Here is a 72,089-nt window from a genome sequence, read left to right on the forward strand (position 1 = left end):
CATGAGCAGACACTTAAAAAAAAGGACATTAGTAATGCTTATTAATCAATGACACTCTGGTACAATGATATTCTTTCACATGAGGATAGCTAGAGCTAGCGGCAGCTAGCAAATTAGCCGATGCGCTGCTCTCTGACGTGTTGTACCTCACAAGTTTAACCAGATGCAACATTAAACATACCTGACATTTCTTTAATAACACCGGCTGTGTGTAGGTGAACTCACCGGTTATCTGCAGAGCCATGACTTACAACTTCCTTTAACCCACTTCGACAGCTAGCCAACGCTAACTTTCGTTAGCTAAAAATGTAAGTTATAGTTCAGTCGATAGTTTGTTTGTTTTTCTCGTCAGTTTTGGGTGAAATAGTTTTTCTCCAAACAAAAACCGAAACCAATGAAATTCAGTAACTGACGACCCGAAAAACGAGAATTACTTCAGAGGTTCCGTGCTGGACACACAGACACCGGAGGCAAAGGCAGGACCGAGACAATTTAGTTAACGGACCGACTTCCGGTAACAAACCGTGGACGGCTCTTAAAGGGGCCGCGACCTGAATTAGAGCCGGAAACACAAAGTGTGACTGAACTTATTCATGACAGCAGCTGACCGCTTCAGAGGAGCTGCACGTGGAGGGCGGTGGTGCTGTTTGAAGTAAATAAATAAATAAATAAATAAATAAATATTAAAAAGACAGCGCTGTTTCCTAAAAGGAGGTCAGTCAGAGGAGTGAACCAGAGCGGAAACATGTGACTTCTGTGTTGTAAAATCCCTGTTATGACTGTGACAAATGTCCATAGTAAATAAAATCTTACAAAGTGTCATTATACTTCTACTTCTATTGTACTTCTTGCACCTCAGCACCGCCAATATTAACTATATACTGTCCATGCTCCATCATCTGTCCATTGTACATCTCACACAACCATTATCACGGCTCACTGGTGTGCTGCAAAGTAACAAAATAAACCAGCGGACGGGCATTTACTGGAAACAAGTTAACTAATTTAATATGCAAAGAACTGTCAACTATAAATAAATTGTTTCTTACATAAAAAAATAATAAATGTTAAGCATGTAGAATGTAAGTAAAATGCAAATGTAAAAAAATAATATACAACAATATGAAATAAATATAAAGTTAATTAATGACATATCATGAACTCGGTGAAATGGAACTTGTGTGGAAATTATTAAACCAGTAGTCTGGACTTATGGAAAATATGTTGTTTTTCTTTTGTATGATTACCACTGACACAACATTGTAAAATGTGATTATTTGTTGTTGTTGTTTTGTTTTTATTCTGTATTGTCTGTGCTTTTGTAATTGGAATTGTAAACAATAAAGATGTTCAAGGTTTGACAAAAGGAATCACAATGTCACTGTATTTATTGAATTTGCCCACAACTGACCCAGAAAAGAGTGCATTTATTTTATACATTTTTTTAAACTTAGTACAGAATACAAATATGACGAGTACACGTTCCAAGAAAAATATAAATTAACTGAGCAAACAACAACAAAGACAAAGACAATAGTACAAATAAATAATGATACAAAAAGGAAAGAAAACATTTTAAAATCAAAAAGATTAACGACAAATCTGACAAGCGTTCGTAAATATATAATGCATTTTTAGATCAAATCAATTTTGAAGAATCTGAATGAAGAGACAACGCTCTCAGAAATGTTTTGAAACGTGGGGCAGCTCTTGGGGTTAGAGAGAGCCGGAGTCACGCAACTGTAGCAGTCCAGTTGTTTGAGACTTGCTATCTTTCTTTGTTTTGGGCTGATTTTCAAAAATCCCTCTGGACTAATTGCGGTGGATTCAGATCACCTGTGTGCAGGTGAGGAGACTGACTCCTGATTGAGGAGTGGAAGCAGCTTGGGCCATTTCCCTCTCAGCCAATCAGGGCGTGACGACGCCCTTTTGTGAAGGCTTAAGAGAGGTGGGGAATGACACCTGACACCCAGGTGGCTCTGACCCTCAGTCTGAATCTGTCCCTGACTCCCAGCTGGTTGCTTGTTTTCTCTCCCGTGATCTGGCAACACTGACTCTAGTCTGTTTAGGTCCTTTTGTGTTTTCTTTTCACCCCTATAGTCGCATGATAAGGATCTAAGAATCAGATTTTTGCTGTTGCCAACACATTTATTTTGGCTTGTAGTGAACACTGCAGGATAAATGAGTCTTTAAACTCTTTCTTCTTAAGTGTACAGCTGCTACCCACTCGTTAAATATTTACTAACATATAAACTGCCTGCTAGACTCCCAAAGGACACAGGGTCATATAGGAGACATTAACCTCCAGACACCACAGTACCGTCATGAGTATTAGTCTGATGAATGACCCGCTCAGATTGATTATAGGGAAAATTAGTTCCACTCTTTAAGGATTCTTGGAACTATATCATAAGCATCATGTACTTCCTGTACGTCATGTAGTGTAAAGCTGTGCATAAGATGCTGCCTGTAGTTCGTGATCACATGCTGGGTGACATCTTTGTTCGCGAGAGCCGAGGAGCACAATCAGAGCTCTGTCTCAAACTGTCCACACAGCATTCACATGAGCAGTCTGCTCCTTCAGTGACATAAGTCCTCCACTGGAAACATCTCAAGACTTGTGAGAGCCGTGCGCTTTCTTTAACTTATGCTCCATTATTGTGCAACATACTGAGACAGATGGGAGATAGAGAGGTGTGTCATGCAGATGAAGTTTACATTTAAATACTTTCCAATGTAAAAAATGTCCAGTGTTACTGACATGAAATCAAAATAACAGCTGTTGTTCTCCGTAAGGTGTACACCACAATGCAGCTCTGTACTCCCCCTCTGTCTGAAACGCTGTTTTAGTTCCTGTCTCTCTAAGCCCCGCCCTCAAAAATACCCAAGTCGCCTCTGATTGGTCAGCTCACACATGCCCGAGTCAGCATCGCTCACCGCGTCTCCTGTCGGCTTTGTGTTGTTTCCAGTTTCCAGTTAGCTTCACGTCTAGCGTGAAAATAGGCATAAATTATGCAAATGTGTGACATGGTGATGTGGTGTGATGTCACAAAGTCATGGACTTAAAGGTGGGGCTACTGACGAGGCGTTTCAGGAGCAGTGATTTCTGCGGGAGAGAGGAGCTCTGGCTGGCGCAGACTTGGCCTTTTAATCTTTGGAAAAGATAGAATTTGTCCAATAGTTGACCTGTTATCCCATCAGCCTCAGCTGTGTTTACTACTGACATCATGGAGCTAATAACAGATATATGGCCACAGCGATTGAGGCAGAGCCCTGTTAATTCCTATAAAAGCTGCTTTGTGGCACATGAAGTCAAACAGTTCTACTTCCTGGTGTGAAAAATTGTTTTAAATTGCAAAATATGGATCATAAATCTCATGTAACATCTTTCCTGCCAGATCTTTAAACCACTTTTCTCTGCTCGAGGAAAGTTTAACAAATAAATATCCTCCATGGATCAAAGGTTTATAATAGAAAGAGTCATAAATGATCTTGTTTGCAGTTCTTGGTGTCCTGTGAAAAGTTTTACAAATGCTTTTTGGGCTGCAGGGTACTTTTTAGCTGCAGTACCGCGTGTGGCCACTGGTTAAAATTGGGAGCAAGGCTGAGTGGTGGCGTACGCACAAAAGACTTCGGGTTTAGCGTCTAACCTGAAGGGAATAAAACAATTTAATGTTGCGTCTCTTCTAGACTTTCCAAATGTTATCGGACCAAATGGATCAAATTCTGATGAGTGAAACGTTTTGCCGGGGTTCTGACGCTAAAAAAAAGTGTATCCAGCGTTCTACAGCTGCTTCTCTCACAATTAAGCTTATTAAGTCTTTTCGGCACCGGTGCACAGCTAGCTAGACAGCTGTCACGCAAATCGCAGATGCCCGTAATCATGCATAACTTTAAGCCTGAATATAATTTAAACATGTCAAAATCTTTCAAATATTAACCAACAGGACAGTTGTCATGAACTGCTTCCATCCCAGGCTGCAAACATGTTTATTTCTGCTGTAAATTTAAGCATTTTAACGCAGGGTTTTGTGGGTTTTGACTCACTTTTGGACCCTCAAGTTTTTGGGACCTGGATCTTGCGTTGACTTACTTTTACAGCCCCTGGAGGCTGCTGCTCTGTGGAAAACTGATTTTCAGGCAGACTGCAAGAACACACTTGACCACAATTAAAGTGTGTCCACAGCACACGTGTCAGACATCACTGTGTTTTATTCCCCCTTAAAGTTCAGCCCTATAACTCCATCATAACTCAGTGCCGTTAACCAGAGAGACGAGAAAAAATGATTTCACAGATTTGTGTTTTATGTTTTGTTTGGGCACAGATGATGGATTTAAAGGCGCGATCAGAGCGGTAATTGGTCTGAAAATGTTATTAAATGCACAATGTGTGATTTAAAAAAAACACCATTCAAATTCAGACCGCATGTTTCACTCCTGAATGACTTAGTTGTCTTTCACTGACACAATCTCAGCATTAGATCAAACTCAATTAAGCATGCAGGAATTTATTTATTTTTTTCTTTTATATATTAATTCAGACATTTTCAAACCTGTCAAACAAATCTACATAGATCCAGTTTATATACTTTAACATTATTATGTTATTTTTTCAGACACTGACCGAGATTTACACAAACTCCAAACTGTTTACGTCCAACGTAAAAATTCTCGACATCAATCTGAAGATAATTTCTGTCCTGATCTGCAGCACTTTGCTCAAAGGTAAATAAAAAACATATGGTTCTATTACAGCATGAGCAGAAAAGTTAAAATACCAGCAGTCTATTTAAAAAAAAAAAAAATGTGACATTTACTGAAATTACTGCAATCCATGAACACACACAGACATAAATACACAGACATAAACTCAGATGCAGCATAGAGAGAGAGGGAGAAAGAGACGACATCACCTACCAGACAGGGAGGAGCGGAGGAGAGTGAGGGTAAGTGAGATTTGTGCTAATTTTAAAGCAGTTGACAGTTTCAAAGACGAGCACAGACCCACCCCTACAGAGAGAGAGAGAGGGGGGAGAGAGAGACATTGGGATATGACAGCATGCATACATCAGAGGGAATCATTGGAAATGTATTTGTTGAATGTTTCCTATATAATCACCGTTAAATCCTCTTAATTTTGTAGGTATTTTCAAAAAAGCTCACAATTTCTATCCGATTTAGATTTTTTGTTTCTGCCTAAACAAATTAAATAAACAAACTATTTTTGTTTTCATGATTGAATCAACTGAATAAACAAACTGATGTTTAAGAAACAACACAATTTCACACTGTTTTATTTTGTTTATATGTGGCGGACCCTGCCACCTTCCTAGCTTCGAACTGTGTTCTGGGACCTTATTTTCCTCTGAGAACAGCTTGTTTATTCAGTTATGGAAAAAACGTATTATTACCTCATTAATATTGTAAATATTAAAAATCTGAGAAAAACAAAACTACATAGTGCTTCTTTAACGATAGAGGAAGCAACTAATACAATCCAGTGTTGTAAAAATACCCCAAACTAAGTCATACTTGAGTTAAAGTAAAGGTATCGTGTTAAATATTCCATAAATAAAAGTGAATGTCAGCCATATGAATAGCATTAAGTAAAAGTGTAAAAGTATTTGATATTAAATGTACTTAAGTATCTAAAGTAAAATAATGAGCCTGCTTGAAAATGTGAGGAGGAGAAAGTTCAGATATTTGTGTTCAGATGTCGGGAGGGAAGTCAAGAGATGTCAGAAAAATAAATACTGAAGTAAAGTATAGATACCTGGAAAGTACACTAAGTATTTGTACTTTACTACTTCCCACCTCTAGGAGCTGAGGTGATCAATCAAGAAAATTAGCTGTCAACAATTTTAATAACTGATTAATAATTTAGAAATGTATTTTAATGAACAGAACTGATGATCTACAGCCATTTTGTGGCTCTGCGAGGGTGCTGTTGTATTTAAATAAGATTGATAAGATTTAAATATTGACATATTCTCACTTGATCATTTACCAGTTTTTCTCCTATTTCAGCCAAGTTTACCGCAGTGCCTCAGTATGACAACATTTGTTGATCAGCACTAAACACAGAACAGCTGAGGATGATGGGAATCCAAATGGTTTCCAGGAATTCTGAGAAACATGAGAGACTGACCGAATCAATAGATTAAGTTTTATAGGGTCATGGCTGAGAGATTCACAATTATACTATTAATGATTATATTCACTCTCTTACAAAGACTTATTGACATTATCATCATGTGACAGTGTTTATTCCCACCAGCACATGACAAATTTATCTGAATGTTTATCTGTTGATTACTAACCAGAATCTGTAACTCCACAGAAGCTTCCTCTGGAGCAGAAACAATCTCAGGGGCTGTATGAAATGTCAGCGGGCAAACCCAGAAAACCACCAATGTTCAAGGAGGCCTTCCAGAAACACCAGTTGCAAAGTCAGAGCTGTGATCATAGCTGAAATGTTTGATTATTGTAGACATATTGTTTACAAATGTGTGTGGAGGCTGAATCTCAATTAATTTGTGAATATGTAAAGGAATCTGCAAATGTGTATTTAGATTATCAAGGTGACAGCAGAGTGTTTTTCTGACTTTTTAGAGATGCATGGTTCTCACAGGAAAGCCACACTACAATGATCCTATAGAATATGATGCATTGCTGCAGATAAAACTATCAAACAGTATATAAAGTAGTCGAAATGAGCACAACCTTAAAAATCTACAGCAGTAAAATGACACATTAACATCCAGAAACATCAGATATACAAACACTGACATCAATACTTTTACTTTTTATACTTTAAGTGGCCAATTTAAGTAAAACCTGGACCATAGTTTTATTACAGCAGTTCTCAATCAGTTACGAAAATACGTGAAACTTCTGTTTATTAGTATGTGTGACTACGAGGAACTTTTAAGTGTTTATGAAACAGTGTTGTGATTCCTCTGATGATTATAAACGACCTGTAACAGCAAACAAGACCATCAGCGAACATACTGCTAATTTTAATAGTTATTATTAATTCTTGTGCTCAGGTCTGATCACATACATCACATATAAAATCACATATAGATACATTACCTCATCGCGATCCATCCCGTGGTTTCTCCGCCACTCACTTCCAAAACATTGAATATTTTAATGATATTTACACCTCCGAACTGGAAATGTCCCCAGATTTTATTTGAGAAATCTGGTCACCTGACTGTCGCTGCAAAGTTAAATGTAGTTATTTTGGTTCTCTTGACCTTCCGTAGCGTTCACATCTGTTATAGCCAAAATGGTGTCGGTTGGTTAGACAGTTAGCTAGATACAGGTGCATTTATAAAAAATATATATTGTTGTTTTTACCTCATATTGAAGGCATTTACTGGAAATCCCTACGAAGGAATATGTTTTGAACTAAGCTTTTTCAAGTAGCTGGGAACTTGTTTTAAAACAACAAAAAAACAACTGAAAATAAATAAATATACAACATATAATTGCTCCACACAGCTTGTCCGACGAAATCCACGTCTCCAGAAGCCAGCAGATCCCAAAATGATATATAAAAAGATGTATTTAACCCCTTTTAAAGATGAAACTTTGACTGCAGCTGCGAAGCGAACGTACTTATTTTGGTGCTCCTGACTTTCCGTAGTGTTTACATCCGTTACGGCCAAAATGGCGTCGGTCGGTTATGAAGTTAGGTAGAAACAGGCGCATTTTTAAACATTTTGGTCGTTTTCAGCTCATATTAAAGGCATTTACTGGCATCTCTCGAAATGGATACGTTTTGAAATAACGTCGACAAGTTTTAAAGTCAGTACACCGCATGTTTCGGTCGGTAGAATGAGATTTTCTCACCGAGACGTCAGACTGTCTCATTGCTAGCTAGCACGGTTAGCTGTTAGCTAGCCCGCTAGCAGGTGCGGTCAGCGGGAGTGTCTCTGAGCCATGACAGAGGTGGAGGAGCTGCGGCCCGTTCCCAGGGAGCGGGCCATCCTGGAGAGCTTCTTCACGCAGCTCGGCATGTTTTCCTTCGACCGGGCGAAGGACTACGTGGAGAAGGAGAAGGACAACAGCAAGAGCCACGGGGCCATCTGGGCCGCGCTGCTGGCCGCGCTGGCTCACCTGGCCGCCGCGGAGAAGGCGTACCACAACATGACATTCCTCGGACAGAAAATGGGTAAATTAGAGAAAGTCTGGAGGTGTGACTTTGTTTGCATCTTGGCGTTATGTCCCGTCATGACTAGGGAACATAATATGAATAAAAAGCAAAAGTAAAATCGTACCAAATCCCATTCTTTTAACACTAAAATTAAGCTTTGTACACGTTATGATAAGCCAGCCTTTGTGGAGGCTCTGTAAACTGTCACTAATAGCTTTATTAATGATTTGCTAATGCTTTAAATTGGTATCAAAAGAATAACATGTTATTGTCGTGATATTTACTTTCATTTCAGTGTGAAAACACAAATAGATGAGAGGTCAAACTCACTGTATTTTCGCCTGAAATGTGTCTGAAACATAATTTTATCATCTACCACTTAATGTGACAATACTTGTGTTATTGTGCAAATAATAAAAGTTAAACCCTGGTCAATGCTTTATATCATCAATGATAAAAACGTGAGATTAAGGCACGTTGACAGCAACATTTCCAACAGCAGATGGAGCTGTAGCTCATGAATGCCAAAAAGGAAAAAGTCAACCATTTTCATCTCATGGCGATACTGTAAGCATTGTATTTTCTTTCCCTCTCTCTGCAGGCGGTCAGTCCTTCTTCAGCCGCAAAGACTCCATCCGCACCATCTACACCTCCCTGTTCAACGAGCTCAGGAAGGTGGTGACGATGGGGCGTCACAGCCAGCCGGGCTCCGCTCCCTACCTGGAGGACCTGCTGTCGCACCTGTCGGAGCAGCTCTGCCACTTCACACAGGCCCGCATGGAGATGGCCGACCTGTACGAGAAGATGCACTCGCTGGGCAGCCAGAAGAGCATCAACTCAGAGGAGCTGGTGACCACGCTGGAGGCCGTCCTGCACAAATACAGCACCAAGTGTGTATAATAATGTCCTCAAAGTAAGCAAATGTAACTTACTGGAGATTGTTGAGTCTCATCCACAGGTTGTCAAGAAGTCAGTATTTGACACCTTGGGGATAAGGCTCAATGATCAACTATCGTTCTCCGGGAAGTTACATTTGTTTTCTTTAAAGTCATATTTTTAAGTTACAAAATCAAGTATATTGTCCCAGTTTTAAGTATTTTCAATGATTAAATTTTTACAAATTTTAGTGCAGAGACCTCCTCATTCTTGTCTCAAGCTACAGACACTCACCTCTTTACTGCAGTGACAGGTTTGAAAAAATCTTTAGGACTGGATACAACATCAAAGAAGACATGATTTAGCATAAAGAGTGTTTGATACATTTAAAGGATAATTTAAGTACTTTTGCTTAAAGGAAAAGGTCACTCAAAAGTGAAAATTCAGTCATTATCTACTCACCCCCATGCCAAAGGGTTTGGACTTAGATTTGTACATTTCTGGAGCTTCACAGCAAAACAGGATTGCAGCATTCTCCTGAACAACTGAAGTAGCTGGGGATTTATTTTAAAATGTAAAGAACAACCAAAAATAAAAACATACAATGGCTCTATACAGCTAGTCTGGTGTAATCCAAGTCTCTACAGCTATGGTGAAGATTTCAGCTCTTAAAAGTGTGTAAATAACATCCTTTCAAATCAATTTGGGATCTCTTGGCTTCTAGAGACTTAGATTACACCAGACTAGCTGTACGGAGCCATTTTATGTTTATTCTTTGATTGTCTTTTAAAACACTTGTTCCATCATTTACATCTGGTTCAGTCTTGGAAAAAAAACACAAAGAAATTAGTGAGATTAAAGATAGAAGCTTGTGAAGGAGAAAGTGACATATTGGGGTTGGAGGAAAAAACTTTCTGCAGACGCAGGATTCTGACTTTTCCCCGGAGACGTGTCAGCGGAAATGTGTCCTGCGACTGTAGCAGGAACACAAACTGCACGGCTGAGCTGTTGACTGAGCTGCAGCAGGTCGCAGTCTGACGCACCACACATCACTGATGTGACCGTGCACTGAAGGGTGAAGGTGATGCTCTCGTCTGCAGAAATATATGGACCCCAAATACAGAGTGTGTGTGTGTGTGTGTGTGTGTGAGTGTGTGAGAGAGAGAGAGATGCACACTTAATTGCAGATGTATTCTCATCACGGCAAATAGACAGCTGCTTTCAGGTCACTAGAAAATTAGGTCAGCTGCTGTCTTTGTATTCGTTTTTGCGTGTCTTCCTGCACTAACATGGTCTTCCTCACTCCCTCAGGTTCCACCACCCCATCCTGGGCCGTGTGGAGGAGGGCTTCCAGACGGAGGTGGACGTGGTGACCCAGTTACTACGCTGCCAGGCCCAGGTCTCAGAGTGGAGCTTTCTGCCTGCTCTGCTTAGCCTGCACGGCGCCAACTCCAAGCTCATCGCCTGGGGTCTGCTGTTCCAGCGGCAGAAAGAGACCCGCAAGCATCTGTTCGGAGGTCAATCCCAGAAGGCTGTGCAGCCTCCTCACCTGTACCTGTGGCTGCAGCGCTTCCAGGCGATGCTCCTCGCCAAGTTCAGCTTCTACTTCCACGAAGCTCTGAGCCGTCAGACGGCCCCGGCTGACATGAGAGCTCTCACTGCCCGCACCACGCCAGACTACCACGGCAAGATCAGCTCCTTCATCCGCAAACACGACGCCAGCAACGTGTCTCTGGTGTTCGACAACCGCGGCTCAGAAAGCTTCCAGGGCCACGGCTACCACCACCCACACTCCTACAGAGAGGCACCTAAAGGCGTGGAGCAGTTCCCCGCCGTGGTGTCCCTGCCATCAGGAGAGCGGCCGCTCACACACTGGCCGAATGTCATCATGATGATGGGAGACCGCGCCGCCGAGCTCAACACTCTGGACAAGGTGGTGCACTTCTACGACGATAAAGTCCAGAGCACCTACTACCTGACGCGGCCCGAGCCTCACTTCACCATGGTGGTGATCTTTGACGGCAGGAAGTCAGAGAAGGATCTGCACATCGCTGCCTTCCTGCAGGAGATCTCAGGATCACTGAGAAACTCCAAACCCTTCAGCACGCTCAAACCCGGATCCAAGGGCTGAGCTACAAACTAAACAGGCAAAGATGGAAATCATGATGAAACTTGAAGATGTTTAAATTCTGCATCTTATTTTGAAACTGTTTCCTGTGGTCCAATCAGCTGTTCGTCTTGTTGATTTGAATCTCATTTTGCTAAAAAACGTTCCAGACCAAAGAAACGCACGACTGTGAATTTATTTGACTTTCTGATTCCGAGGCAACAACAGGACGACAACAGTCTTTGTTTGTTTAAGATTTATCATGATTTTAATTATTTTGCATCATTTACTCTTTTAACATGCTTTCTTTTTACTTTTAATTAAGTTTATACTGACTGTGCTTGTTACAATTTAAATAAAGCCTTGAGATGATTACACATCCAGCCTCATGTTGTTACCAGTGAATGATTTGTTTATTAATTGATTGGTCAGTGGACATAACATATAACAGATAAGCTTATTTGTTGGCTGATAATAGTAATATGTGAAGAAACTAGAATTTGTTTGTTAAGGACACTCGGTCAACAATGTTTGTATTATTTTATAAAAATGTTTTGTATACATATATTTTTCAGATTTCTTAAACCTCAAATACTAATATAACTTCAATATCAACACCTAAAACCCAGAATTTGTTTTGCTGTAATTTTGTTTATCAATAAATCATTAAAATAACAAACCGACTGTTTGCTGCTTTTCTGTGTTTTAAAGTAGTAATGAATAGTGTCAGACTGTTTGTCAGACAAAACAAGAAAGGTGAAGATGTAAAATTTATCAGATGATTGAGGTTGTTTGATCTTTTGCAGCGTGTTGAAAAGATGGCAACATTTTTTCTTCACCAGCGTTATCGAGTGTTTCTCAAAATTTTGAGCGCTCCAGAAATTAGTCAAACAATTCTCTGATTCTTCTTCTTAAATGTGAATCTTTTCTGGTTTCTTTCCTCCTCTGTGACAGTAAACTGAGTATCTTTGGGTTGCGGACAAAACAAGACATTTGAGGATGTCATCTTGGGTTTTTGGGAAACATTGATCAACAACTAGCGTTAGTTTGGTGTGTGTGTCGGGGCGGCAGACATTTTAAAGCTACTACCGAGCGGCCTCTGTGGACGAAAGATGACTGTTTTAGAGTCGTACCACCGGACTACAGAGCAGCTTTCTGAAATTCATCCTCAGCACTCTAGTTTTCATTTTCTGGTTCATCCAACTGTTGACAGTCTTCTCACTGTTAGTCTTGTGTGTTTATGGCATCAGTATTAAACTGAGACTGTTTGATTACCAGTTAAAAACTCCTCGTAGTTAAAAAAACAGACAAAGTTAAAGAAAGCAGTGTTTTTTACAGAACACACCTGGAGGTTTATTGAGTGTTCAAACAAAAACATTTAGCGACATTTCATGTAAAGAAAGGTTCAATCAGTTAATGACTTGAATGCTAATTTATTCTCCGATTTATTTATAATATAAATACAACACATTGATACAATCCATTTGGCTATATGAGCTCATCTTTAGGAAGCTCAGTTTTTCAAATACAGCAACACTAACAGACGAAAACCATTTTCCTTTATTATGAAACACATTCAAAGAAACCTCCGGACCTTTTTGAGTTAAAATGCACCAACATGTTATGATGCTACATGCCAAGTACACGATCCTATACATCAAAGTGCAATGTCACAATGGGTTAACGCTAGAATTCATAATTCAGTAAATCTACTAAAACACTTTATGATTATTTCATTCAGAGTGCTGCTGCTCTTCGTTCAGGACATGCGTGAGTGGATTCACAACTCCCCAAAAAAGACAAGGATTAAAAAAAAGGCACTTTCACATACACACACACACACACACACACGCACACACACACCATATCAGCACGTCATGTCTCATGTTTATCACCACACACACATCAGTTACCAGCCCGGTTGGAGGCCACATTCAGTGTGCTGTTCAAGTGTTTGTTTTTTTTTGGGCGTTTACACACAAAGCCCCACCCTGTTAGCTTATTGTGAATTTAAGGTTAACTAGTGACTTCAGTGACTTCACAAGCAGGTAAACCATTTATCACACACACACGCACACACACACACACACACATAGAAAGTGGCATGCTTTTTTTTGCACTCCCCTCAACTTGCACTTGCGTGTTCTGGCACTCAAGGCAGGCATGAATTATCTATCATCTATCACTATTCTAGTGCTGCTGCACTTACAAGGGGAGCAGAACAAGGGCAGGCAAGCAGGACACACACACACACACACACACACACACACTCTTCTTACACACAAACAAGAACAAAATCATACACCCACCTCCACCCCCATCCCAGAAAAAGTTCTGTCCAAGCTCCCTCCACCGCTCAACCGTCGCACCCTGTTTGAATAACCCACCCCCACCCCCCCACCCTCCCACCACCTCCTCCGAGAACACAAGAAGGCTGTTAAAAAGTTTAGCGAGCGTCCGCAGCAGCTCACTGAACATTCAAGATGGCTGAACAGTCGTTAAATACTGGAAACATTCATTTAAATAGCTGGATTACACAATTTGAGTTTGGTGTCACCGACGACCTCAAGAGGCGTTTCGTGGTTTGAGGTGTAAGTGAGCTTAGCAGCTGAACCGAGTGGAAAAATAAAAAAATAAATTATAAGTCACACAGACGTCGTTGTTGAATAGTTTGTCTTCGTCCTCTGAACAGTCTCTCGTTACAGATACAGCAGCCGATCGATCGGATAGTCTTTAAGGAAACAGCAGCCTTGTTGGTGACGCAGGCCTGTCTTCATGACGGTACAGCCAACATTCACGTCACTGGAACTACATTTTTACTGGAGCTGAACTACACTCCCCACGTCTCATATACAGGACAGGATGCTCTGCCTACGCTCTGCCTATGTTCCTGTGTCTCTTTATCAGCAGTTCTTTTAGCTAACCTTTGATAAATGCTTCGATACATGGAGAAAGTAAACTCCTACACACCAAGAGAGTACACACCAACCTGACAACACATAAATATCATGGCATATCATATCATAGGTCATGTCATATATTAGAGTTTATTACTACATTAAAACCTTTTTCTCTTTCTACCGTTTCTACCCTCATGTTGATTATAAACATTAAGCAGTACCCTGATCTCCTCTTCTGGCCCATTTTTGGCCTGGGTCGGCCTGATTTGGCCTTCAATTGGCCTAGTTTGGCTCACATGGTGCAGGATTTGTCCAGCGGTGGGGGCAGAGGCGGAGTGCTGCTCTTAGGTGGGACCATCGGTTTGGGCCTCAGGGCGGGGGGCCGCAGCGGAGCCCCGATGCGGGCAGCTGCCACAGGCTTGAAGGAGCCCAGAGTGTCGGGGGAAGGGTTGGACGGTCTGGGAGGTCCAGGCGGAGGTCCGGGCAGCGGGCTGATGGGGCTCAGAGGACTGAGAGGGCTCGGGGTGCCAGGAGTGCCGGGAGTGCCGGGTGTACCGGGAGTACCGGGGGTGCCGGGGGTTCCAGGTGTCCCCGGGGTGCTGGGGGTGCTATGGGGGCTGGGAGACTCAGAGGAGCAGGTGGTGATGGGGCCGTTCTTCACCTGCTCCAGAGTGTCCAGCACCACGTCTGGAGCCGGCCGGCAGCCCTGACGCTCCAGCTGCCTCAACTCTCCCAGAGCCACCGTCACTGTCTCCTCGATGTCCTGCAGGTGGAGAGAAGGAGTCCATGAAGAGAGACAAGGAAAGAGGTTTTCATTGTCTTCATCTTCACTCCTGTTTATCAACCTGACTGCAGCAGTGATCCGCGGAGGTGACCTCCATTGTCTGGTTTGAACATTGTTGGAAACATTTGGGATAATGCACCTGTGTGTGTACCTGTGTGTGTACCTGTGTGTACCCGTGTGTGTACCTGTGCCAGTGTGTCGGGGTCCAGCCCTCTGGAGCGATGGGAGTCACTGAAGCCGTGCTGCCCGCTGCTCGAGCGCCGGATGGGCGTGTCCTCCGGCCTCCGCAGTGAATCATGCCGGCTCACCGTCATGGTCACCGCGGCGGCAGAGCGGCGGCGGCGCTCCGGGCTGTCAAGAGGCGGAGTCAAACCCTGACCCCGTCCCAGCAGCAGCTCCCTGGGGCTGAAGTGACCCGTCACCGGTGGGGAGCTTCGCTCCATCACCCCTCCGTTCCCGTGGCAGTGGCTGTCGTTAGAGCGGCCGAGGGGGCGGCGGAACAAACCGTCAGTTCGCTTCCTCCTGTGGCTGTCAACAGGAAGTACGAACACTTTTAGTGAACTCATTTATGATTCAGGAGTGACGGACGATTCTGGCTGCTAAAGAAGCAGCAAAAAGATGAAGTAGAGGAGGATTTAGAAGATGAACATTTGTACGTCTTTTCAGGAGCTTTAGACCGGGACGAGTGGAGGCTAGCTGGTTAGCATAACGTCAGAACGGTTGTCCCATGATCCCACGCTACTCACGTCTTTCTTTTTGTTTTGATTGAGTGACCTCTTGTGGCAGAAATTACACACTGTGCGTTTATTCTGAGAGAATTTCTCGGACAATACTTGATTTCTTTCTTGTAAATATGCAAGTTTTTCCTTCTACATTTACCACTTCAATCTCAGAGAGTAGCCTCATTTTTTTTCTTGTAAATTTACCTCTTAAATAACAAAAAAAAATGTCTTGAGAGTTTTTCTGGGTATAATACCTCCGTTCCCTGGCTCCGAAAATATTTACATTTTTCTTGTAAATGTACCTCTTTAATTTTGGAGAATATACATTTTTTCCCCCATAAATGTACGACTAAAATCACAGAAATTCTGCTTTCTCTAAATATAACCCTCTTCCCCGGCTCCATAATCTTTTCTTATTTTAAATCTATAATAGCCTTTCTAAGCTGTCATACAACCAGAAGTTTTTATATTTTTAATTACATTTTTCAGGATTTTTACTTGTAACAGAGTGTGTTTACGTTATTGTACTTTTACTTCAGTAAAGTATCTGAAAACTTCCTCCACCACACGTATCTTCTCTGAATCGGCTCACTGCACTTGGATTTCCATCTCAGACGTGTTTTGTTGGGAATGACTGAGAATGGAAGTGCGAGGTGTCTGCAGACGGGAGTCACATGAGAAACAGCTGCGATGACAGCCTGATGAAATTCTCAGGTATTTTTAGAGGTGAGAGAAGAAGCTGGAGGATGAGTTTTAAAAACCTGAAACAATCTGTTCTCTGGTGATAATGGAAGGCATCTTACATGACAGACCTGTTATAGGTCTCAGGAGGTCTGATGTCTGTGGGGGAGCTCAGTTCGCTCCTGGACCTCTTGTCGTCGGTGCTGCTGCTTCCTCCGTCGCTGTCCGCCTTCTGACTGAGGCTATCTGACATGACGTCGGCCCTGAACACGGCGACAGACAGCACACACTCTCCATCAGGACAAATCAGTCTGGAGACAGGAGAGCTGAACTAACACAACACACCAATCATCAATTAACTGATCAATAGCTTGTGGTTAGTGACTCGCTCAGTCCAATAAGTCTGCTAATAAACAAGGAGGGCGATCCAGTGAGTACAAATCCTCCTGAATCCATCACTGCAGCTGTCGATGAATCAAATGGGCCAATTATGTTCACAAGAACCAGCGTGATCAGCTTGTTTTATACTGTTGTGATAATAACAAGGTCCTTTTACAGCTTTAAATATATTATGTTGATCTGGGTGATATTTCTTTCAAAATAATGAGTTTTCATGACCAGTAACCAATCAACTACAATATATAAACGTATTAAAATAATCTCTAGCACACACTGTATGTACACCAAGGAAGTGTGGACGTATCCCCATCTTTTATTTAATGTGCCTGATGTAAAAAGGACGCTCACACGCTATATATTATTCTAAATACAGATTTTCCCACAATTTTCACTCCACACATAATTTATACGTCAAATCAGTAGGAAATGTTGTGCTCGTCGCAGGGATGTAATCATGGAAGCAAACAGACTCACACTTCTGGCTGTACAGGCTTTCAAGCAACAAGAGCACCTCCAACTCCGCCATAAGAGCCAAGGTTAATTTTGAGCCTAAATTTGTGGTGGAAAGCGAACGGTGCTGATTTTCAAACTCGCTGTCATGTTATTACTTATATTTTATACATTTTAACACTATCAGACTATTTTTTTATTGGACTTTAGTGATTTTTCAGGAAAAATTAAGCATTTTTTAAATAATATCTTCCAGGTCATGTGACACGTTGACTCAAAATGAATGTCAAAATATCTTCCTGTACTAGTTGAATGAGACACACCTCTTTTTCTTGGATTTTAGTGCTTTTTTAGTGTATTTGATCGCATATATCAACATAAATACTTGCTAGTTTTGCAATTATCTAAATCTAATTATATTAGAACTTATAACTTAAAGTATAAACATTTTTAAATGTATTTTATCTTTATTCTAATATTAATGGTGTTGTACTATCTAGTTTTTGTCTTACCTTCAGTTTTACTGATAATAAACTCCTAATAATGCACAAAATGTTATTATTATTATTATTATTATTATATGAAATATAATAATTTGAATATGTCCACACTTATACATCTATATATACATCTACAAGGTGAGCGGATAAAATGTAAAGATGAATTTAATATAATATAAAATTGCTGTTTTTTATACACTTTTCATGTGAAATATATGTCATAAAATTTGACAGACACATTAAAATGTATAGATTAAAGGTGTGTGTGCACTCGCCTGTCCTTCACCACGATGTACTGATGAGGCACCAGGCCGTGGTTGCCGTTGAGCCGCCCCTCCCACCAGTCATGTGACGCTCGCTGGAAGAGCTGCAGGGACGCTCCCTTCTTGAAGGAGAGCTCGCGGCCCGACCGGCCCACATAGTCGAACCTCGCCACCGCCTCCACAGCCTCACCCTCTGCCAGAGAGACAGAGAGAGAACAGAGGAGGAGGAGGAGGAGGAGGAGAGGGGGGAGATGAAGATAAGAGCCAGACGTGGATATAGAGGTGAACCTGAACTTGTCAATCAGCTGTCTCTGCCGCTTTGTTCCTCCCACCGCTCCACCAATCAGACAAGAGCATTAAAACCGGTCTTTTCTATTAATTCAGATAGAGAGATGAGGGAGGAGGACGGGGTGTGGGGAAGGAAAAAGGAGGGAGGGTGCAGGAGGAGATGTCTCCATGGCTGCTGTTGCCGTAGCAACCCCTCTCCGCCAGGACACAGAGGGATGGGAGCGTGGGCGATTGTGTGAAGGTCAGGGGTCGTGCGTACCCTCGTCGCTGGTCTGGGTCTCGGTGCCGCCGTCGGGCTCGGCCTCCTCCAACGCTCCCGGCTCGCTGAACGGACTCTCGCTGCGGGAAGGAAGAGGAGAGAGGCGTCAACGCGCTGTCCATTCAGCACGGGAACAAAGAGAGGAGGACGCATGCACAGATGGAGACGAGGCTGCTCGTCAGAGTCTGAGGACGTTTTATGCAACAATGCAGCGAATAATGTCAAGAGTTTGGTTTATAATAGAAACACGCTGAGCTCAGATCAGGTTAAAGGAGAGAGAGAGCGTCACCTCATCAGGTTAAGGTTAGGGTTGTGTCAGCAGTAATGTTCATAACGAGCTGGTGCCGAATTAGCTGTTAGCACTTCCTGTTTGCAGTGTACCTGTGAATGTTCACACAACTATCACTGCATTACTTTGATACTGAAAACAACTTAAAAATGTGACGTTTCTAAGGCAAGTTCTGAAGCGTCTTTTTTTATGATTTCTAAACAAACGTATGGACATTTAGTTGTGATGAACATCAGAGATAATGATATTAAGTTACAGTTCTCATGAGGGAAAATCAGGATTCAGAGGGTTAACCTCGATGAAAGTGGAGAACAGGTTACACGGAAGAATCGTAATAACATCAGGATATTAAAATAAGATGAATCTGATTAGCGACTAATGAAATAACTGAATATAAAGGTTTTTTTCATTCTCACCAGTACTGGTCTCCAGTCATACACTTCTCATAAACCGGCCCGGGCAGCTCCTTGGTGTCGGGGAAGATGTTATCGTGGTTCAGGATGACCGTTTTGATGACCTCATTCACGTGCGCCTGACAGGCCACCTGGTCCAGAGTGTCCGGTGTGGGCAGGAGGGTGGGGCCGAAGACGATGGCCAGGTTCCCAGCATCCATCATGTTCTCATCGCTGTACTGGGAGAGGCTGTGGGAAAAGGAAAACAGATTAATTTAAAACAATTACGCTGATTTCCTGCCAATTTTAACCTCATAGCTCATTATGTGATGGTGTAATTTACGTTTTCCAATAAAATAATTGCTTAAAATGTGCGTTTTTATAAATTACTGATGTTAAAATGCTGTTTTCGGAATTTTTTTCCACATTCAGTCTCTTTTTTTAATTTTTTTTAGGATGTTGTCACCAGTTTTCACACGACCTGGACACTAAATACTGATGGAAACAGAAATATTTTCACTCTCCTTGACAGTGAAGCTCCTGGTTTAATAACACTGAAGCTGAATGCACTTCACAGGCCTGCCAATAATCACATTAATACATTCAGCTTGTAGATCACACCTGCACATCACACCTCTCCATCCCTCGCCGCTCTCTCATTCTATATTTATTTGAGAGGCTGCAGAGATAAAATGAGCTCTGTTTTATCATCTCGCCGTGCTGTAAGTGTGCACTTCTAACCCCCTTCACTACAAGAGAGGTTTGAAACCACGTGGGACGAGGGGAACGGCTCTGGGAGAACGGAAAGAAATGGGCGATTATCATTAACTGTGAGTGGACACTCACTGGTTGAGGAAGGCGAACAGGTAACGCATCACCACCAGCGTCGCCCGCGGGACGCCCAGCAGGATCTTACGGATGCACTGCGCTCGCTCGTACATGTTCTCGATTCCTGTGGTAAGAAACACACATCAGAGCAAACACAGAAAGACAATCGGCCGGCTTCATATTGCTGCTGTAGAGAGGATGAGTTTCAGAAAGACAAAGAGGCAATTAAGAGAGACAAAGACGACGAAACTGAGAAGGAAAGTGAGTGTGTCGTCTGAAGATAGACAGAGATTCAATCTTGAGGGCTACGGCAAGTGATAAGGTGAGATTTAACAACTTGTCAGTCAGAGAACTGACGGACTGAGCTAACAATTAGCTTCCTAGCTACAGCAGTTTACCAACTAGTCAGTGTCACATGGACGAGCAAATATCACATAGTGCACTCGACCGAAAAAGACACCACTCTATTAAAGGACATATACGTTGTTTCACATCAGCTGTAAACAGACGGTGTTACTCACGGACGCAGGAGATGAGGTCATTAAAGCGTTCCTTTGGAAACAGCGGGTTCTCCAAACCTCTGAAGTAGAGCTTCAACACGCCGGCCACAGAGTTGATGTCATGGTTGCTCTCCTCGTCGATCAGCGGGTCATTACCTGAAAGACAAACAAGGGAGCTCAACCACATCCCGACACACCTGACGCTGTCGATCAGGCGACTATCAGCCGAGCTTCTCACCTCTCTCGAAGGAGTTCTTGATGTCGTTGACCTCAACCTGCGACCCCGACACCCTGAATATACCTTGATGTTGGAGACCTGTTGGAAACAAACGAGTGTTTGTCTTTCAGTCCGTCTGTTGTTTGTGTTGTAGTGTTGGCACACAGCCGACCATCAGTTAGTCACAGTAACCTCTCTCAGAGCAGCTTGAGTCATGATCAACGGTCAAGATTTTCAGTGTTTTAAATATATAATACCACATAAAATACAATCAAATACATGTTTCATGATAATATAGCACATATTTCTCATCAATAACAGCCGAGTCAAGCGAACCTGATCGTTGACACTCACCATGTAGGTTGATGTAGCGGATGCAGCTCTCCACAAGCAAGGGTATGGCTTTGGTTGAATCCTATAAGCACAGTCATTAAATACAATATTAGCGTTGGTTATATTACATTTTTATCAGCTCCTGGTTCTGATTCTTGTCACAATATTTGAGTCTGTACTGTTTTCAGAAGATTCTGACTGCCTTTGACAATGAATAGTTATCATGAAATAAAAATTTTATATAAAGAAATACAGAGAAACAGTAATCTAATTCATAAAACAAATAAAAATGCTCTGAGACCTCACACTTTACTATAGATAATTATTGTATGTATCATTAACTGTTTATGTGATATTTGAGCATTTTTAGCATCTTTAAGAATAAAAAATAATAGACTGAAAAAATACAGATTCAACATTGGCTCTTTTTTTAGACTTGATAGCATTTAGAAGAGTCTGAAGTATTTTGACGGCGCCTGAAAGGCAAAACCTGGGGCAAAAAAGTAGGAAATCACTCGTTGTTGCTTGTTAGACTTGTTGCTCTGAGGGCAAAGATTGAAGGCAGCTTAGATAAAATTGTTTCCTTCTTTCTCTGATCTGAATTTCGGTGACTCTAACTGAAGTATGAAAAGCCTGTCGGAGGTGAAACTGTACCTGGTGCTTGCTATGGGAGTTCTTCCGCCCACGACTGTAATGAGCGGAAAGGAGGAGAGAGTAAGAGGAGTGTCTTCAAGTACCACACTTATTATTAACGTGAGGAGAAAATATGCACTGAGACGTGAAATAATACCTGGTAGTCAACAGCTCGGCCTTATATCCTGCAAGAAAAGGAAGACAAGGAGAGAGTCAAAGGTACGAAATGTTGATTATGGACTATTATATAAGATAGAAGACAAATGAGAGAGAGTTTATTATGTAAGTCTCACCCTCAGCTAAGGCTTTCTTCAGTATATCATGTTTGGCCTGCAGTTTGGAAATGAGATTACTGCCCTCAAGATACTCGCGAAATTTCTGAGGATTGAAAAATAAACACAAAATACAGAAGTTCAGTTCACTGTGTATCCAACAGAGGGCGCACCAGCAGCCAAGAAGGCTCAACTCAGAATCAGCAAGGTCAATAAATTATTATAATAAAGTCCCATTTACATGACAACAGTTTTGCTCAAAGTGGAAACGTTTTTTCTTCGTGTTTTAAAAAATTGCATGCCAGGCCAGTAGGTGGCACTACACTGGAGCATTTTTGAAAATCGTCTTCCCCATTAGTCAACAAAAAAAAGTGTCTCTTTAAATATGAACATGACGCTGTGCTGTTTCCTCACAGTGAAGTAGAAGAGCTCCGTCTCCTGCTGGTTGGCCCGTCTCTTGGCCAGACTCGGCTTGTTCAAGTATCCGTCCGACACGCTGGACTTGACCGACTCGGAGGACGGGCTGTGGGTGAAGCTCTGGGAGACGTCGTAGTCGTCCAGCACCGTCATGTCTTGCAGGGTGGTCAGGGTGGCGCCCCAGGTCTTCTTCACCTGGACGAGGACAGAAAATGGACTTTTAAATTGGATCGTCTTTCATCAGATTAACCAAAAACCCACTGACTTCGAGACAGGGGAACCGGAAAAAAGCAAAAATGCGCCCTTTAAAACGAGGATATAACATATGCCGAATTTACAAGAAGGCCCAAAAAATTAAGAATTTGTCAGAAACAGCGCTTCACAAAGTTTATAAAGTTTCTCCTAACTCAACAACTCACAAAATCGAGTGATTTTATAAGGGAGTCTGGGGAATTTCTCTCTCTTTTCATCTCCTTGCTGCTTTGACCTATAATATGTTGGCGTTTGCCGTCTGCTGTTGTGCAAAACATTCTCAAGTTGTTGTAAATAACGATCAGATACACGTTATCCTGGTCACACTGGTTGGTGTATCAAAAAAATCTCACCTATTACTAAATCAAAATGTTTTCTTGACGGTTACAAACTTTACACAGAGTTGTGGTAATTTATGCTGCTCTAATGGGGTGATAATGTAGCAGATGTGGCCTCTAAAAATAAACTTGCGCCATCTGAAAGCGACCCGGCGCTGCAGTCGGTGGCGTCCTCGCTGTTGTTGCGGAGCAGACGGGAGTGTTGTGAGCACAGAGGGCAGCTGTTAACTCGCCCTGAAGGGCATAAAAATGCTGAAGGAGTCTGGATTAATGAGCTGCATCTGCACGTCTCAGCAGCTCACAGATACACACACGTACACACAAACACACCCTGATTATCACGTACAAATAAACACACTTTTACTCCCATTATCCTCGCTGTAAGTAGAAACACACTTTGCATATGTGTCGTGTACAGAAACAGAGCGGTCGCGCTCGAACGCACACTTCATCAAACAATATGTAAAATGAAACTCCGCCCTGAAACGATGACTAATTCATGACTCGTGATCCATGAAGCTTTGAGCTGTAGTGAAATGTATCGAGGTGTTCAGTCAAGAGTTCACATCAACCTACAGATTCATCCACACAGCATCGGCAGAGCACGAAGCTCGACTTCACCCACTGAGCAAAGACATAGAAAAGATTGGCGTCGTTTCTATGTTTCAGCGTCTTTGCGGACGTTGAAAAGACACTCGGTCTTTGAACTTGAACTTGTGAATTTTGCAGCTTTTACGTGTCTTAAAAAAGGCAGTTGCTAACGAGTCAGCGTTGTCAGCAGACGTTGGTCATACAGTTTGGATCATCTTAAATTAAAAGTAGAGATTAAAAAGTAAAGTACAGATTTTTCGACCATCATTATGATTTGTGCTGCCTCTGCACTTGTGAGTCTTACCTCTTCATTCTCGATCTTCAGAGACGCCAGGCGGGTCTGGAGCTGCGTGAGGCGGAGGGTGAGCTCGGCCTGGAGCTGCGGCTGGGAGGCAATCTGGGTCACCTGACAGGAAGTGGAAGAAGATCATCAGAACATCATTGTCCAGAGAAACCAAAAGTCAAATATGTGCTCATTTTTATTGAATAATCAAATGTAAAACATCTGGTCGGTGTACTGACTGCGTCGCCCATGTGGGCCTGGAATCCAAAGCGCGATGGGGGGCAGAAGGCGGTGGGGTAGAGGCCCAGCAGACGCTGCCTGTCTCGGGCGGGGTCCAGGCCCTCCACGGCCCCCTCCAGCACCTCCAGACCCGCCCTCCTGGAGGCTTCAAGGCTCAGTTCGGCTGATAGGTAGGTCCTCAGAGCCCGGCTCAGACTGGAGTGGTACCCTAGGTCACAGCACTGAGACAAAGATGGAGGAAGAGTTGCACGTTTTCACAGCTTTCAGACAGTTTTTAGATCATTTGTGCCAGAAACGTTCAGCGTACTCACGTCTATGATGTCGGGCAGGTCGTGGATGTAGTACTTGAAGACGGAGGCGTTGGTGGCCTCCAGAGTCAACAGATACTCATTCCTGGCTTTAAGAGTCTTCAGTTTGTTCTCTGAGTACTTTGCCTTCCTCTAATGAAGAAAGAAACAGACGTGAGATGAAGAAAATATTGGTTAGATTGTTGGCCGGTATCCAGAATCCATATATACGCCTCCACTATCTCATTAAAGAAAAAGAAATCCCAGAATTTCCTTTTTACAGTCGAGAGTCTGCAGATTTTAACTATCCAGCTGTGAAAAAACTATTCAGTCTCACGTGATGCTGAAAAATCCAGAGCGTCAGGTAGAAACTATATTAAGTGAGGTTTATTAAGATAATTCACAGTTTTACCAAAGAATGGCGCAGTACTTATATGACGCTAATGCAAACTCCAAGGCATCAGAAGACACGTTATTCTAACTAGTCAGTACTTTAAATGGTCCCTTAAAAGATACGCATATAACATTCAAAACTGTATATATAGACGTATATTACTAAAAATCAGTATGAAATAGTCGCATGTAGTTTTAAAAGGAGCTGGAGCAGATAATCCAGTTTGTGTAAATAATCCAACACGCAATATGAAAAAATAAGGCTCAAGCTTCACTCAGACTGGATTTACTTCACCAGGAGAGTTTTTAACATGACCCGCTTTAGTCAGTGATTTTAATCCCGTCCAATAATTACACGTGCAATTACCAGTTTTTCTTTGAACTCGCTGTCCTCCTGTAATTTAAATCTCATCCGGAGCAACATCCTTGGACTTTAAAGTGGATCACTGAGTTTTTTCTTTGAAGAGCAGCTTGTACTTTTATTCTGAACAGCTCGGTGTGAAATCTGACTTTTGTGTGAAAATGGATGAAGGAACAAACCAACATATATATATATTTATATATATATATAAAGGCTGTTTCTGGAACAAATATGAGGACAGAAACAGTTTAAACCATTGAAGAGTAAGACCCCGTAAAAGCTCATCAAATGGGCTGTTTAAATGTCATCTATACGTAGATACTGGCATTTTAGGCCTATATTGTTTCCATTTTGGCACATTAGCGCCATTAAAAGTATGCCGAATTAACTATTAGCACCTCCTGTTTACAGTGATGTACAGACTATTATCACTGGATTACTTTGATACTGAAGACAACTTAAAAATGTGAAGATTCTAAGGCAAGTTCTGAAGCGTCTTTTTTCTACAATTTAAAATCAGATGTATGGACGTTTTCCATGCAATGCATGTCAGATAATAATATTCTGAGGAAGTACAAGTCATAGAGAAACTAAAAATATGTGTGTCATGTCTGTGTGTTCATATTTGACAGAGTTGTGACTCAGAGAAAACACACACCTTCGACAGTTGCCAAAGTCAGTCCCCCTCCTCAGACTAAATTGAGAAAATCTATGTTTTAAGCCTTGAGCCTATATTTGTTTATATTTTGGCACATTGGAGCCATTAAAAGTAAGCCGAATTATCTGTTAGCTGTTCCTATTTGTAGTGTAGCCATGGATCTTTAGACAGTGATCACTGGATTAGTTTGATACTGAAGAAAACTTAAAAATGTGAAGATTCTAAGGCAAGTTCTGAAGTGTCTTTTTGTCTATAATTTCAAAGCAGATTTATAGACATTTAGTTTTGATGCACATCTGATGTAATGATACTATTTGGAAGTTTAAGCCACGCTGAATCTAAAAATATGTATATCATGTCTGTGCGTACAGATTTGACTGGGTCATGACTCTGAGAACAGGTGTGATATTTGGCGAAAATGTGCCTCATACAGTATCTTTGTGATTTAAAGTGTGTGACTTTGCTTCAGATGACGCCTGAGAGGAAAGGACTGGCTATTTCTCCATCCTTGCACCTTTCCTTGGCTTCTCAGCAGGGAGGACAAAGACGTACCTTCTCCCTCATCTTCTCCATCTTGCGGGCGGCGTTGCGTCTCTGATGGCGCTCTTCTATCCGCAGTCCGAACACGGGCTCCCCGCCTCCGCTCGTCCCCGTCACGCCCTTCACCCGTCCCTCCTGACGCTCCGCCTCCCGCAGCTTTGTTTCCGCGCTGATCGTCTCCACGTGGTACATGTGATATGTCTTCATCACCTAGGAAACAGCAGCACATAATAACACAAATGGACCACAAAAACTGGAAAAACAACATCAGACTGCAGCCTTTGAATGTTTTTACTCCTCAAGGTTATCAGGTCCGCTCTAATCTGATTTACAGCGTTTGGACAGGAAGCTTTTAAGACGAGTACTCTGACTCTTCAAATAAACCTTTACATGTGACAGACAAAATCAGAAAACTTCCTCCTTTAAGGCTCTTTGCAGACCTGAAAATAATGTCAGGCGAGAAGCAGATGTTCTTGACAGCCCGAGATAAAAACCTCTCTGAATGTGAGGCAGCGAGGACTTCTCCCTGGATGTATCCCGAGCCGTTAAAACATGCCTCGGTGACTCCTTCACTGGCCCAGTTTCTGTGTTGTCACACTTTCTAATTCATCGTGTACAAAGAGAACGTACTTTAATGATATTTCACGTTTCAGTTGTCTGCCTTCTCTCAGGGTTTGGGCAGATTACTTTTAAAAGAAGTCAGTTACTGGAGACAAATTACACCAATGCAGTCCATTATATCAAAAATGTAATGTAATCTAAATACTTTTGGATTCACTTCCAAATATCCAAATAAGTCTGGCTTAACCAAACAAGGCGGTTGATAAAAATCATATCCCTGAACGTTACCCCCACTTACGGTATAAAGCTCGTTCAGAAGCTTCATGAGGTCCTCCTGAAGCTGAAAGATGATCTCCTTACTCTGAAAAAGGAGAAGAAGAAGAGAAAAATATCATCAGCAAAAGGTGAATTAACACGTTCACATAGTGTGTCGTACATTAATTTAATCCATGTAGTTAATGTACATTTTTGAAGTATTTCTACTTATTTTAAGTTTATGCTACTCCAACACATTTAAGAAGGAAATATTCCACCATATTCAGTGTTTTCCTTTGGTTTGTAGAAGATTTAGGCATTTATCTGACAGGGGATTTGGGTTTTTTTCAATTCAAAAAATCCTTTTAATGGAAGGGAAAACACAGACTTTATTCATCCGACAGTAGCAAGTTCATTTTCAGATTAAGATGCTACATAAGAAACTTATAAAACAATGTTAAAGGTTAAACAACTGTTTTCAATATTTATTGGTGTATAACTCCTCACAAAAACCAAGGTTCTAGTTGTGGTTCCACGATATGTTTCAGATGTTTTTGTGTTTTTGAAAGTTTCAACAACGAGACAGGAGTGTAATACTGCCACACCAGAAAAAGAGGAGATAACGACTGTTCCTTTAAGACGGCAAAAAAACTGAATAAAGATTGTTTTTGATAATATTCAGTGTATTTCATTTATTACTGTGCTGTAACAAGTCTGATCTCGAGTAATTTCACCTAAAAAACGACGTTTTCCAGCAGTTTTAAACCTCTGAACATCTAACGGAGCCTCTTTATTTTAGCCTGAACCGACTTCTTTTCAGATTTCCCGTCAGGTCGAGTTATCTTGCTGTCAGTTTCTCCTTCAACTTCTTGCAAACTTTCTTCCTTAGCTGCCCTCTCTTGTCGCGCGTCCATCAGTCAGGTCGAGCGGCAGCAGATAAATTAATGACCGCGCACAAACAAATGAATCCATAACTGAACCGAGCCGAGCTCAATCTGTCTCATGCATTAAACACAGCCTCCAGTTTGGGGCAAAGGAGCTGTGTGGCTGCATTAATATTACATTATGCTTAATGACTGAGGAATCCCACGATGGATGAATCTCGTTCCCATAGCGCCCGCTGAGAAAAGATCAGCTGAGCCGGTCGCCATGGCCACGGGGCTGTCAGCGTTGTCATGGCCACTGAGCCGTCCGTCTCCTCCCGGTGTCCCTCTTCAGCGCGACTCTCCGAGACGTGATGGAGGTCTTACTGTTTATAGCTGCCGGCGGCCGCTGCACTTTAGTTAGCATGAATAAAAGACGAGCCGGAGGAGAGATTAATAATGAAGACGGCGAGCTAAAGATGGAGGCGGCGAGGAGCGTGCGCGTGCGTGCACGTGTGTTTAATTTGTTAAAGTCGGAGGCGGCCTAACAGAGCTCAGGGGAATACTGACTTTACTTTTCATTAGGATCAACTCTGGTACTTAAAGATGCCGTAAAATATGAACAAGCCCCGAGGTCGGCACACACGGAAGCTCCCAGAGTACATCTACTCAAGTACTGCACTAAAATACTTGAGTTACTTGAGATTTATTTGAGTATTTTCATTTTCTCTTACTCCATACTTCTACTTACTACTACAGAAATATTGTACTTTTCACTTCACCACATTTATTTAAGAGCAGTGATGGAATGTAACTAAGTACATGTACTCAGTTACTGCACTTAAGTCCTTAATTTGAAGTACTTGTACTTGAGTTTTCCATTTTCTGCTACTTTAAACTTCTAATTCATTAAATTTCAGACAGAAATGTTATACTTTCTACTTGATTTATGTCACATTTACTCAAGTACTCTGGTACTTGTGCTGTATTAGAGTATTTCCATCCCGAGCATATCTACATACACACACTTGAAAATTAAATATCAGCACATTAACGACAGTTCTGAGGGTTCAGGACTCCTTTTGTCGGAGCGGTCGGCCTGCAGCACTTCTTCTGAGGGTATAAAAGCCTCTGACGCAGCACATCATGTGACCTCTGTGATAAACCCTCTTTAAGGTGAAGTTTTACTGCCTATAAAACCAAACTTTTCACTGTAAATCTATATAAATGTTCCGGTCTGAGCCCGTCCTCCTCCCCTCTGTGTGTCTGGCTCTAAATCTGTCGCAGTCACCGGTAATAGATTGTGAAGTGAAGCATGCAGACCGGCTGTGCAAAAAAGGGAGAAAAGCAAAAATCTAATAAATCCTCCAATTTCCTTTACATGTGTGATTTGTGTTGAAATAAAATGAGTCTTAAATCATGAATATTTAATCACAGAGCTGCTGCAGCGATTCATCACAGATCAGAGGAGGAAATTATGTTTTCAGTCGGGCTGAGGTGGAGTTTTATAAGTGGTGGAGGAAAGTATTCGGTACCACGCTGCACAAATACTCCACTACAAGTATGCTGGAGTACTGTCAGGAAAATGTACTTAAAGTATCAAACGGATACGTACTCATTACGCAGAAAAATGGCTTCCTTGATGGTGTTTTATTGTAGGATTGAGTCCTCAAAACGGCAGATTAAGGATACAAAATGGTGCTGGATGCAGGAAAAAGCAGTTAAAAAGACAAAGGAAACATTGATGCAAAGGAAACATCTTTGCATCAATTTTTTTATGTATTGCATCGGTGCCGACATACAGAAGTGTAGTCTGAAGTCCTAAAACCCAGAAATCGGTTAGCGTTTTTGCACATGTGGTTCCCTCGTCTCGAGTTTTTTCAATTAGTTTTTGGTTAAATTCCTGAAATAAGGTCTTCAAGATATTTACACGTTTTGTTTTCCGACATAAACTCCATCATTAAATGTCTCACAGTTTAATTATAAAGCTCTTCCGTGTGTTAAAAACAGTTAGCGGTTGCTAACAAGTGTCTGAATGAGACTACAGAGGTTGTCGGGGACATTAAACGTCCTCACAGCGAACACGGAGACTCATCTGCTCACTAGTCCGTCTTTACAGACCCACTTTAGTTACACACTGTTCTGACTCTGACTTTACAACTCGTACATTGATCAGTTTATAGAAAACCTGGATAGTATTTGTGTAGTAAGACTCTTAGTGGTGGTGACGTTTAAGTCATGTGACCGTGATGTCGTCTGTTTGTAGCCTAACATTAGTTTTTTACTGCTACACATTTAATTTACGCTTCAAACATCACACAGTGGAGTTCATCTGTGAAGATTATCTTCATGAACAAAACCTGGAAGTATCTTTAACTCTTTTAATAACAAATAATCATTTATTTCCAGCACAAAATTCACCGGCTCCAGTCTCTAAAATGTGAGGATTTGCTGCTTTTTAAAAATCTTATTTGATAATAAATTAATATATTTGGGTTTTAGACATTTGGTTGGATAAAATAGCGATTTGATTTCATCACCTCATTATTGAGGAAATTGTAACGGGCACTCTCTGACATTTTATAGATCAAACAAGAGGAAATAAACATCATAATGATCAATAATGAAATGAATAAATAGTCGCTGTCTCAAAGCGCCGTGTTCTCGTGGTCACATAAATCAAGACCGAAGTGGGAGGCCGAGGAAATGTTTTAATTAATTGAGTTTACAACGAGAGAACCATTTGTATTTTCTGGTGTCGCTCTTAACTGCAAGCTGAAGACGTAAATCTTTAACAACACCTCACAGATATATAGTTTCATTTTAAATAAAGGTTCAGCAAGTTCTGAAATCAGCTGCTCACTGAACAGGAAGAGATGGTTTGTTGAGGACTATTTTCAGCGGGTGAGTATCTGCGGTGTGTGTGGAACAAAAGAAGAAGAAGATATATGAGCTCACCCTCTTCAGCAGGCGGGCGGAGTCCTCGCTGATGTGCGTGAGGCGGGTGATGACGTTGTTCAGGTAGAGGTCGCTGAGGGTGGCGTGGTCTTTACTCTCCCTCCTCACCTGGAGAAGAAAGAGAGGGAGAAAGGTGGAGGAATATCTCTGATTTTCTGTTTTCATATTTTGTGTTAAAAGGTTTCGAGCAAAAAACTCAAACATGTAACCGACCTGGTTTAGCAGCAGGTACCAGCAGTTGACTGGAGAAAGCAGGTTCTGATCTTTTCTGGAGGAGAGAGAAGAGATTCACCTTCTGTTGTCAATGACTCTTTTGTAAAGGAGGTCATTTAAAAACTGAACTTCACAAAAAACACCCTGTTTAAAGCCGACATCTTCACAGTAAGATAAAAGCGTGAGCACGCACGCCGTCTGAAATGGATACACGAGCTCCACCGAGCACAGAGGGTGAAAATAACGTCTTTTTAAATCAATTTAGGATCTCGGGGCTTCTGGAAACACACGCAGACCTACTTGTATTGCTGATGGTCTTTCGTGCTGCGTGTTTTGGCCATGAACCTCTCGGCGAGCTTCTCCAGGTTTCGGGAATATTCTGTCTCGATCTCGGACTTCTTCCTGAAGAAGTCCTGCAGGTCCTGAAGCAGCTGGACTCGCATCTCGGTCTGCTGCTCCAGACATCGCTGCTGCTCCACCAACTGGGCCCGCACATCTACACACACAAATAAACACACACACACAGATGGATGTCATTGTAAATTAGACACTTTGGCAATTTGTTGGACCACGACAGCAGAATAACTGGAATATTTCTGGAGGCAGCGTTGTGACACCTATTAATCTCTCGTTGTACCGCCACAAAGATAGCAGATCGTCTATCAATGCTTTTGCATACTTCATTCATCTTGTTGTTGCCACGCAGTGAAAAACACCACAGGCTCTATTTTGTGGCGGTGCAACAAACCAACACAAGCAGCGCTCCGACAGTTCGGTGTTTTCCTGACCTTGAGATTCTCTTTGGCGGTCTGCGGTGTAATGTTGTGCCCAGCGTAGAGCGCACGGTGCTCAGGTGGGAGGTTCATTCAGGCGAGGCAGCACAAACAGAGACGTTGGTACTTAATCCCAAATAGTTTGTTATTATATTCTGGTGGAAAATGTGTCTTAAACTTTGCACTGAGAATAGACGTCTCAAAACCAAGTCACGGCCACTTAGTGAATATAATATACAAGTAAAAATTGGAGCAAATGTGCAGCAGCAACAGAATAATACTTAAATCTCTGCAGACATCTGGAGGCAGCAGGACACATGTTGATGAATCTGCAGCCTCTGATTTGGAGGAGTGCTGCGTCAGAGTGTGTTTACCTTCATTAAATCAGGCGCTAATGACTCCAGGATGTTACAGACTAAGCACACACACACACACACACACACACACACACATCAGACGGGTCAGTTATAACTGTGCATCATCAGTCCTGTGAGACGTTTCCTCCTCTACAACTTTCTTTTAACAAACGTTTCTTTAAAGTCAGCGTACAGTGTAAACGGCTGCTGTCACATTTTATATGATGTGACCATTTATGACGTGAGCTGACGTAGTGATTGGCTCAGCTGTTTCAGAGCTACGAGTTTTGCTGGTCAACACACGGACAATTTGAAATTTTGACCTGATGGTTTCCAGGTTAAAAGGCGAGAAATCGGCAAAGTGATTAATAATTCAGTCTGAGGGCAACGTGAAGGTCTGAACCAATTTTTATGGCAATCCATCAAACACTTGTTGAGATATTTCAGTCTGGACCAAATTGGTGGACATTTCTAAATTTAAATAAAATAGAGAAAAATGTCAATCTCAGCTTCCTCAAAACCCAAAGTGACGTCTTCAGATTCTTAGTTAGAGAAAATAAGCAATCTAAAATCAAAGATATTCAGTTCAGAGCGACAGAAAACAGAGAAATGGATTCCTCGTGTGAGAAGCCGGTCGTCTTTAGTCTGTTTGCTTGATAAATGACAATAAAATAATGAACTGCTTAATTTAAATTGTTTAATTTTCTGTCGATTAGCTAATCAGCTGCTCCGCCCCTCCTCTTCCCCCCTCCACCACCTCTCTCTCTCTCTCTGGCTCTCTAATCCTTTATAATTACTGATGAAGAAGACCAGTCCATTTTTCTCAGAGGAGTCACCTTGGCCGACATCCTCTGACCGCAGAGAAAAACCTGCACACACAAACACTCCCTACATGCGCACACACACACACACACACACACACACACTCACACACTCACACACTATCAGTCAGTCCTACAGTCAGCATGGTAATGCCTGGCTGCACGCTTCGCTGGTCGTGCTGTTTCAGAGCTGGATCTATCTGCAGCAGGAGGGAGAGAGCGGCTACAGAATACACAATGATAACCCCACCTCTCTCTATCACACACACACACACACACACACACACACACACACACACACACACACACACACACACAGACACAAACCAATCCCCGGGGGACCCTATCCACTCCACTACCTGTTGTCTTGGCAACCACACACTGTGTGTGAACCATGTGATGAGGAAGGTGAAGACAAGAGCTCGAATCTGCCGCATCGACAGACACACACACACACACACACACACACACACACACACACACACACACACACACACACACATTTCCAGACATGCTTCATAGATCTCTATAGAAAAACACTGCTGTGGCCTTTGGTCCCCACAAGTCTATAAAGTCTCTGTGTTACTGTACGTGTGTGTGCGTGTGCGTGTGTGTGTGTTGGTGTGTGTAGATATTGATCGTGGCGTTGCTGTTGTTAGCTTACTAATTTAAAATGGCTGCCGTCTCACGTTGCTCTCATACACTGAGCGTGTGTTAAGCTGCAACACTTTCATATAAATGAATGTCTGCTCTGCTGCTCCGTGTCCCCTCGCGGCGGTAACACATTTTACCCTGGGCGCAGAAATGCTTGTTCCTGATTGGCTGGTGGTCCCGGTGGTCGGCGGTTTAATCACTCCTCTAAATTGGTGTTGAGCCTCTGATGAGCTGCGAGTAATCATAGATACACAACTGATGCTTCATGCTCGGTTATTGTTAAAACATTATTTCGATGCTTTTTTGCTGCGAGTCGTGATGGAAAGATCGAGACTCACGTCTTCAGCCAGTTAGCTTAGCTTAGCATCAAGACTGGACAGCTAGCCCGACTCTGTCTGACTTCATCTCTTTTGTTTACTTCGTACACACGCTGTCATGAGCCGAGGTTTTGTATTTCAGCAATTTCCTGTTTTTTCTCTCCTCTTGTGTCATGTTTTACCTTCCACTTCCTGTCTTTGTCTGTTTTCCCGTCCATTTCCTGTACACACTTGTGTTTTATTTGTTCATTCGCTTGTACTGAACTGTGACACAAGCTGAAGTGTAAAAAAGTTGCTAAGCTATGATTGGATAATCACAATTTGGGGGAGGGGCTTCCTCCATCCTTCATGCCTCTCAAACTGGTCGAGGGAGTCTTCACTTCGTGCCGCTGACTGGGCTAACCCCAGGCTGCGACTAACTTTTACTTTCATTGTTGATCAATTAGTTGTTTGGTCGATAAAAAGTCTGAAAATGGTCAGAAATGTCAATAAGTGTTTCTCAAAGTGCAAGATGACGTCCTCAAATGTCTTGTTCTGACCTCAATCCAAAGATATTCCCAAAGAAAGAGACCAGAAAATATTCACATTTAAGAAGTTGAAATCAGAGAATTCTGACTTTTTTTCCCTTAAAAAATAACTCAAACTGATTAATCGATCATCAAAACAGTTGGCGATTAATTAAAAAGTTGACAACTAATTGAGTAACTGTTGCAGTTGGCAATAAAAAACTTTGTCGCTGGCTGTTTTAAATCAGTTTTAAGAAGCTACAAACAGAAGTTTAATATTTAGTGTTTAAATATTGAGTTGTGTGAACTGTGTTATACTTATTATAGAAAGCAGACTTCACTTCACGTCTTCCTCGCCTCTTTATACGCCCAATTTACTGGTTTCATTTTGTTTAACTGCTGTATATTTAACTTATCTGATGGTTGCTGTGTCCGTTTCCCCAAACGTTCAGCATTTCACCTGCAACAGTCCACAAACCAAACTCTTCAAAAGGTGATGTATTTGTATTTAATCTTATTTTGAGGAATAAAACTAGCTGGTGAAGCTTCTGAGCTGCAGACTCCTTTTGATTTTTCTTACAAATCCCACTCATGCTTGCCGCAGGGAGTTCAGACTCCACATCAAAGGCTGTAAATGCAAACTTTACTGCCGACAAAATGATGTGAGACTCTTTACATAAACGTCTATCAGAGAGCAGAGCGACTCCGCAGACTCCCGACGGGAAATATCTCAACAGCTATCAGACAGACTGACATGAACTCGTGTACAGAGATTCAAGACTTCCTGGTGATGAGCAGCAACGACTCTGGTGCTTCTCTGACTTTTCCTCTGGCGTCAAATTTACAGTTTGTTCAACACAGTTCGTCCTCAGTCTTCAGCTGTACTTCTAGTGCTAATTAGCAAATACTAGCACGCTAAATAAACATACAACTGTTAGCATTTAGCTCAAAGCACTCCATGTCTTCAGTTTTTCCAACTTTCAGACGTTGTTAGTTGGGACATTTTCGCCTTTTAGTAGCCTCAATATGGGCTCGATGAACTGTTTTCCAAATGAAAAACGTCCAACACATTTCATATATTATCAATAATTAACCGATAATCGATTGTTATGGCAGGAAACTGGCAATTAAAGAAATTCCTTAACATTTTCATCCCTATTTGTCAGGCAGAACATAAATAATTTGACGCTGTTACCCCTGTCAGCTAGTTAATCGATGGCGGATGGTGTCGTTCTCTCAGATGAATTAAAAAAATAAAAGTATAAAATGTTAAAATGGGCTGTTAATATACCTGTGTGGCCTGCATGAGTAAAGTCTACGTGTGGGAAACACTGCATTACTATGTTCTGATTTGCATCTCTCACTATTTTCTGCCAGTTTATAATTAATCAAATAATCAAGAAATAATCAGATTAACTGCCTGTGATTCACTGACGATTAAAATAATCGTTGCAGAGGAGTTTGTGTCTGTCTGTGTCAAACAAAGAAGAAAAAATGAGGATTGCTGTCGAAGAAAAAAAGGAGGCGGATTCAGGCAGATCCACAGAGGAGGCGAGATTATATCAATGAAACTCGTCGTCTTGGATCACAGTCGATTGAACGTGAAAGGAGGATATCCGCCTGCACTTTTTACCTTTTGAAGTCTGAAATGCTTCCTCTTAGAAAAACCCCCTCGCTCGTCCTCGCAACACCCCCCAAAGACAAGACTCAGCCTCTTTGATCAGAGGATCTACAGTCAGCACGGCACAATGTGGCAACGCGCCGACACAGGGAAAAGTCTGCAGACAGACAATAACACCGAGCAGAGAGAAGAACCTGTCTCGTGACTGATTCGGTCTGAACGCTCGGTGTGTAGCTTTCATTGGTCGAAGGGGAAAGCGTGAAACCGTTGAGGAAGATGAGGAGGATGCACGTTTGTCAAATTCCAGCTTAAACGTTATAAATACCATCAGCTTGGACCAGTTACATCGTCGCTACGGAGTCGTGAACAAATTAAATGAGATTAATTTCAATCACCTCTGTTGCTCCACACATTAGTGAGATTATGTGCACACAGCTCAGGTCTGAGGCTGCCGATAAAAACTGGAACAAATCCCAAAAGTCTGTAAATGTGTTGCCGTAAAACAGCAAAACAATTAAAAGTGGGGAAAAAAAATGATTATGATGCTAAAAACCTTGACGTGATAATCACCCTGAGACGATGGGTGTCTAGACTTTCGAGCAGTTATCTTTGCACGTCTAGAAACACTCTCTTCTCATGGAGAATATTGCTCTGAAAGCATCCGACAATCTATGTGCCGAATGTTGAGTGACAAAAAGATTCAATCTCAAGTAAAACCTGCCGTCCAGAAAATAAAATCTCCATTTTGTTTGTCTAAAACGCGGTCGTTTTAAGACTATAATGAGCTTTTTCTCCGCAGAATGCATGAAGACTAGAACATGACTACAAAGGAAATGTCTGCATTACCTTCAAGGCTGTCATCATTATCCTCAACAAATACAGGTTTTCACATACGGCGATGGACTGTCAGTGCTACGGCTGCAACAATAGATTATATTCATGATTAATCAATCAACTGTTGAGGCTATGAAATGTCAAAAAAGTCTGAAAAAAGCTCGTCAAAATCTCCCAGAGCCCAAAGTGACGTCTTCAAAACCGCTTCTTTTGTCTGACTAGCAGTCCAAAACCAAAAATATCTTCAGTTACTGTCAGAAATCAAGAGATTAACGACGATTAACGGGTTATGAAGACAGTTGGCAACGAATCAGCTGATTGACTCATTGTTGCAGCTCTAATTCTGAAGGTGCTTTAACAACAGGTGCGTTTTGATAAATCAAACATGTAGGACTGTTGATTAATTCATCTTTTAGTTTAGTACATAAAATGTAAAAGTGACGTCTTCAAATTGCTTCTTTTGTCCAAACCAACCGTCCAAAACCAAAAGACTCTTCAGTTACTGTCAGAAATCAAAAGAAAAGCAGCAAATCTTCACATTTAAGAAGCTGGAACCAGACAATGTTTGACACTTCTCCTTGAGAAATGACCAAAATGGTTTGACAATTAATTTTTCAACTGATTGTTGCAGCTCTAGTCAGCAACAGATGAGGAGAGAACAGCAGTTTAATCATCAGTTTCAGTGCAGATAAAGCAGAAAAGACACTGATTCATCTGTGAGTTTAGATTTCAGAGGTGCAACAACTTTATCTGCTGATTATTTTCATGATTAATCAGTTAAACACAGTAAAATAGTGAAAACCGCTCCTCACAGTCTCCCAGAGCCCAAAGTGACGTCTTCAAATTGCTTCTTTAGTCCAACCAACCGTCCAAAACCCAAAGATTCTTCTTTTACTGTCAGAAATGATGAAGAAAAGCAGCAAATCTTCACATTTACGAAGCTGAAACCAGACAATGTTTAAAGCAGAAGAGACTCTGATTCATCCGTGACGTGAAAGGTTGTTACTGCTACATCATTAAATGCTGCCAAACTGAGACCAATGAAGAATATCGATAAGCTTACGTCTCCACGTCCTGTTTATAATTTTATTATTAAACCTGCCCAGGTAGGTAAACCAACCTTCCAGTCGTGCTGTTGTTATTTGCGCTTTCTTAGTTAAGAATCTATAGCTAGGCGGCTATCTTTAATCCAAGCTTCTGAGGCTTACAGACCTTTTAAACCCCGGCAAGAGGATGTATGTCAGTGGTGGCAGGGACAGTTTTCCCTGGGTGAGATCAGTGGGACACACTACTTCACATTCAGACACACTTACAGCACTTCTCCACCAAAATCAGTGGGTCTACACAGGATTTTTAAACCCCAGTCCCACTTCCTGCAGCGTTGTACGTCACTGACGTCACGTTTCACGTCACGAATGTGCCGGAAACAGGGAACAACACCGGTTACAGTAAACACAAGCTGCGTGGACAGTGAGGATGTTACGTTGATCACCGGTTTGTACATTTTACTACAGTGTCCTTATTTGATAACGCGTCATCACTTCGCGCGGTGGGAAACATGTCGAGGGGATAAGCAGGTGATCTTAGCGGGTTTAAGTGGGGTTTTTGACCAGTGGAAAAGGGGTTTAAGTAAATATTCTCTGCTTCCAGCTTCTCAAAAGTAAAGATTTGTCGCTTTTCTTTGTTCTTTAGGACTGACAGGGAAAAGCAGACGATGAAGACGTCACCTCGGGCTCAGGGAACTTGTAATCGACATGTTTCACTGCTTTGTGACATTTTATTGACCGTTCATCACTCAAGTCGAGAAGTGAATCGATAATGAAAATAATCATTAGTTGCGTCGTCTATTCTCAACATCTCTGACTTCCTTCCCTCCTTTTGTGCCTCCCAAACTGTTTCGAGGGAGTCTTTCTCTTCCAGCCGCTGACTAATTCATTCATCATCCTCTGGAATGACTCATTTACTCCCATCTCATCCATTCAAACACTTTTCATAATGAGGGGAAAGGTGTTCATGTTTATATCTGTATGGGGTGTGTGTGATGATGTCACAGGAACAGGAAGCTCACGCCAGCTTTCCCCCAGGTGGCCGTTACCATGACGACCAGGTCCAAGGACGGACAAGAGGGGGGGGCAGAGTAAGCGCTGGATCATCATCATCAGGCTGATGGGAGGCCTCCAGAACATCTTCCTCCAGTGAAGAGTCACTTCATCCTCCTCCTCCTCCTCTTCCACTCTTGTTTGTGTTGCAGGTATGCAGATGTGAGGTCACTAATCACCTGCATGCACACTCAGGCAAAAAAAAAACAAAACCAGAGCTGCATCCCTCGCCACCGCCACCACCGCCGCCGCCGCCACCACCGCATGCAGCAGGAAACACTTCATCTCTTCTCTCCCCTGCAGAGCTCTTTTCTTCTCTCTTTTTTTTCATTTGCATTTTCTCATTAAGACGATCCTCATCTCATTCAGACGGAGGAGAGGAGGGAGGTGACGGAGCGCACACACACACACACACACACACACACACACACACACACACTCACACACACTCAAACATGTAGCACCGTCAGCACTGTGCATAATCTCCCTGCTACCTTTCCACCAGGCTCACCTCACACCTCAGCGAGTATAGACCCCACCCCCTCGTGAGAAAAAAGCGCCGGCCACCTCCTGTGTGTGTGTGTGTGTGTATATACATTACACACCACCCCTCCAGCATCGACCAATCAGGAGCAGGAGCAGGGGAGGCAGACTTGGAAAGCACATAGTTACAACGCAGATCCATATAGGAGCCGCAAAGAGGAGCGGGGGGCTTCATCCGAGCGGTCATTTCAATGCAGGGCATCCCCGAGTGTGTGTGTTGGCAGGACGCCAGAGCAAAGGGCCCCACACACACACACACACAAACAGGGGTGAGTGTGTGTAAACAAGACACACACTCATCCTCCTCACATGGGGGCTGTAACGCTCTCCATTAAATTTAATCACTCAAACGCCAATTGATTGTGTGCAAGGGAAGGAAAGAGGAAGAGGAAGAGGAGATGATTTTCTGAATGAAGCTGCTTGAATTTGAGAAAAAAAAGGTTAATCTACCGTAGAGTAAACACACACACATCCTCCTCCTCATACTCAAAGAGGAGACAGGCGAGAGTGATGGTGATGGCGATGGTGATGGTGATGGCGATGGCGATGGCGATGGCGTGGGCGTAGGTGTCAAGTGAACGTGGAAGTGTGAGGAGCCATGTGGCGAGGGAAGAGGGAGGAAAGAAAAGATCCTGTCAGGGAGGCGGGACGACACAGGTGGCGCCCCGGCCGTGTCTCTAATGGTATTTGCAGGTGTCGCACGAGTAAAGGTCGGACATTTTGAGCCTCCAGGTGCAACGACGAGGCAGCTTCACGAATGTCTAATCACGCCTCGAGGCTGCCTGTTGTAGTTTTACTAAAAAGGTCATTTGACGTGTCCGTCACCGCCCCAAAACGTAGCAGGGGGATGGTGGTAACCATGGCGCCAGAAGGAGGAGGAAGAGGAAGAGGAGGGAGGAGAGGGGGGTTGTCCCACGGTCATGGCAACCACTATCATCCTCACCTTTTAACGTGTTTTCCAGTTTAGCATCATTAAATGCCAGGTGATCTTATGGACACACACGCGCACACACACACACACACACTGACACACACACACAAACACACACTGACACACTAACACACACACACACACACACACTGCTGCAGTCACAGCCTCAGAGGAATACCAATAGAAAGACACCCAGACGAGGACACACTCGCCTCAGGTCTGAGTGTAAAACCCACCTGCTCACACACACACACACACACACACACACACACACACACACACACACACACACACACACAGGCGAAATAGATCAAGGTGCTCTGCAGAACACACACACACACACACATTCACACACTCATACAGATACATATAACCCATCCTCCTCCTCCTCCTCCTCCTCCTCCCCTCCTCGGGCGCCATGCAGCACTCAGGATGAACCCAGAAATCCTGACGTCTCATGGTGAAGGTGTCAGCTCCAATACACACCCTGAATCCGCTGCATGGGCACGAGACAGGTGTGTGTGTGAGTGTGTGTGTGTGTGTGTGTGTGTGTGTGTGTGGCTGAGAAAAGGTGGGTGTGACTGCTGCAAGGAAAACTGGGTGCAGGTGAACGAATGATAAAATAAAGGTCTTACCTTTCACCTGGCTCTCGTACTCAGCGAGGATTTCTTTGTCCTTCTTGCTCTTGTTGGAGTTTGACATGATGCAGGTGTTTGATCAGCAGGTGAGAAGATGAAGAAGAAGACAATTACAAAAAAAAAAAAAAAAAAAAGGTTTATTTCCCTCCGTGTGCACCGCCCGAGGCTTCACCCGCAAACATGCTAGTTAGATCCATCCAGTGCCGCAACAACACAGCCAGTAGTGGCCCCGCACCTCCACGCTGAGGAGCAAGAGGAGGAGGAGGAGGAGGAGGAGGAGGAAGAGGAGGAGGAAGACCACGCACACTCAGAGAGGAATTACACACTCGTGACCGCAGCGAGGACCCGCAGCAGCGTCCAAACATCAGAGTCACAAAATAAAAAGCTGCAAAATTTGATTTTCCTCTCGTGCAAATATGCAATCACACCCGCGCGCATGCACGCACCGGTCTGCAGGGAGGGAGGGAGGAGCGGGCACACGCCCACTAGGTACAAATGCAATGGACCACACACACACACATGCACACACACACGCGCACACGGCACGCTGAGAGTCGCTGTTTGATGTTATCTTCACCCCGCCGTAACCTTTCACACATGCAGCCACGCACACACACACGCACACGCACACGCACGCACACAGACTGGACCAGGCTGCCCTGGCGCGTGAAGATCATACCAATAACAGCAGATGAGATGCCGGTGAGGAAATGGGTGTGTCCGCGCGGGAGGCGGGATTAAGAAGCGTGATTGACAGCTGAGGTGACCAGTGACGCGACAGAGCAGCTGATCAGTGAGTGTAGAAGAGAAGTGAGCTCAAAGTGTTTCAGAGGAGAGATTAAAAACAGTCAATAAATAATAATAATAATGATAAAATATGAGAAGTGACCACATGTTCCCAACAGTGACCACATGTTCCCAACAGTGACCACATGTTCCCAACAGTCCTGGTCTGGTGATGAAGCTCGACGATATAAAACTGGATATTATCACAATAGTTTTTATACAACTTATCTGTTCATGTGTGGTTGGTTTCATATCACCTAGCCTACATTCATCCATCAGGCTGCTTCCAGCTAACTGTTGAAACATTACTGTTTCTACCATCTATCAGTCATCTTTAGTTATTTCAAGCACAGTTAAATCAATAGTTTCTCGCTAACTACAGCCAAACGATTACTTTTAGCTATTTTAACCATTTAATCTCTACGTTAAACTAATCATTCAAACCATTAAGACTCTGTTTTTAGCTCGTTATTTCAACCATTTAACCACTAGCTAATTTCTACCTGACAGTTCAACTGTTTGCCAGTGATTTTAACTAACTGTTCATCTACTTTTAGCGAACTAGTTCAACCATTTAAGTATTTTTAACTGACCGCAGCATCCAGTGTTCGAGTCCGACCCGGGCCTTCTGCCGTCTGTCATCCTGCCTGTACTGTTTTTCACTCTTTCTGTATCATAGAGCAGAAATACCAAAAATGAGATGTTCCTAACTTTCTTGACTCGTGACCTTCCACCAAAATATTAATTTCACCTCAAAACTTCTTATGATTGAGGCTCAAAGAAGTAGAACTCTAATTTTTTAACAAAAAACAAATACAAATTGATAAAATTAATATAATTTTGTGCATTAGAATTGAGTTTTTTCTTCTTTCATCTCCAAATAACCCCTCAGACTTATCTGGTGACCCTCTGGAGGCCCCGACCCCCTCGCTCTCTGACCCCTCGGTCTCCACCTTGAGCAGCTGCAGCAGTAAAATGCTGCTTACACGTTAATGCATCATTATTAACAATCTAATTATGTCATATATCCGTCACAGGAGACCATTTTTCCTGCTGAATGATTAAGTTGAGTGACAGTGAGGGACCGGTTCAGCTGTAATATATCTCACTGTGCATTACACACAACATCAATCCACACTGAAGCTTTAATAAAGTGAGGAACCATTCGTGGCTGTTTGTCTCCACCGTGTGGTTGCATGTGAGGACTTTCACCTGGTGGATATTTTATAGCTCAGACGTCTCTGTATCAGTTTATTTTCATTTCTATCAGTCACATCCATGCTTGTGGTTAATTGCTGCAGCTGAGTGTGTGTGTGTGTGTGTGACTGACACACCTGTGTGTAACCATTAACCTTCATAATCACCTTCTGAAGCGTCCACGTGTTCATTTACATGTTATAATCGGGGTTTTTTTGGCACCATTTATGCCTCTTGACATGCTCGCTCGTTGATAGTGTATCATGCTGATATCTTGTGACCCTTCATACGACCACTAAACGTCTTATCGCTGCTAAACAGCTGATTATGTTGAATTACAACAAAGTGTTTTCTCTCCGTCCTCACGTTTCGTCCAGGAACTAATAAAAAGAAACAGAATAAATCTCTTCCAGTGATTTGTCTGTTTCTAAAGCTTCGTCTTTGTTTTTATGTTGCTAATCTGAACCAGACACGTTTACTACAGAAGCACAGCGTGTTGTTAATGATGCATATTTGCACGAGAGGAATCAGCGGCAGCTGTTTTATTTTTCTGTCATCTCTCGCTCTGCAGGTCACCCTCTCCTCCCACTTTAACCCCCTTTATGGACGAATCTGACAGTGAAGTCAGCTGGAGGAGTGTGTGGAAACATTATGGGCAGGTGGAAATAAATAACATGTACAGCATGAGTGAGAGTTTTAGTTGTGTAAGTGATGGAGAAATGCCGGCACGCATAAGTCTGATGTTATGAAATTCAAGTTATTTGCCATGAAGACACGTCAAACAACAGTGGTAAATCAGTAGAGTGAATACCTCCGCCAAGGCCTTTAATACAATCAAGCAAGTGGGAAGAGAAAGTGAGAAAGAAATTCCTGCATCTGTCTCTTGAGTGATAGATAGATTTTTTAGGTTCCTTGAAACTGAGACGAAGATTAAATACAGCTTTGAGGGGAAGCTAACAAGGAAAAGGTGAAAACAATCAGGACAAAGGGCAAAAAGACAAAGACGGGAAGTAAAACAACAACAAGTCAAACCTCAAACCCTCCTTTGAAGACGTGACTTTCATTTCTCACTGGTGAGTTTCCGGCACGTAGTTCAACCGAACTAATCAGACAACGAGCTAAACATACACTTTTCTTGTCTTCAACCTTCACTGGAGGCATGTTGAGCTTCCTGCTCAGTGACACACAGAGAAAGGACAGAAAAAAAAAATGTGATTAACCTGAAGTGACTCTCTTTATAACTGATGGTCTCTCAACAAGATGAAAATGATCTTGTAGCCACATCCGGTGCAGTAAACACACTTTGTGACGATGATCTTTCCCGTGCAAGCGTGACTCTGACTGTACAAACAACATACCTGTGGCTCGAAAAGCATTTTTTAAAGGTCATTTAAACATCTTTTCAACAAACCGAACGAGAGTCTGAGGAGGTAAACATGTTTTCACTCTCTCCATCTTCTCATGTGTCCTTGCTCCTGCGCTCAGACGTTGTTTTGCCTCCACATGTTGATATTCTCCACAGAGCTCTGTAACGTCTGATGTAGGCGTGAGAGTGAGAAAATGGCCTTCAAGGTAAAAAAACAACCGCTTTAGATGTTTTTCTGCGCTGACTGTAGAAACGCAGCATGAACTGGTGTCACAGAGGTTATTACAAGTCATGAAGTGAAACATGTGGGAGATTAAATAGTGAATGTTTCATTCCCCGACTCCTCCTGTGATGTTAGACGAGTCTGAATGAGGCTAATTATTGTAATCATTTGAATGTATCTGCATTAATGTTGAGTTTTGGACTAAACAAGCATTGTGAAGGTCTTTGTCACCACATTACTCACTACCTATCAATCAACGGATTCATGGAGGATCAGCTGCTTTTACGTTAACGACTGAGACACAATCATCTAATGAGATCAGATGTGACAGTGAAACAGTCACAGGGGGGATTTTACTGGATTGGACTCATAATACTTTAATCACATCAAGTATTTTACCAGTTTTTGTACTTTGACTCAGAAAATGTAAGGTGTAAATGTAATAAGCATTGGTTAATAGGTAATAAAGCCTGTAATAAGTCTGTATTAGATGCTTATTAACATTATTAAACATTAACAGGGCTCTAAGTGTTAATAATAGCATTATTATTCGATTATAAGACGCACTTATACAAAGCTTGTTAACAGACTTTCTAACAGCATTTTCTGTGACTACACTACTTCAAAATAAAAGTCAACTTTTCACCAGCTAAATGCTTTTAATGTGAAGCTGCAGCACTTCACCTGATTTCCTCCTTTGCTGCTGTGCTATTTACTACGGCCACTAGAGGTCGACACCTGACAACAGACATCAAATGTGGGTTGTAAAAAAGTCGTTTTCACAGTCGACCTGAACGGTTGTTGTTGCTTAATTAAGTTTAATACTTTTATATGCACTTATTAACAGTTAACTATGCAGCTACTAGAGCAACATTGAGAATAAAGCCTAATAAGGGTCAATAAATACTTCATTAGACATCTTATAAAGGCTTTATTGTCTATTAACCAACACAAGCCCTCTCGACCGAATGTTTTCTGAGATGGTACACTCTCAATATAAAGCCTTATCGAATAAACTACAGTCTGTTTGTTCGTGTTAATGAAGGATCATGTCACCCAGTGTAACAGCCTGGCTCACTGATGTGTTTTTAATATTAATGAAGCTCTTTGGCTCAGAGGAAGAAGATATATCAGGCAGTTATACACACACTAGTTGTAGTGTATTACTTCCATCGTTGTTTTTTGAGTGTTTTCGTGGGATTTGTTTGATTTGTTGTCGGCAGCCTTCAAATCTGAGCCGACTCCATAAATGACTCATTAGCGGCGCAGTAATATACATGTCGAGGCGATAATGGCGGGATGTAAACAGATCGTTATCTTAACGGATGAACATGTTCTGTAGGTTTAAAGCCCATTAACGTGGAGTCATGATGGAGCTGATTGAATACGATGGGGGTGACTGATGAAGGAAGCGGCAGCAGATAAAGAGAGAAACACAGGAATACATTATAAACTCATTGTGATCATGATAATAAGACGATTACATAACAGACACCATGAACACAATATTTAGAGCCGAAACAATCAGGTAGATTAATCCATAGCTGCAACTGTTTTAAAGAGTCGGCTGATCCATAGTCCCGCCTCCCTTAGTTACTGTTGCTAGGCCGGACAAGCTTGACGATAAGAAACATAGTGATACTGGTCCTGTTTGGCTGACGTTAGCGATCTGACATCAGGCAAACTCCTATTGATATAACATTATTCATCAGCTAGTGAGTTAGGTAGCATTTTGCTAACATTAGCTAACCTAAGATGTGACTATAATTAAATCTGGCACTAGGCTAACTCTTCTTGATGTAAAGTAAGCTATACGTTATACTTTAGCTAGCGAGTTAGGTAGCGTTGTGCTAACATTAGTGAGCTTCAAAAGTAGCTATTTATGTATATTTCATTAGGCTAACTCCTCTTGATGTAGCATTAGTTAACCGTTATACGTTAGCTAGTGAGTTAGGTAGTGTTTTGCTAACATTAGCTAACCTCAGATGTGACTATATATAAATCTGATATTAGGCTTTTGAAGAGGTTAGCTGTTTCCCCCTATTTCCAATCTTTGTGCTAAGCTAAGCTAAGCTAACATAAATGATAATATTTACCTACAGACATGAGAAAGGTTTCAAGTGTATTTCCTAAAACATCCAACTTTTCCTTTTAACGACACTCAGTTAACTTTTACGTTGGTGACTGTTCAGTTTCATCTCAGCCCCTCATGGTTGTTGCTGCTGCAGGTGAAGTATCCGAGGCTGTACTGTCCCTGAGCCGAGCCGAGCCGAGCCTCGTTGGCGTGCAGCAGAGATGGTTTACAGACTCCCCCCGAGCAGTTGTAATAAAACGGGGATGAAACACAGATCACGTCAGATCAGGTAATCTGGGAGCGCGAGTGAAGGGGTTATGAGAATTTGTGCTGATCCGTCACAGAAATCCTGCAGTTCCTCCAAAGCGGACATTAAACACTTAATCACCATCAGAGCCTCTGGACAGGAGCCAGGAGCAGCCAGTGTGTGTGTGTGTGTGTGTGTGTGTGCATCTTTAGTCACTTTAGCTGTAAATTACGACTCTGTTCACGGAGATTCTGACAGCAACTCACTTAAAGTTCAAAGCGAGAGGGAGAGAAAGAAGGATAAAAGTTCCCCGGTGATAAGTTAACGCAGTAAAAGTTGTTTTTTCAGGCTGAAAAACAAAAAGTCACGGTAGCCCTTTAATTTACGGTTCCCACAGGGACCCATTATGATTTCCTAGAAAGAAACTGCAGTCTTTAGGATGTTTCCATGAGGGTTAGTTTTGGCTTCAAACCAACAGTGACTGAATTTTTTTGTGCCCATTTTGGGGGAAGTAGAAACAAGTTGTGAACACATCATCATGACATACGTAGTCATGTGTTAGCAAACAGCTATTTACACATCCAGCATATGTTTGAAGTTGTGTTTGTTTCACCAGGCGAATATAAGTTCAGTATTCTCTCTCTTTTAGCTCTAGTTTTGGTCTCCACCTCCGCCCGAGGAAAAAATAAATGGCACGTCTGTTCAGGAAATCTGAGAGAAAGACGTTTCTAAACGTCAGTGTGTTCAGCTCTCAGTACTTTTGCAGCTTCTAACTGAATCTCTTTAGTTTCTCTCGTCCTGTTTGTTCTTTCAAACATCATGGTGTTCACTTTCAGCTGGTTCAGGAGTCGTGTTTAGTCACTGCTGGTGAAAACACAACATTTCCTGTAATGCTGCTTCATAATAAAAGCTTTAAAATGACTTATAATGGGGGACTTTTATTGTGAAGAAGTTATAGTAAATGAAACGTGTTTGCACGGCAGAGATCGAGACCAGTGTCGAGCCACAAGTCATTAGCTGTTTCCCCTTGTTTCTGTCTCTGTGCTAAGCTAAGCTCAGTAACTTCATATTATTTATTTTAAGAACTATCCCTTTAAGTGACATTGAAGGGAAAATCTGCAAATTGATGAAAAGATAACTTTTTCTGGTGGCCCATTTGGGGAAACGATCATATTTAGTACTTTGTGTGTGTGTGTGTGTGTGTGTGTCTGTGTGTGTGTAGTAGTGCAGAGCAAACTATTTTGTATTACTCATCATATTCAGTGCACAAACAAACCTGGGCTTTAAGAGCTTTACTGCAGCTCCGCTCGAACAAACACAACAGGACAGATCGGCCCTGAGCGACACACAAACACAGGCAGCACAAAGGTTCAAGGCCAGTAATGAGTGGTGGTTTTCGGTGTGGGTGGTATATTATCTTATTCGTCTGGAACCAATTTGCTGCAGGCTTGATATCTAAATGCTCAATTAAAGTAATTTATCATCTGCACACAACCTCAAAGATACACAATGTATAGCCTGCTATAGCTGGTGTGCTCTTTCAGGGGGTTCACAGCCTTTTAAAATAAGCTGCTGAAAAGCCGAAGGCATCCCGTGTATGCAGACAGCTCCATCGCTCTCACTTCAACAGAGCGACTCAATTAGATCAGACTGAGTGAGGATTTAAACCTCTGCCTGCTTTATCGCTCTCTTTAGCTTTGTTAGCTTTGCACTCTCTAACTCACTGAAAGCAGCAGAGCAGCTACAGCACTTCAACCGTGAGAGATGTTCAGTGGCCCTGATGACGCTACAGAAAACTCATCAACAAAAAAAGCAAAAAGAAATTAATTTAAATGAACTGTTTTGTTTATTTGTTCTGTTAATTTGTGCTGTTTTTGTATTTTGTTGCTCTGAATGGTTACAGTCGCATCTTTTCTGTAAAAATGATCATTCTCAGTTGTGTTTTGCACCTCAGGGCCACCAGATGTTCCTCTGTTTCTGAGGGATGACGAGACGTTCAGGGTCGGGAGGACATGATATAAAATCTCAACACAAACAACTAAAAGGCAGCTGAAATCTGGCTTTACACTTCTGTCCGAACACACCTCAGAAATATGTGAGTTTGATGGATTACTGAGCGGCTCGGGGCCCAGAGGGTCTCTGTTTGAAGTGTGAACTGTTAACATGTTGTTGTTGTAGAGTCATAAATCATAAGTATGGATGTCATGGAAACATGTTTTATTGTTAAGCAACATAATGTGCACGTGTTTAGTGTGATATCTGTCCAGTGGAGTGTCAGTGTGAGTCAGCGTCTCTTCATCAGCAGTGTAGTTCAGTGTCTGAGTCTATACAAGCACCAGCATGTCCCTGAAAGAGACACACACCAACTAAAAGACAGAGACCAAAAACAACTACAAAGAGACACACGACTACAAAGAGATCCAAAAAGACACAGACCCACAACGACTACAGAGGCATACAACTACAAAGAGACGCACAGCAATGACAAAGACACCCCAAAAGACAGAAACCTAAAGCGACTACAAAAAGACATACGGCTGCTGAGAGACGCAGAGTGACAACAAAGAGACTTGCAAAAACTACAAAGACACAAAGTGACAACAAGACCCAAAAGACAGAGAACCAAACGAGGCCGGCTCTACGCAGGGGCAAGAGGGGGCAGCGCCCCCTCAAATAAATGTCTTGCCCCCTCAAATCAAAATTTTAGAAGTTGAGAAAGCACATTTTAATACACTCACAAAATTAATATATTACAAGTTGACAAAATTATCTGCAGTAGCAGAAAAATCCGCCGAAAAAGGGACACACACGATACAGTATCAGCTTCCCTCTCATCTCTGTCCCTCCGCTGTGCGTGTATTCACAGGCTGCGCAGCACACACACATGCGAATATATTCAGGAAACAGACAGGAACCAAAAACAACGTCTGTACCGTCCTCTGATGATTATAAACGTTAACTACTCCTTACATGTTCAGTATAGAGGTAGGCACCAAACCACCGGATGTATTTTTATAATGTTTTTATGAGTGTTTACAGCTGCCAACGTCTGTAACGCTGCTACTGTGATGATACATGACGGTTAAATATTGAGTCTGTGTCTATAATGACCAGATCCTGACACGTAAATGTGATGTCTGTCTACCATACTGTCAACTTAAATATGGACTACTGACTGCATAATATATTAATCAGAATCAGAAACACTTCACTAATCCCCGACGGGAAATTGCTTGCGTTACAGTTGCTCCTATTCAAAGTCAAGAATATGCAGAAAAATAGTAATAATAACAATAATAATAATAATACTATATGTATATATATATATATATATATATATATATATATATATATATATATATATATATATATATTTAACCGTCATTTAACATCACAGTAGCAGCGTTACATACGTTGGCAGCTGTAAACACTGTAAAACATTATAAAAGTACATACGGTGGTTTGGTGCCTACCTCTATACTGAACATGTAAGGAGTAGTTAACATTTATAATCATCCGAGGACGGTACAGACGTTGTTTTTGGTTCCTGTCTGTTTCCTGAATATATTCGTACGTGTGTGAATGTGTAAATGAGAGACATTAACTTATAGCACTTTGTAGAAGGAGCTTTCTAAAGTTCACTCCATTCACTTGTATTAGTTCACGGGGCAGAGCTGCCTCCTCCAATATGGCGGCGACGTCGACGTACGGTCCAGCGCTCAATGAGGCGTCTATGTATATATGTCTATGGTTACAAGCACAGAGATGAGTGCCCACGTCCACTGCATGTGACAAACTGAAGACAAATGACCTGTGTCTGACAGACCCCTACGTAAAGCCCTGCCCTGGGCTGTAGTTCTGCACTGTTTTGTTTCATACAATCACAGCGTGTTTTTTACAAAGCCAGCTTACTTATTTTCTGCTCCAGCTTCCAGCAGCTCAAAAAGAGAAAGTTAATGCTGTGTAATGCATCCCTTTTTCAGAGCTTTTAAAAAGTGTAGCGCTGCAGCTGCTCCTGCATGTACAGGTGGGACACCCAAGTTGGACAGGTCTGAAGGTAGAGGCCTGACAAAGTGCAATCCACTTCTCCAGGTTGGGGTTGGACACATAGCTAACAACCCAATTCAATGAAGAGACACTGTTACTATAAGCACAGAAAAAAAAAGTGCTGGAGCATGATGTGTACACATGATGCCCCCTTCACATTTCTGACTGCCCCCTCATATATGCCTGTCTAGAACCGGCCCTGGAACCAAAACAAAAATAAAGACACAAACAACTACAAGACACAGAGATGAAAAACAGACCCAAAAAGATAAAGACAAAAGAATTACTACAAGAGAGTCACGACTACAAAGAGACACACAGCAACACAAAGACAGAGACTACACAACGACTACTGGTGTAAACCTGACTGCCATCTGTTTCTTTATTGAAGGAGATTCCCATAAGTTTCTATTTCCTGAAGGCTTTACTGTCCTAAATGTGTTTTCACAGGCGGGAGAAAACACGCCTGAGAGGAAGAAACAGAGCTGCTGTTACAAACCGTAAAGGTCCTGATGGACCGAGCCGACTTCAAAGCATCTCTTCACGTCGCTGTGGTTCAGAGAGGTTTGAGCTGTAGCTTAATGTGAGCTTAAGAAGGCTTCAGTAGAGATGAATGAGCAGTACTGCTGTGAATTTACCACTAACACTCAACACAGTAAACTATGAGCTTACAAGTAGCAGAGGTAATATTTCTACCACTATTACCTTCAGCTGCGTGCTGCCGATCTTAAATACTCCACATTGTTCACACTGCACACAATCAGCACTATGTGAGCTTGTTGAAAACAGAGAAAAACATTTTGTACTGGCATCAGGCTGCAGGCTACATGGCTAAAATTGGTAGCGCACCGTGGAAATCAACAGCGTGTCTCCTCAAACGTCAGTCAAACACTGACATGACAAATGAGAATCAAAAAATGTAAAAAATAATACTTGCACTATCGTTCAATTACAAAAACTCTAAGTTCAGCTTAAAATAACGTCAGTAAGTTCATGTTTACACTCGACTCCTGACCCATATTTCACTTTCTCCTATGGCTCAGTAGGAAGAGTCAGAAACTGTGTCAGTTCCCACTGATTACCAAAATTTCTCATGACATGAAGAAGAGAAATGCTCCCTCGTGTGCCATGTGGGATCAACGCACACCAATAAATCTTTGCAACGTGCAAGGAGAGGAAATAACTCCAGTGTAACCAGCGTATCCTCCATCTTTAAACTTTATTCACCTTGCACATCCCCAAGTGAGAACAAATCATCAGGTCGGGATCAGCTGATAAAAAATGGGGTTAAATGTAATTGGAGCGTGACGATGTTGGATGATGGGAGAACATTTTGACATATGAAGAACAGGATGTGACCACGTGACCTCCGACCCCCTACAGCCCCCTGATGTTCTGCATGTAAACATCCCGTGCCACAGTCCCGCTCTAATGCGCTGGTCGTAATATCATAAACACAACAGAAATAGATCATAGTACACACATACAGCAGTAGAAACATGTAAAGCCGTTGGGCTGAATCCAAAACGGGCTGGAAAAAACAACATGTCAGTCGCGTTATTGGAACTGAAAGATTTATTGCGCCCCAGCGAAGACCTTCAAAGAGGACCGAGGATTTGAGTGATTGGCCACAGTGGTCAGGTTTCGTCATGAGAGGTTCCCCAAAACCAACGAGTTCAAGGTGTTTTAAAAAAAAAGGAAAGTCTTCACACGAAACAGGTTGTTTTCAGTTCGTTATAGTTATAAGAATTTAAAATATTAACGTTGTTGTTGGGTCAGTAGTGGAATACCTGACCTGGTTATTCATAAATCCATAACTTAATTTGAATGTTAATCTTCCCAAGTTCTTAAGATGTGTGTTTTCTGAATGCAGAAATGTTTTGTAAATGCAGGTATTTGTTTTAATTGTAAGTCTGTATACATAAAGAAATTGTAGTATTGTAAGGTTAGTGGTAATTATGCGAATGTAACTGAGGTTATTCACTAATGTTACTGACATGTTTAGAAATTTGAGGTGTGTTGTTATTTTTCTTACTTTCTTAATTTACGTCATTATTAAACAGCATTTTTCATATGGCAGGTCAGATACGTCGACTGAGCTCCATGTTTCCTCCTTTACCAGTCAGTCTGCTAGCTAATGTTAGCTTTATCAGTTAGCCACACAGCAGTTGCACCTGCTAGCGGCTTCAAATATTTAGTAACGGCTAATCTCTACGTGAGGACGAGCTCTTCCACAAAACGGTGCTTCATTTTGTATAAAACTACAAACTGACAGGAAAGTTTTCTTCATACATTTTCTGACAGTTGACACACTCCGCTCCGTTTAACAGTCTCTCGTTTCACATATTATGTGAGCAGGTGTCTCTGCTGCAAAGCAAATCTAAAGTGCACAATTATCTTTGAGGTCTCTGCAGGTTTAACACAGTAATGTAATTAGTTTTGTTGACGGGGACTGATATGAAGAAGCTAGAGTGGTGATTCAGGACGGAGTTCAAGTGGTAAACATACATTTATTTTTATCCATCTGTCTGTTTTCTGTACCCACTTCATGTTGGGGGTCTCCAGCCTCCTGCTGTGAAATGTTTTACCAGCTGTATCACTGCGCTAAAGTAGAATCAGCGTCCCAAATGCCTCCGTAACTCCTCCGTGCTCGGACTGCCACACTTCTTTGAAAAATAAACACCCCTTAGTTCTCCCACATTCCAGTATTCCCAGAGCAGAGATTACACCGGGCCAGTGTGGGTCTGTCAGTGTGCAATCTCACGGGTCTGAGGTCAGATAGAAGCGCTTTTTAAAATCAGGTCACACCAGGAACAAAATAAACATACCGCAATTTTTTATGTTCGGACTGTGATAATACACATCTGACGGAGCGATTAAAATTCCTGGGCTGACTGTGATTTGCAGAGTGTACATTAGGAAAATGGAGGCATTCCTGTTACACTCTTTATCGCTTTATCACCATCACTTATTGCCTCCATTAAAGAGCTTCTGTTGGCAGCTTCTGTCTCGTCGTAAATCCTCACTAAATGTGTGTGAATAGCTCGCCATCAGTGACTCAGTAGTTGCACCAAAGACTTTTTAGAAATGTGTAAATCATTGGCTAGAAAAACATCTGCAGATCTTTATTTTTTCATCCCAGAGGAGGAGATTTGTTTTCACAGCCTGCATACATGAACATACAGACTAGAAATATATATACTGTATATACTCGGTCACATCGACGTCCACATCCCGTCTGTGCTGAGATGCTCAGATTTATGCAGCAGTGAGAACGAGGCAGTTTGTTCGTGACAGAAGGGGACAAACTGGTGCCAGACGAGCTCGGATCCATTTTAAAGTTCTGCCTGTGCAGATGGCGTGTGGATCGAGGGCGTGATCGGTGTCATGTAATCCTGAGTGCTCTGCCTCTGATGGCTCTGTCAGTCATGTCTGACAAATTAGAGGCACAAAATATGTATTTATGGAGAGAGATGTGTGTTTCAGACTTAGTAGTTCATTATTAGACGTATTGCAACTGATTAGTGGATGTTATTGGCTCAATGTTTTTGAAATTTGAGGTGTCAGATATATGAGGGATTAACCGACAGAGAACTGAAGCTGTTATATCCATCTGAGCTGTCTTCAAATCCACCAGACTACATTGATAAAAACAGTAATTTTACCTCACAGCTGATCTACAGCAGCCTCGATCGGTTTGTTTGTTTGTAGTTTTGGTGTTTTGACATATTAATACATCGCTACAGTCCGGACTGGAGCCCGGGGACAGTCGGTTATTCTACTTGCTCTGCGTTAAGTTTCCTTTTGATGTGATATTATATCCGTGTCGCAAATTCACATCGCTGCCGGTGTGAATAGTTTTGAAGCCACATAGTAATTTAGCATATTTGTGTCCTTTATTCGTCCCTGGTGTGTAAAGGCCTTAACGCGAATAAAAAATAAATGATCCAGTGCTCAAACTCGTGCCAGTAAAGCGAGGCGAAAGAGGAAACAGGAAACGGGAAAACACAGAAGTGAAAACACAAGACAACGTAACCTCAACTAGACGAGACATGACAGCATATAAGTTCCTGCAAACCACGGACACATTGTATGTGTATGTTTCACAACGTGACGTTACAGCCGGGAAAGATGGCTGCCGAATGAAAGGCGACTGTTTGAGACAAAGTTTCAACATTTCCAGTGACGTTGATGGCGACAGAACCGGGTGAACGTGATCTTCTCCTAGCCCTAGCAAGTAGTTTTTATTCCAAAACCTAACCAGACCATTAACACAGCGTTGTCAAAATATATCACTGTAAATCAAATCAAATGTGAAGTTTGCTGAAGTGTACACTGCTAACATGTATTCTGGACTTGCTAAAAGCTGAATAATGAATCATATCGTCACATTTTAGAGCCCCAGAAGAGGTAAAAGCGATGCTACTCACATGATTGAGGCTTGTGCCTGCAGTGTGATAAATTCCCCCTCGAATTATTGTGGTGAAGAAAATCTTTGTATGTATTTACATGCAGCTCATTGTATCAGCAGAGAAACAGTCAAGTGTTCACCATGGAAACCATTCTCAGTATGAGCAGGTTGTCGCTGAGAAAAACATGCAGCTCTCTTGTATTTTATGAAACATGTAATTTTGTTCTGGTCCTTCACATCGACTTGCTGTTATGAAAGTGTTCGACTGCGACATCAAACCTCAAAAACGGTCACTTAACTTTCTCGCTGACATTCACATCAGTCCTGCTTTCTCTTCTCGCTTCACACCAATCACCAATTCTGCAGACAAACCCACTGACCTGCGAGTTTAAAAATGCATTCGAAGTCCAACATGTTCCCCCGTCTCAGCGTCCTCCCTCCTCACAACATGTCTCTCCTCCTTTGGTTCGTTTTTAATTAAATTGTCACAATTAACCCAGGCTCATTATTAGCCCTCAAGTCATGGGGTGATTTGACTGTAATTTCATTTCTTGACTAACTGAATGAGGACGAGGCAGGAAAAGAACAGACGTGGTACACAAACTCAAGAGTATTAGTTCTGATTTACTTAGTCTTTGCTCAGTTTAGACCCTTTATCAGCGAACTGTAGACTCGAGACTCATTAAATTGGTTATATACTTTGGGAAATACAAGGTAGATGGTTAAACAACATATTTGATAACCCATGAGCTTCTGTTAGACAACAGCTAACGTTAGCATTCAACCACTTCCTGGCTAACGTTACTGTTTGATACGCCTAAGACAGGTTTATTTAAGCCTGGATGTGAAATGTACAGGATGTAATCAAACAATATTGTAAGCTAGAAAGTAGTTGAATGCTAACGTTAGCTAACGAGTTGTTACATGTAGTTTTAACTTGAATTATGGCCCGATGTCTTGCACGATTTCCACTGTGAAAAGCTGTGAAATGCTAACAAAAAAATGGCGTGTGAACATGAACTGTTGAGATGTCAATCATAGGCTCTCTTGCCAGGTCTGTAATACCATTTTGCAATCTGTTTTTTTAAAAATGGGGAGATTTCTGGGGAGGGCCTTAAATGGGCACAGGCCACTAAAAAACAAGGATGTCTGATCAGACTGGAATTGGCAAGAAAACAGCGAGCCTGCCTTGCTCTGTCTTATGGTAACAAAATGTATCTTTCACCACTACAAAAGTTTAACACATTTGTTTAATCTGTATATCCATATCCGTATTTTCTGTTTTACGAGGATGTGCCAAACTTTTGCAAAGACCTGTCGTGGTTTGAGTTTTTGGTTTAGTTGTTTCCTGTTTTATTTTGTAGATTATATCCTTGTGTTTCATGGTTTACTTCCCACTTCCTGTCTTGGTCTTTTTCCCGCCCTTTTTTGCTTCCTCGTGTTATTGTGGTTTGTATTTAATTTGTTTTTTCACATACAGCTTCAGTTCATAAAACCTTCCTTGTTGTTACGTCTTCCTGTCTTGCTTAGTGTCTCGCCTTTGGGTACTTTTTGTTATACATAACGAGAACACATTGTGACGTTATCCAGTAGTAAGATGCTGCCCTGGCTGATCAAATATGTGCAAGTGCTCATTCCTGATAGCTTAAATGTAACGAAAGCTTTGTATTTCCACAGTTTACCTTGTAATTTGCACTTGTAAAAGACTATAACTGACCTCTATGTAGTGCTCCGTCACTCAAACTGGACTTCCTGGATTGTATTTCACCTCCACTACAGCATTGTTTTTGCACAGGCCTCTTATGTTATCATAAACCAGAATTATCCTTTAATTCCCCAAAATATACACTTGAGACTTGACCTGAACTTGACTGTTTAGAGACTTAAAAACAAAAATTCAGTGTCAAACATGACCCATTAAACACCTTGATTATTCAGTGTTGTACATTTAAAGGACTGCTGCGTCATTGTAATTGTCAGGATTTAAACACTTAAACGACTTGATCCTGACTCTGAACACTTCCTAATGAACACTTGTGATTTGTCTTAAATAACAAACGACAGGGACTCGACCCAGAAGACACTACGAGACAGCTTTCCTGGCACGTCAGCGTACGCGTTTTTAATTGGCCAAACCATTTTCTGCTGACATCAGACTGTGCTGTGGGCGAAAAACCTGAACCGGGTTCAACTTCCTGTCTGAGATCAGAGCGTATCAGTCTGGACAGATTTCACTGTTAAACAGCTCGTCAGGCTAAAGCCTCTTATCATCCTCTCAGCACGGCCGACTGCACACACAACCAAATGTACTTTCATGTCTGACACACACACACACTCCACAGCCTCAAAATGTACATGAACACACACGTGGAGCTCACAGGACTGAGTGCCTCTCACCTCCAGACTGTCACATCATAATCTAACAGCTCCTATAGATAGAGATGTATAGTTGGGTGGTGTAAATCTATACGCACACATACCAGCTGTGATTGACTCATGGACCTCGTCTGATGACTGTAGGAAAGAATTCCCCAAAATATACACACATACAAGGTATGGAAACATAATAGGAGGAGGGTATTATATAGAAAACATAAACATGATAAAGCCTCACAGTCACATGCACATACACACTTATAATAATACACATTGTTCGGCCGTGATATTTAAAGAAAAAAGTGGCCCATTTTTTCAATAGCTTCCAGGTCTTTGGACCGATTGACTCGAAATCGCTCCCAAATGTGCTCCTATACTGGCTGAACGAGACACAGCAGTCCCCATCGGATTCCGGTGGAATTTGTATTTTTGGTGAATATTTTAGTGAAAAGGGACAATGTTTCATGAGACTGGCTTGAGGCTGGAGTTAGGGTTAGGGTTAGGGTTATGGGGCTAGGGTTAGGGTTACGGTCGTCTTTTGACCGATTGACTCGAAATTCGGCACGAATGTGGTCCTATACTGGCTGAACGAGACACAGCAGTCCCCATCGGATTCCGGTGGAATTTGTATTTTTGGTGAATATTTTAGTGAAAAGGGACAATGTTTCATGAGACTGGCTTAAGGCTGGAGTTAGGGTTAGGGTTAGGGTTAGGGTTATGGAGCTAGGGTTAGGGTTACGGTCGTCTTTTGACCGATTGACTCGAAATTCGGCACGAATGTGGTCCTATACTGGCTGAACGAGACACAGCAGTCCCCATCGGATTCCGATGGAATTTGTATTTTTGGTGAATATTTTAGTGAAAAAAGTGGCCCATTTTTTCAATAGCTTCCAGGTCTTTGGACCGACTGAATCGAAATCGCTCCCAAATGTGCTCCTATACTGGCTGAACGAGACACAGCAGTCCCCATCGGATTCCGGTGGAATTTGTATTTTTGGTGAATATTTTAGTGAAAAAAGTGGCCCATTTTTTCAATAGCTTCCAGGTCTTTGGACCGATTGACTTGAAATCGCTCCCAAATGTGCTCCTATACTGGCTGAACGAGACACAGCAGTCCCCATCGGATTCCGGTGGAATTTGTATTTTTGGTGAATATTTTAGTGAAAAGGGACAATGTTTCATGAGACTGGCTTAAGGCTGGAGTTAGGGTTAGGGTTAGGGTTAGGGTTATGGGGCTAGGGTTAGGGTTACGGTCGTCTTTTGACCGATTGACTCGAAATTCGGCACGAATGTGGTCCTATACTGGCTGAACGAGACACAGCAGTCCCCATCGGATTCCGGTGGAATTTGTATTTTTGGTGAATATTTTAGTGAAAAAAGTGGCCCATTTTTTCAATAGCTTCCACGTCTTTGGACCGATTGACTCGAAATCGCTCCCAAATGTGCTCCTATACTGGCTGAACGAGACACAGCAGTCCCCATCGGATTCCGGTGGAATTTGTATTTTTGGTGAATATTTTAGTGAAAAAAGTGGCCCATTTTTTCAATAGCTTCCAGGTCTTTGGACCGATTGACTCGAAATCGCTCCCAAATGTGCTCCTATACTGGCTGAACGAGACACAGCAGTCCCCATCGGATTCCGGTGGAATTTGTATTTTTGGTGAATATTTTAGTGAAAAAAGTGGCCCATTTTTTCAATAGCTTCCAGGTCTTTGGACCGATTGACTCGAAATCGCTCCCAAATGTGCTCCTATACTGGCTGAACGAGACACAGCAGTCCCCATCGGATTCCGGGGGAATTTGTATTTTTGGTGAATATTTTAGTGAAAAGGGACAATGTTTCATGAGACTGGCTTAAGGCTGGAGTTAGGGTTAGGGTTAGGGTTAGGGTTAGGGTTATGGGGCTAGGGTTAGGGTTACGGTCGTCTTTTGACCGATTGACTCGAAATTCGGCACAAATGTGGTCCTATACTGGCTGAACGAGATACAGCAGTCCCCATCGGATTCCGGTGGAATTTGTATTTTTGGTGAATATTTTAGTGAAAAAAGTGGCCCATTTTTTCAATAGCTTCCAGGTCTTTGGACCGATTGACTCGAAATCGCTCCCAAATGTGCTCCTATACTGGCTGAACGAGACACAGCAGTCCCCATCGGATTCCGGTGGAATTTGTATTTTTGGTGAATATTTTAGTGAAAAGGGACAATGTTTCATGAGACTGGCTTAAGGCTGGAGTTAGGGTTAGGGTTAGGGTTAGGGTTATGGGGCTAGGGTTAGGGTTACGGTCGTCTTTTGACCGATTGACTCGAAATTCGGCACGAATGTGATCCTATACTGGCTGAACGAGACACAGCAGTCCCCATCGGATTCCGGTGGAATTTGTATTTTTGGTGAATATTTTAGTGAAAAAAGTGGCCCATTTTTTCAATAGCTTCCAGGTCTTTGGACCGATTGACTCGAAATCGCTCCCAAATGTGCTCCTATACTGGCTGAACGAGACACAGCAGTCCCCATCGGATTCCGGTGGAATTTGTATTTTTGGTGAATATTTTAGTGAAAAGGGACAATGTTTCATGAGACTGGCTTAAGGCTGGAGTTAGGGTTAGGGTTATGGGGCTAGGGTTAGGGTTACGGTCGTCTTTTGACCGATTGACTCGAAATTCGGCACAAATGTGGTCCTATACTGGCTGAACGAGACACAGCAGTCCCCATCGGATTCCGGTGGAATTTGTATTTTTGGTGAATATTTTAGTGAAAAAAGTGGCCCATTTTTTCAATAGCTTCCAGGTCTTTGGACCGATTGACTCGAAATCGCTCCCAAATGTGCTCCTATACTGGCTGAACGAGACACAGCAGTCCCCATCGTATTCCGGTGGAATTTGTATTTTTGGTGAATATTTTAGTGAAAAGGGACAATGTTTCATGAGACTGGCTTAAGGCTGGAGTTAGGGTTAGTGTTAGGGTTAGGGTTAGGGTTATGGGGCTAGGGTTAGGGTTACGGTCGTCTTTTGACCGATTGACTCGAAATTCGGCACGAATGTGGTCCTATACTGGCTGAACGAGACACAGCAGTCCCCATCGGATTCCGGTGGAATTTGTATTTTTGGTGAATATTTTAGTGAAAAGGGACAATGTTTCATGAGACTGGCTTAAGGCTGGAGTTAGGGTTAGGGTTAGGGTTAGGGTTATGGGGCTAGGGTTAGGGTTACGGTCGTCTTTTGACCGATTGACTCGAAATTCGGCACGAATGTGGTCCTATACTGGCTGAACGAGACACAGCAGTCCCCATCGGATTCCGGTGGAATTTGTATTTTTAGTGAATATTTTAGTGAAAAAAGTGGCCCATTTTTTCAATAGCTTCCAGGTCTTTGGACCGATTGACTCGAAATCGCTCCCAAATGTGCTCCTATACTGGCTGAACGAGACACAGCAGTCCCCATCGGATTCCGGTGGAATTTGTATTTTTGGTGAATATTTTAGTGAAAAAAGTGGCCCATTTTTTCAATAGCTTCCAGGTCTTTGGACCGATTGACTCGAAATCGCTCCCAAATGTGCTCCTATACTGGCTGAACGAGACACAGCAGTCCCCATCGGATTCCGGTGGAATTTGTATTTTCGGTGAATATTTTAGTGAAAAAAGTGGCCCATTTTTTCAATAGCTTCCAGGTCTTTGGACTGATTGACTGGAAATCGCTCCCAAATGTGCTCCTATACTGGCTGAACGAGACACAGCAGTCCCCATCGGATTCCGGTGGAATTTGTATTTTTGGTGAATATTTTAGTGAAAAGGGACAATGTTTCATGAGACTGGCTTAAGGCTGGAGTTAGGGTTAGGGTTATGGGGCTAGGGTTAGGGTTACGGTCGTCTTTTGACCGATTGACTCGAAATTCGGCACAAATGTGGTCCTATACTGGCTGAACGAGACACAGCAGTCCCCATCGGATTCCGGTGGAATTTGTATTTTTGGTGAATATTTTAGTGAAAAAAGTGGCCCATTTTTTCAATAGCTTCCAGGTCTTTGGACCGATTGACTCGAAATCGCTCCCAAATGTGCTCCTATACTGGCTGAACGAGACACAGCAGTCCCCATCGTATTCCGGTGGAATTTGTATTTTTGGTGAATATTTTAGTGAAAAGGGACAATGTTTCATGAGACTGGCTTAAGGCTGGAGTTAGGGTTAGTGTTAGGGTTAGGGTTAGGGTTATGGGGCTAGGGTTAGGGTTACGGTCGTCTTTTGACCGATTGACTCGAAATTCGGCACGAATGTGGTCCTATACTGGCTGAACGAGACACAGCAGTCCCCATCGGATTCCGGTGGAATTTGTATTTTTGGTGAATATTTTAGTGAAAAGGGACAATGTTTCATGAGACTGGCTTAAGGCTGGAGTTAGGGTTAGGGTTAGGGTTAGGGTTATGGGGCTAGGGTTAGGGTTACGGTCGTCTTTTGACCGATTGACTCGAAATTCGGCACAAATGTGGTCCTATACTGGCTGAATGAGACACAGCAGTCCCCATCGGATTCCGGTGGAATTTGTATTTTTGGTGAATATTTTAGTGAAAAGGGACAATGTTTCATGAGACTGGCTTAAGGCTGGAGTTAGGGTTAGGGTTAGGGTTATGGGGCTAGGGTTAGGGTTACAGTCGTCTTTTGACCGATTGACTCGAAATTCGGCACAAATGTGCTCCTATACTGGCTGAACGAGACACAGCAGTCCCCATCGGATTCCGGTGGAATTTGTATTTTTGGTGAATATTTTAGTGAAAAAAGTGGCCCATTTTTTCAATAGCTTCCAGGTCTTTGGTCCGATTGACTCGAAATCGCTCCCAAATGTGCTCCTATACTGGCTGAACGAGACACAGCAGTCCCCATCGGATTCCGGTGGAATTTGTATTTTTGGTGAATATTTTAGTGAAAAGGGACAATGTTTCATGAGACTGGCTTAAGGCTGGAGTTAGGGTTAGGGTTAGGGTTAGGGTTATGGGGCTAGGGTTAGGGTTACGGTCGTCTTTTGACCGATTGACTCGAAATTCAGCACAAATGTGGTCCTATACTGGCTGAACGAGACACAGCAGTCCCCATCGGATTCCGGTGGAATTTGTATTTTTGGTGAATATTTTAGTGAAAAAAGTGGCCCATTTTTTCAATAGCTTCCAGGTCTTTGGACCGTTTGACTCGAAATCGCTCCCAAATGTGCTCCTATACTGGCTGAACGAGACACAGCAGTCCCCATCGGATTCCGGTGGAATTTGTATTTTTGGTGAATATTTTAGTGAAAAAAGTGGCCCATTTTTTCAATAGCTTCCAGGTCTTTGGACCGATTGACTCGAAATCGCTCCCAAATGTGCTCCTATACTGGCTGAACGAGACACAGCAGTCCCCATCGGATTCCGGTGGAATTTGTATTTTTGGTGAATATTTTAGTGAAAAGGGACAATGTTTCATGAGACTGGCTTAAGGCTGGAGTTAGGGTTAGGGTTAGGGTTAGGGTTAGGGTTATGGGGCTAGGGTTAGGGTTACGGTCGTCTTTTGACCGATTGACTCGAAATTCGGCACGAATGTGGTCCTATACTGGCTAAACGAGACACAGCAGTCCCCATCGGATTCCGGTGGAATTTGTATTTTTGGTGAATATTTTAGTGAAAAGGGACAATGTTTCATGAGACTGGCTTAAGGCTGGAGTTAGGGTTAGGGTTAGGGTTAGGGTTATGGGGCTAGGGTTAGGGTTACGGTCGTCTTTTGACCGATTGACTCGAAATTCGGCACAAATGTGGTCCTATACTGGCTGAACGAGACACAGCAGTCCCCATCGGATTCCGGTGGAATTTGTATTTTTGGTGAATATTTTAGTGAAAAGGGACAATGTTTCATGAGACTGGCTTAAAGCTGGAGTTAGGGTTAGGGTTAGGGTTATGGGGCTAGGGTTAGGGTTACAGTCGTCTTTTGACCGATTGACTCGAAATTCGGCACAAATGTGGTCCTATACTGGCTGAACGAGACACAGCAGTCCCCATCGGATTCCGGTGGAATTTGTATTTTTGGTGAATATTTTAGTGAAAAAAGTGGCCCATTTTTTCAATAGCTTCCAGGTCTTTGGACCGATTGACTCGAAATCGCTCCCAAATGTGGTCCTATACTGGCTGAACGAGACACAGCAGTCCCCATCGGATTCCGGTGGAATTTGTATTTTTGGTGAATATTTTAGTGAAAAAAGTGGCCCATTTTTTCAATAGCTTCCATGTCTTTGGACCGATTGACTCGAAATCGCTCCCAAATGTGCTCCTATACTGGCTGAACGAGACACAGCAGTCCCCATCGGATTCTGGTGGAATTTGTATTTTTGGTGAATATTTTAGTGAAAAGGGACAATGTTTCATGAGACTGGCTTAAGGCTGGAGTTAGGGTTAGGGTTAGGGTTAGGGTTATGGGGCTAGGGTTAGGGTTACGGTCGTCTTTTGACCGATTGACTCGAAATTCGGCACAAATGTGCTCCTATACTGGCTGAACGAGACACAGCAGTCCCCATCGGATTCCGGTGGAATTTGTATTTTTGGTGAATATTTTAGTGAAAAAAGTGGCCCATTTTTTCAATAGCTTCCAGGTCTTTGGACCGATTGACTCGAAATCGCTCCCAAATGTGCTCCTATACTGGCTGAACGAGACACAGCAGTCCCCATCGGATTCCGGTGGAATTTGTATTTTTGGTGAATATTTTAGTGAAAAGGGACAATGTTTCATGAGACTGGCTTAAGGCTGGAGTTAGGGTTAGGGTTAGGGTTAGGGTTATGGGGCTAGGGTTAGGGTTACGGTCGTCTTTTGACCGATTGACTCGAAATTCGGCACAAATGTGGTCCTATACTGGCTGAACGAGACACAGCAGTCCCCATCGGATTCCGGTGGAATTTGTATTTTTGGTGAATATTTTAGTGAAAAAAGTGGCCCATTTTTTCAATAGCTTCCAGGTCTTTGGACCGATTGACTCGAAATCGCTCCCAAATGTGCTCCTATACTGGCTGAACGAGACACAGCAGTCCCCATCGGATTCCGGTGGAATTTGTATTTTTGGTGAATATTTTAGTGAAAAGGGACAATGTTTCATGAGACTGGCTTAAGGCTGGAGTTAGGGTTAGGGTTAGGGTTAGGGTTATGGGGCTAGGGTTAGGGTTACGGTCGTCTTTTGACCGATTGACTCGAAATTCGGCACAAATGTGGTCCTATACTGGCTGAACGAGACACAGCAGTCCCCATCGGATTCCGGTGGAATTTGTATTTTTGGTGAATATTTTAGTGAAAAAAGTGGCCCATTTTTTCAATAGCTTCCAGGTCTTTGGACCGATTGACTCGAAATCGCTCCCAAATGTGCTCCTATACTGGCTGAACGAGACACAGCAGTCCCCATCGGATTCCGGTGGAATTTGTATTTTTGGTGAATATTTTAGTGAAAAGGGACAATGTTTCATGAGACTGGCTTAAGGCTGGAGTTAGGGTTAGGGTTAGGGTTAGGGTTATGGGGCTAGGGTTAGGGTTACGGTCGTCTTTTGACCGATTGACTCGAAATTCGGCACAAATGTGGTCCTATACTGGCTGAACGAGACACAGCAGTCCCCATCGGATTCCGGTGGAATTTGTATTTTTGGTGAATATTTTAGTGAAAAAAGTGGCCCATTTTTTCAATAGCTTCCAGGTCTTTGGACCGATTGACTCGAAATCGCTCCCAAATGTGCTCCTATACTGGCTGAACGAGACACAGCAGTCCCCATCGGATTCCGGTGGAATTTGTATTTTTGGTGAATATTTTAGTGAAAAGGGACAATGTTTCATGAGACTGGCTTAAGGCTGGAGTTAGGGTTAGGGTTAGGGTTAGGGTTATGGGGCTAGGGTTAGGGTTACGGTCGTCTTTTGACCGATTGACTCGAAATTCGGCACAAATGTGGTCCTATACTGGCTGAACGAGACACAGCAGTCCCCATCGGATTCCGGTGGAATTTGTATTTTTGGTGAATATTTTAGTGAAAAAAGTGGCCCATTTTTTCAATAGCTTCCAGGTCTTTGGACCGATTGACTCGAAATCGCTCCCAAATGTGCTCCTATACTGGCTGAACGAGACACAGCAGTCCCCATCGGATTCCGGTGGAATTTGTATTTTTGGTGAATATTTTAGTGAAAAGGGACAATGTTTCATGAGACTGGCTTAAGGCTGGAGTTAGGGTTAGGGTTAGGGTTAGGGTTATGGGGCTAGGGTTAGGGTTACGGTCGTCTTTTGACCGATTGACTCGAAATTCGGCACAAATGTGGTCCTATACTGGCTGAACGAGACACAGCAGTCCCCATCGGATTCCGGTGGAATTTGTATTTTTGGTGAATATTTTAGTGAAAAAAGTGGCCCATTTTTTCAATAGCTTCCAGGTCTTTGGACCGATTGACTCGAAATCGCTCCCAAATGTGCTCCTATACTGGCTGAACGAGACACAGCAGTCCCCATCGGATTCCGGTGGAATTTGTATTTTTGGTGAATATTTTAGTGAAAAGGGACAATGTTTCATGAGACTGGCTTAAGGCTGGAGTTAGGGTTAGGGTTAGGGTTAGGGTTATGGGGCTAGGGTTAGGCTTACGGTCGTCTTTTGACCGATTGACTCGAAATTCGGCACAAATGTGGTCCTATACTGGCTGAACGAGACACAGCAGTCCCCATCGGATTCCGGTGGAATTTGTATTTTTGGTGAATATTTTAGTGAAAAGGGACAATGTTTCATGAGACTGGCTTAAGGCTGGAGTTAGGGTTAGGGTTAGGGTTAGGGTTATGGGGCTAGGGTTAGGGTTACGGTCGTCTTTTGACCGATTGACTCGAAATTCAGCACAAATGTGGTCCTATACTGGCTGAACGAGACACAGCAGTCCCCATCGGATTCCGGTGGAATTTGTATTTTTGGTGAATATTTTAGTGAAAAAAGTGGCCCATTTTTTCAATAGCTTCCAGGTCTTTGGACCGTTTGACTCGAAATCGCTCCCAAATGTGCTCCTATACTGGCTGAACGAGACACAGCAGTCCCCATCGGATTCCGGTGGAATTTGTATTTTTGGTGAATATTTTAGTGAAAAAAGTGGCCCATTTTTTCAATAGCTTCCAGGTCTTTGGACCGATTGACTCGAAATCGCTCCCAAATGTGCTCCTATACTGGCTGAACGAGACACAGCAGTCCCCATCGGATTCCGGTGGAATTTGTATTTTTGGTGAATATTTTAGTGAAAAGGGACAATGTTTCATGAGACTGGCTTAAGGCTGGAGTTAGGGTTAGGGTTAGGGTTAGGGTTAGGGTTATGGGGCTAGGGTTAGGGTTACGGTCGTCTTTTGACCGATTGACTCGAAATTCGGCACGAATGTGGTCCTATACTGGCTAAACGAGACACAGCAGTCCCCATCGGATTCCGGTGGAATTTGTATTTTTGGTGAATATTTTAGTGAAAAGGGACAATGTTTCATGAGACTGGCTTAAGGCTGGAGTTAGGGTTAGGGTTAGGGTTAGGGTTATGGGGCTAGGGTTAGGGTTACGGTCGTCTTTTGACCGATTGACTCGAAATTCGGCACAAATGTGGTCCTATACTGGCTGAACGAGACACAGCAGTCCCCATCGGATTCCGGTGGAATTTGTATTTTTGGTGAATATTTTAGTGAAAAGGGACAATGTTTCATGAGACTGGCTTAAAGCTGGAGTTAGGGTTAGGGTTAGGGTTATGGGGCTAGGGTTAGGGTTACAGTCGTCTTTTGACCGATTGACTCGAAATTCGGCACAAATGTGGTCCTATACTGGCTGAACGAGACACAGCAGTCCCCATTGGATTCCGGTGGAATTTGTATTTTTGGTGAATATTTTAGTGAAAAAAGTGGCCCATTTTTTCAATAGCTTCCAGGTCTTTGGACCGATTGACTCGAAATCGCTCCCAAATGTGGTCCTATACTGGCTGAACGAGACACAGCAGTCCCCATCGGATTCCGGTGGAATTTGTATTTTTGGTGAATATTTTAGTGAAAAAAGTGGCCCATTTTTTCAATAGCTTCCAGGTCTTTGGACCGATTGACTCGAAATCGCTCCCAAATGTGCTCCTATACTGGCTGAACGAGACACAGCAGTCCCCATCGGATTCTGGTGGAATTTGTATTTTTGGTGAATATTTTAGTGAAAAGGGACAATGTTTCATGAGACTGGCTTAAGGCTGGAGTTAGGGTTAGGGTTAGGGTTAGGGTTATGGGGCTAGGGTTAGGGTTACGGTCGTCTTTTGACCGATTGACTCGAAATTCGGCACAAATGTGGTCCTATACTGGCTGAACGAGACACAGCAGTCCCCATCGGATTCCGGTGGAATTTGTATTTTTGGTGAATATTTTAGTGAAAAAAGTGGCCCATTTTTTCAATAGCTTCCAGGTCTTTGGACCGATTGACTCGAAATCGCTCCCAAATGTGCTCCTATACTGGCTGAACGAGACACAGCAGTCCCCATCGGATTCCGGTGGAATTTGTATTTTTGGTGAATATTTTAGTGAAAAGGGACAATGTTTCATGAGACTGGCTTAAGGCTGGAGTTAGGGTTAGGGTTAGGGTTAGGGTTATGGGGCTAGGGTTAGGGTTACGGTCGTCTTTTGACCGATTGACTCGAAATTCGGCACAAATGTGGTCCTATACTGGCTGAACGAGACACAGCAGTCCCCATCGGATTCCGGTGGAATTTGTATTTTTGGTGAATATTTTAGTGAAAAAAGTGGCCCATTTTTTCAATAGCTTCCAGGTCTTTGGACCGATTGACTCGAAATCGCTCCCAAATGTGCTCCTATACTGGCTGAACGAGACACAGCAGTCCCCATCGGATTCCGGTGGAATTTGTATTTTTGGTGAATATTTTAGTGAAAAGGGACAATGTTTCATGAGACTGGCTTAAGGCTGGAGTTAGGGTTAGGGTTAGGGTTAGGGTTATGGGGCTAGGGTTAGGGTTACGGTCGTCTTTTGACCGATTGACTCGAAATTCAGCACAAATGTGGTCCTATACTGGCTGAACGAGACACAGCAGTCCCCATCGGATTCCGGTGGAATTTGTATTTTTGGTGAATATTTTAGTGAAAAAAGTGGCCCATTTTTTCAATAGCTTCCAGGTCTTTGGACCGATTGACTCGAAATCGCTCCCAAATGTGCTCCTATACTGGCTGAACGAGACACAGCAGTCCCCATCGGATTCCGGTGGAATTTGTATTTTTGGTGAATATTTTAGTGAAAAGGGACAATGTTTCATGAGACTGGCTTAAGGCTGGAGTTAAGGTTAGGGTTAGGGTTAGGGTTATGGGGCTAGGGTTAGGCTTACGGTCGTCTTTTGACCGATTGACTCGAAATTCGGCACAAATGTGGTCCTATACTGGCTGAACGAGACACAGCAGTCCCCATCGGATTCCGGTGGAATTTGTATTTTTGGTGAATATTTTAGTGAAAAAAGTGGCCCATTTTTTCAATAGCTTCCAGGTCTTTGGACCGATTGACTCGAAATCGCTCCCAAATGTGCTCCTATACTGGCTGAACGAGACACAGCAGTCCCCATCGTATTCCGGTGGAATTTGTATTTTTGGTGAATATTTTAGTGAAAAGGGACAATGTTTCATGAGACTGGCTTAAGGCTGGAGTTAGGGTTAGTGTTAGGGTTAGGGTTAGGGTTATGGGGCTAGGGTTAGGGTTACGGTCGTCTTTTGACCGATTGACTCGAAATTCGGCACGAATGTGGTCCTATACTGGCTGAACGAGACACAGCAGTCCCCATCGGATTCCGGTGGAATTTGTATTTTTGGTGAATATTTTAGTGAAAAGGGACAATGTTTCATGAGACTGGCTTAAGGCTGGAGTTAGGGTTAGGGTTAGGGTTAGGGTTAGGGTTATGGGGCTAGGGTTAGGGTTACGGTCGTCTTTTGACCGATTGACTCGAAATTCGGCACGAATGTGGTCCTATACTGGCTAAACGAGACACAGCAGTCCCCATCGGATTCCGGTGGAATTTGTATTTTTGGTGAATATTTTAGTGAAAAGGGACAATGTTTCATGAGACTGGCTTAAGGCTGGAGTTAGGGTTAGGGTTAGGGTTAGGGTTATGGGGCTAGGGTTAGGGTTACGGTCGTCTTTTGACCGATTGACTCGAAATTCGGCACAAATGTGGTCCTATACTGGCTGAATGAGACACAGCAGTCCCCATCGGATTCCGGTGGAATTTGTATTTTTGGTGAATATTTTAGTGAAAAGGGACAATGTTTCATGAGACTGGCTTAAGGCTGGAGTTAGGGTTAGGGTTAGGGTTATGGGGCTAGGGTTAGGGTTACAGTCGTCTTTTGACCGATTGACTCGAAATTCGGCACAAATGTGCTCCTATACTGGCTGAACGAGACACAGCAGTCCCCATCGGATTCCGGTGGAATTTGTATTTTTGGTGAATATTTTAGTGAAAAAAGTGGCCCATTTTTTCAATAGCTTCCAGGTCTTTGGTCCGATTGACTCGAAATCGCTCCCAAATGTGCTCCTATACTGGCTGAACGAGACACAGCAGTCCCCATCGGATTCCGGTGGAATTTGTATTTTGGGTGAATATTTTAGTGAAAAGGGACAATGTTTCATGAGACTGGCTTAAGGCTGGAGTTAGGGTTAGGGTTAGGGTTAGGGTTATGGGGCTAGGGTTAGGGTTACGGTCGTCTTTTGACCGATTGACTCGAAATTCAGCACAAATGTGGTCCTATACTGGCTGAACGAGACACAGCAGTCCCCATCGGATTCCGGTGGAATTTGTATTTTTGGTGAATATTTTAGTGAAAAAAGTGGCCCATTTTTTCAATAGCTTCCAGGTCTTTGGACCGTTTGACTCGAAATCGCTCCCAAATGTGCTCCTATACTGGCTGAACGAGACACAGCAGTCCCCATCGGATTCCGGTGGAATTTGTATTTTTGGTGAATATTTTAGTGAAAAAAGTGGCCCATTTTTTCAATAGCTTCCAGGTCTTTGGACCGATTGACTCGAAATCGCTCCCAAATGTGCTCCTATACTGGCTGAACGAGACACAGCAGTCCCCATCGGATTCCGGTGGAATTTGTATTTTTGGTGAATATTTTAGTGAAAAGGGACAATGTTTCATGAGACTGGCTTAAGGCTGGAGTTAGGGTTAGGGTTAGGGTTAGGGTTAGGGTTATGGGGCTAGGGTTAGGGTTACGGTCGTCTTTTGACCGATTGACTCGAAATTCGGCACGAATGTGGTCCTATACTGGCTAAACGAGACACAGCAGTCCCCATCGGATTCCGGTGGAATTTGTATTTTTGGTGAATATTTTAGTGAAAAGGGACAATGTTTCATGAGACTGGCTTAAGGCTGGAGTTAGGGTTAGGGTTAGGGTTAGGGTTATGGGGCTAGGGTTAGGGTTACGGTCGTCTTTTGACCGATTGACTCGAAATTCGGCACAAATGTGGTCCTATACTGGCTGAACGAGACACAGCAGTCCCCATCGGATTCCGGTGGAATTTGTATTTTTGGTGAATATTTTAGTGAAAAGGGACAATGTTTCATGAGACTGGCTTAAAGCTGGAGTTAGGGTTAGGGTTAGGGTTATGGGGCTAGGGTTAGGGTTACAGTCGTCTTTTGACCGATTGACTCGAAATTCGGCACAAATGTGGTCCTATACTGGCTGAACGAGACACAGCAGTCCCCATCGGATTCCGGTGGAATTTGTATTTTTGGTGAATATTTTAGTGAAAAAAGTGGCCCATTTTTTCAATAGCTTCCAGGTCTTTGGACCGATTGACTCGAAATCGCTCCCAAATGTGGTCCTATACTGGCTGAACGAGACACAGCAGTCCCCATCGGATTCCGGTGGAATTTGTATTTTTGGTGAATATTTTAGTGAAAAAAGTGGCCCATTTTTTCAATAGCTTCCATGTCTTTGGACCGATTGACTCGAAATCGCTCCCAAATGTGCTCCTATACTGGCTGAACGAGACACAGCAGTCCCCATCGGATTCTGGTGGAATTTGTATTTTTGGTGAATATTTTAGTGAAAAGGGACAATGTTTCATGAGACTGGCTTAAGGCTGGAGTTAGGGTTAGGGTTAGGGTTAGGGTTATGGGGCTAGGGTTAGGGTTACGGTCGTCTTTTGACCGATTGACTCGAAATTCGGCACAAATGTGGTCCTATACT

The 72,089-nt window shown here is 42.6% G+C and overlaps 3 protein-coding genes across 5 annotated transcripts in view; 1 reads left to right on the forward strand and 2 right to left on the reverse strand.

The window, feature by feature from the left end:
- Positions 1–317, reverse strand: part of tmem19 (transmembrane protein 19) — an 11,082-nt gene extending 10,765 nt beyond the window's left edge. The window contains exon 1 of the mRNA XM_073481138.1: positions 226–317. The gene's annotated coding sequence lies outside the window, so the exon portion shown is untranslated. The remainder of the gene's footprint in view (positions 1–225) is intronic.
- A 7,335-nt stretch (positions 318–7,652) lies between these two features.
- On the forward strand, positions 7,653–11,524 carry kics2 (KICSTOR subunit 2). Its single transcript, XM_073481119.1, has 3 exons — positions 7,653–8,182; positions 8,766–9,054; positions 10,352–11,524. Exons 1-3 carry the CDS (start codon positions 7,951–7,953, stop codon positions 11,169–11,171), a joined length of 1,341 nt encoding a protein of 446 aa, XP_073337220.1. The 5' UTR covers positions 7,653–7,950; the 3' UTR covers positions 11,172–11,524.
- A 2,815-nt stretch (positions 11,525–14,339) lies between these two features.
- Positions 14,340–41,224, reverse strand: LOC141008310 (SLIT-ROBO Rho GTPase-activating protein 1-like). Of its 3 annotated transcripts, none has more exons than XM_073480620.1 (23): positions 41,158–41,224; positions 31,368–31,563; positions 31,068–31,122; positions 30,855–30,962; positions 27,077–27,139; positions 26,230–26,427; positions 24,290–24,418; positions 23,978–24,199; positions 23,760–23,861; positions 22,272–22,469; positions 21,879–21,963; positions 21,743–21,770; positions 21,607–21,640; positions 20,974–21,034; positions 20,641–20,718; positions 20,424–20,558; positions 19,921–20,026; positions 19,099–19,323; positions 18,394–18,473; positions 17,859–18,039; positions 16,357–16,497; positions 15,017–15,359; positions 14,340–14,810 (listed from the first exon to the last, which is right to left on the reverse strand). In XM_073480620.1, exons 1-23 carry the CDS (start codon positions 41,222–41,224, stop codon positions 14,340–14,342), a joined length of 3,306 nt encoding a protein of 1,101 aa, XP_073336721.1. The 3 variants fall into 3 exon arrangements, with proteins under 3 accessions (XP_073336721.1, XP_073336722.1, XP_073336719.1); XM_073480621.1 differs by having other exon boundaries at positions 16,366–16,476; positions 17,853–18,039; XM_073480618.1 differs by having other exon boundaries at positions 16,366–16,498; positions 17,839–18,039.
- Between the last annotated feature and the right edge of the window lie 30,865 nt (positions 41,225–72,089).

Source organism: Pagrus major, chromosome 14 (assembly GCF_040436345.1).
Source record: "Pagrus major chromosome 14, Pma_NU_1.0".
NCBI lineage: Eukaryota > Metazoa > Chordata > Actinopteri > Spariformes > Sparidae > Pagrus > Pagrus major.

Coding starts and splice junctions, on each gene's coding strand:
- kics2 (XM_073481119.1), top strand. CDS start 7,951: ATGACAGAGGTGGAGGAGCTGCGGCCCGTTCCCAGGGAGCGGGCCATC. Junction 8,183..8,765: donor ATTCCTCGGACAGAAAATGG/GTAAATTAGAGA, acceptor CTCTCTCTGCAG/GCGGTCAGTCCTTCTTCAGC. Junction 9,055..10,351: donor CTGCACAAATACAGCACCAA/GTGTGTATAATA, acceptor TCACTCCCTCAG/GTTCCACCACCCCATCCTGG.
- LOC141008310 (XM_073480618.1), bottom strand. CDS start 41,224: ATGTCAAACTCCAACAAGAGCAAGAAGGACAAAGAAATCCTCGCTGAG. Junction 27,140..30,854: donor CCGCCCGCCTGCTGAAGAGG/GTGAGCTCATAT, acceptor CTCCTTTTTCAG/AGTAAGGAGATCATCTTTCA. Junction 26,428..27,076: donor TTCTGAACGAGCTTTATACC/GTAAGTGGGGGT, acceptor GCTGTTTCCTAG/GTGATGAAGACATATCACAT.